Consider the following 72,089-nt stretch of genomic DNA (forward strand, 5'->3'; position numbering starts at 1 on the left):
TTTTTCAAAGCAACATTAGCTAGGAAATCTGCCATAATATTTTTGGTTTGCTCTATCCAATTGATAGAAAATGCATCAAAATGCTCAATAACATCCCAAACAACATGCTTGTATTGCTTCAATCTATCATTCTTAGATGCATATTTAGATCTCACTTGAGAGATAACCAGTTCTGAATCCCCCATTACTTTCAATAGTTGAATTCCATGCCTTTTTGCAACCTCAAGTCCTAGTAACAGGGCTTCATACTCTGCAGTATTATTTGTGTAGTGGAATGCCAATAGAAATGAGTACTTAAAAGTTATACCTGATGGGGACACAAAAAGAACTCCTGCTCCAGATCCTTCTTTGGAGCAAGCTCCATCAAAATACATCTGCCACAATCCATACTGTTGTGCTTGTAACTCGACTACAATTGGGTCAGTATTCTTCAATTGAGGTGAAATTGGTTGAAGTCTGAAGTTATCTAAATCTACATCAATCATATAGTTAAGCATACTAGGGTCCACATTTTCAATTACCTTAGGAGCTCGCGGCTCTCTGTATAGTTTGACTTGGTTGCCACCAATAGGGATAGTAGCATAAGATAAGTCCAGTTGGACATTTCCCCCTACTGCTGCAGCCCACTGCCTGGATAGTAACATACCATAATGGGGTTTAGTATCAGTAACAATAACATCCATTTTGTAAGTGGCTTCAAGAAATGTTGCTATTTTTACTTCTACATCTCTCATTGTACCTATCATAGGCACTTCTCTGTTATCCATGGCATAACATTTCCCATACACAGTGGTTACTGATAACCCTAATTCTTTCATAACACCATAGGGCATTACATTAGCAGCAGCTCCTGAGTCTATCATGCAGTTTTTAATCAACCGGTTATTGACTAGCAAAGTAACATAGAAGGGATCTACCTGAGAAGGCTCCTGAGTGATAGTGGTTCCAACATAGACCTTTGGGGTTTGGAACTCTTGATCCTTTCCAACTTTAGCCAAACCAGTAGGTAATACTGTGTCACAATCAGATATACCAGAGAATAAAAACGAAGCTGCATCCTTATGTTCTTTAATCTTTAGCAATTCTATTAATGGAACAGTGACTTTCATTTGAGTTAAAGGTTGGGCCATATCAAATGTAGAATGATTACATTTTTCAGGATTAACCTTAACTTTTTCTGTTTTGAAGTGGCTTGCCTTTTTTACTGTCTCTGCTCTTTGTACATCACCAATAGTTTTGTCATCTATGCCTTTGGGTAAATCTTTAACTAGTTCATCTTTTTCTTGACTAACCTTGGGAATTGTAGAAGCACTGCTTGATGCCCCCCTTTTTGTGACTTCTTTTACAAACATAGACCCTGGCTCACCCTGATTAGTATCTCTCTTGGTGCTTCTTAGATTATAGTTTTGTTTTACTTTGGCAATTGCAGCCTTAGTGAGATTTCTAACTTCTTCCTCACTAGGCCTCCTAAGATGAACTTCTTCATCTTCAATTGTTACCACATTCAATGTGGGATGCCAACCTAAGGCTAAATGTCCTTGCACTAACCTTTCACTGTCCAACACATCACTGTATTCAATTTGCATAGATTCCTCATCACTTTCTACAATAATTTCAAACATATTAATGTCAGGCTCTGCTTCTGGTCTCATAGATTCTTCCAAAGCTTGAGCCACTGCACACTAATGAGGAGAATGTGGTCCATCACAAGCAATACACCAAGGAGTATTTTCTATATTATTAACAACTTTCCCTTTCAAAGGATCTGGTGTGTCTTGACTTTGGGCAATTTTGGGCTTCTCAATTTGGGGTTTACCATCTTTCCAATTTGTATTGTATGGCATATCATGTAATCTAGGAGGTCTATCTTGCCAATTATAATGGGGCTTATCATTTTTGCTAACCTTGGGAGTCAAATCTTTCATAGCAGTAACCAGTTTCTCCATTTTATCATCCTCTTTAGCAACTTTGTTAGGTTGCTATTTGGTTTCATGCCATAATCTACCATCTGTCCTTCTTCCTAATTTTCCAGATGCTTTTCTATTGCTTTCTACATTTATAGCAATTCTAAAAGCATCCCTCAAGTTATGAGGATTTTTATCTCTCAAAATATAGGCCATTTTGGAATCAAATACATTGTAGTATGTATTAAGACACATGTTATCATCTAGCCTCATCACTTGATACATCCTATGCATAGCTTTCTGGAATCTGGCATTGAAATCAGTGACTTTCATTTTCAGATTTTCTAATATTATTTAACTCATTCAGCATGAAACTCACATTATTCTTGTCACCATACTATTCTTGAAAACAATTTTTAAAATCATCCCATGAACCTATGCTATTTACTGGAAGACCTCTGTACCAATCTCTTGAATCATCAACTAGAGATTGAACAAAGAGCTTCATAATAACATCTTCATCTACTATCTCATAATCATTTATTAAATCCCCAAAAGACTTCAGATGTTCCTCAGCACTAATTGCATTGTTCCCAGCAAACTTATGGAGTTTGTCTCTTAGCTCAGTAGGAACATGATTTGGATATCCTGGGATCCCATCAAAAAACAATTGCCTATATTGTTCTAGATTGATTGGCTTTCTTTGAAAAGGGGCAATAGCACTATTACATCCCATGGTCATTTTAGCTTTTGGGATTGGAGATTGAGGTGCTTGGGTGTACTGTTTATTCGAGGGTATTTGACTTACTGAGGCAATATTATCATGCACTATAGGTTGAGTATTGACCTGAGGAACGGAAATGTGTTGGGGATTAGGCTTGCTAAGATCTTCCGATGGGAATGTAATAGGGGGAGCCTTTAAATAATTAATCTTTCTTTTAACTTCCTAATTCGTTGCTTCCAACTTAGCCTTTTCCAGTTCCATTTGAAGGTCTTCCTTTTCTTTCCTCATCCTTTCCATCTCTCTCTCATGTGCTAGAATCCTATGAGAAATCCCTTCTGCAATTTTATATTCTACTTCATCCTCTACCCATTTCTGTTTTCCTTTATCTAAATTAACTTTAGGAAGTTGGGAGTCATTAAACACTTCCCTAATTGACTGGGCTACTGAATTACCAGCTTGTCTATTCTTAGGGATTAGGATTTCCCTAATCACAGGGCCTTCCTCATCGCTTTTTTCTTTTTCCTTAGCAAGCATTTCAAGATCAGCTATCTATCTAAGAAGCCTATCTCTTTCCATCAATTTGGCTTTAACTTCCTTCTCCTTATTTGCCTCCTTTTGGGCTCTTAAGGAGATTAAGTGATGGACTCTTTTATCAAATCCTTGATCTCTTGAGACATCTTATCTTCATCAGGGAAGTTTTCTTCAGAGTCAAATGCATTAATTTGATCTATGTCAATTAGACTAATGTTCCCATTTATTGTCCTAGGAACTGAGTGCCTAATTGGATTTGAACTGGTTCTATCTTTTGTAGAAACACTAGCATGAGATAGATCTTGATTTAAAATAGGTGCATCATCAATATTTTCGAATAATCCGGAATGAAAACCTAAAATATCACGCTCTGAATCTCTAGAAGATGAATTAGACTTTGCATAGACAGGTTGATCAGGTATCTTACCAGTATTATTGCTTTTCTGCACCCATGCAACATTTGATGGCTCATGCAACATAGATCTCTTCTGACCTCTTCGTGACTGTTCTGGTAAACCTTCTTGCAAGGTTTCACGAGGATATTTCTTCATGAATGATTTCGTGTTCTTGTTTCCTTGCATCTCGCTTGTCTTCTTTTAGAAAAATTTGTATCTCACAAGGACTGGTTCAATAGTAATAGAGTCGCCACCCACAAACTATGGGAAAAATGAAAACAAGCAATCTTATCCCCAAACACAACAATTTTTTTTAAAAATCTCAGCACAGATCAGTATTTATATCTTTGTTATAACTCTCCCCAGCAGAGTCGCCACTTTTGTTGTCTTCAAAACCTGACTCCCTTTAATATCCTCAAATTTATATGGTTTAAAGCTTGGTGCATAAGAGATATCAAAGATAAGGAAATTCTCAAGACCACATATGACAAGGTTTAGATAGACCTTCTACACTTCGGGCTTCCTCGGAACCCAAGTGGGTATACCTTTGTGAATTAAATTCACACTTTCAAACATAAACCCACAGCAAACTAGTCCAGAACACCAGTGGATTTATTTACCTTGAAATCAACTGAAAACAAAGGATGGAAATTGTACTTAATTTCAGCATTTTGATCAACAAAGCATGCAATAAACAACTCCAATTAATACCAGTGTCTTATCCAAGGTCACAGAGTCATCTAAACTCAAATAAGACTCCTTAAACAACACATCTCTATATTTCCCATCGGTTTGGTTTCTATTAATCCTTATATATGCCTGACACATACAAGAATTCAAGCATTCCAAACTAGGCTATGGTCCTCAGAATTCAAAGTTCCTCCCAAAGAAATTACTGGTATGAGTGATCTCACGTATTTAATTTCCCTCCTAAAGAGAAAAGCTAACAAACACTTATACTAAAATTGCTTAGCAATTCCATTCAAACAGAACAACCCTGGATTATTCAGAATGAAAATGGTAAATAAAATTATGAACGAACTTGAAGACAACACAAAGCTTTACTCAAAACCGATGGCCTATATATTGATATTCAGTTCAAGAAATGTTACAATAAATTCTGATTCTCCATTAAACTTAGAAAAGCTCAGATAAATTTCTGCAGTGTTTTCTTACAAAATTTTGTGATCCCCCCTTTTTCCTCTAGTCCTAGTATCCATTAATAACAACATGGATGCACAAAGCTTCGGACCTTTCGAGGAGAGTTTGTTACAATTATTTCTTTTCAAAAATTAAGAGGTTACAAATTTTCCGCAAAAAACAGTTACGAGCTCTTTTCAGCCTCTGCAGTTTGTTCAATAGGCTGTTTAGTTGCAACTTCTTCTATCTTTTTAGGGGCGCTCTCCAACTGTTCCGAATCATGGGTGGCATACTTAATTTCCCACTCACCATATATCTCTTCTGTCGGCCATGAAAATTTAATCACATCATCTTTAATCTTAGTCAACATTTTCCAAGAATTTCTCAATTTGTTGACTTCTGAATTAAGAAAACCATAATGTAATTTAATTTTCTCTATTTCTTGTATTGTCACAACAAAGAAAGAAGTACCATCAAGATCAATGATGCCTTTAACCCTTGCTGACAATTTAGCTTCTATTTCCTTAAGCCATATTTGCTTGTCTTTTAACTGATCCGGATTAGCAAAAATTCCTGGGAGCAATTCAAAAACTTGATCAGTGTATTCCTTCTTACACAAATTAACCTTTCTATCCACATTATCTACTTCTGCTGCCAATTGCATTAAAACTTTAGCGACATCAGAAGTGGATTTGATAATAGGATTGGCTCTTGCTTCGTCACAGGATACACACATGAACTCTAGATCTTGCTCCCTAGGCCTCCATCTGTCGAAAATGGGTGTCAAAATGGCCTTATCTCTCCTCAGCTCATTCCATATCTCCATAATTTTTCTCACATTGTTGTAAAGCAATGAGGCATTTATCGTATCTGCAAAACTGGAGATTGTGGCCCTTACCTTTTCCTCATATTTCCCTGCATATAAGGCCTGAGCTTGTTTCAGGTTTTCTAGTTCTTGAGGAGTAATCTCAATCATTTAAGAGCTGGAAGGTGTTGGAGATGGTGGAAATTCGATGATAGGGCTTGTAGGCAGAGGTCTTGCAGGAGAAGAGGAAATCATCAGTGTTGAAGACTCACCTTGTTGGTGCTGTCCCATCAACTGGCTTTGTAATTTAGCAATGATGCTATCTTTACCTCTCACCTCCTCCTTGGCAAAGTTATAGGCCTTCAAAACTGTTTCCAACTTAATTTGGAGGGCCTATTTTTCTTTGGCTTCCTTCTCAGCCACTGCAACATTGAATTTTACAGTTTCTAGCACAGTGCTAGCAGCCTCTACTACCCCTGTACTCTGTACTCTTTTTACCATCATTCCACCAAGGTAACTTGACCTTCGGGTGTCTTTGCCTTTCTTTCCCTCATTTCTCTTGAGAGACCACATAACTAGTGCAGCATTATCCTTATTGAAGGTAACTCCTTCCATGGGTTTGGTCTCTTTTCTTACTGCATCTAACACCAAGGCATCTGCAATATCCCACTCTAGTAAGATAAGCACTCCAGCTTGTGCTACCATATCCCTTCCCTGCTCAGGGGTGATGGTTTTGAACTCCTCCATCATCTCTTGTTTTATTTCTTCCTCCACTGAGGCTCGATCTTTATTGGGCTGCTCAGCCTTTCTTGCCTCACATCTAGCATTATATCTATCTATATGCTGTTTCCAAATGAATTGCATAAATGCTTCCGATGTGATAAAGTTGTCATCAGCTAAAAAGGCACTACTTGCCTTTTTTATCTCAGGATCCCACTATTGGCCTTTAAGTTCAGTAGAGGTGATGTCCATTTCAGCATCAATGGGCTCTTCTGGCATCCCTTCCTCCACTTCATCATAGGTGTATGCGATTTCACCTAAGCTACCCAACTACAATAGGTATTCAGCTGCTGCTTGTTCATTTCCTATATGGATAAGGGATTGGGATGGCGAATACAAAGGTGTATCTAATTGCACTTCCTTCCCCACCCTTTGCTTCTTTGGGATATCTTGGATGTCAATGAAATCTTGTACCTTCCTCTTTCCTTTGGATGTAGAGGGCTCCCCTGTTGTAGGCACTAGCATACTGTAACCTGATTTCTTGTGCAATGTGTAATCACCAGGAGGAACTGCTTTGTTAGAAGCTGACCTACTTAGGATCATTCTAGCTTTTTAAGGGTTTCTCTTAATCACAGCTTCCCTCTTCTCCTTCAGTGTTTGCATCACATCTTCAAAGCAAACAATCAAAAAATTTATTTTTTCTTCCAATGGGAAAAAGCTAAACAATGGGTCATAGCTAGCATCAAACTGATGCACAAAATCCAAGGCTTTCTTATAAGCCACCCACTTTTCTTTCCTTAATTCCTGTTCATCTAGGTCAAATTCATTTCTGATGAGGTCTTTAGGAAATTGGAATTGATGAGGCCTACCTCTGCATGATACCTTCTTCCTAAATACACCGTTGAAGAAGTCCTCTGGATCAGCACACCTAGACACTGCAGTGGACAAATGATAAGGTTTGAGGAAATCCTCAAATGAATTCCAGCCTCCCTTTGTTATTACGAATTGGTGGGCTATGGTAGCTGCAGGGAAAATAGTCCCTTTACCTCTTCCTGTTAACTCTTCCTCTTGTAGGCCACCAATTTGCCTAAGGATCTCTGCTATTCCCACTTTGAGAGGGACCTGGTAAGGTAACAAAAATGGAGTACCCCTGAAACCAAAAACTCTGAAAACTGTGGAGACTGGATATAAATAGATGTTGCCCCAGTTATGAACAATTTTAATGTTCTCTGCGAACTCTTTTGGCCTTATGAATTCCAGAGGAACCTTTGGGACTCTTGGGTTATCAGAGCAGAGGAGAGTCCTTATTTTGGATGCAAAATATTTATCAAACTTTAGGAAACTAGCATCCTCTCTATCCCATGACAACACAGTACTCCATAATTGTACTGGCATTTTCTCTCCTTCCTTCTCTTTAACTAGGTCTGGTCCACTGGCAAAATAATCACCACCTTTGAAGAGAAAAAGGTGCATTAAGAGTGAATACCATCCGAAAGGTCTGTCCACCTTTCCATTCTTTATTCCTATCAACCTTCCATGGATAGTATCGGCAATGAAAGAGGCATAATCAAATGTGATAGCAAGAGAAGGATTCAAAATCTGGGCAATCATTAGCAAGTAATGATTTGGGATATCTGCTTCAGCATCCTCTCCTAAAACTTGACAAAGTGCCCAATACATCCCTTTAGCCCTTAGGGTAAATATACTTAATGAGAAGGGCTCTTGCATGTTGGGTCCTACAACTGCTAACCCTCCTATTTTCACAAAAAGTTTTTTGAGAGGCCCATTCCTAAGATGACTCATCTGTGCACCGTAAACTTAGGCTAATGCTGTGAAATTTATAGGTTCCAGGAAATTTGTGAACTCATTAAGTCCAAATGTTGTCCTAAATTCTTCAGCATTAATCTCCACAAGGGTTGTTCGATTTACATCCCGGATGCATCTTTTGACTGGATCATAATTTAATGCCATTTGGGTTAGCAAGTCTGTATCCATGAATACCCCTGGGACTACTAACTTCCCAACATCTAGTTCCCAGATACTGTTTTGAGGAGCAGGAGAATTTCTCATTCCAAATCCAACTTTAAACAACCCCAACCCGGATAGCCCAACCTGTGGGTCTCTCAGCCAATTACCTTTGTCAGACAATCCTTCTCCTATCTTCAAACGGGAAGCCCTGGGCACTAACTCTTTGGCCTTTGATGCCTGATTGGTTGATAACGTCAACTGCTCTAAAAAATCATCACATACACTTCTTTCTAAATAGTTAACCTTGCCGGAAAATTCCCTTTTAGGAGCCATTTTGAAAATACACTGAAATGAATATCACTTTTAAACAATCCTTCAACAAAAGAATTATCTTACTTAGAACACCACACAAGAATTGCTACAAAAATATGAGAGAACCTGATCTTTGCTTAAAGGAATTTTTTTTTTTCTGCAACTGAACTGTCTTGCTCTGAATATGAAGGAGATAACTCTGTGTCTGCTCTTCTGCAAAATCTTTTAAAAGATATCTTCACTTGGTAGTTAGGAAATCAAATATTTTTACTCAGGGCCTTAACTGTAACATTGATTCCGCATGCTCCGGCCATCCCTTCGAAATTGAATTCATACAAGAATTCATATTTTTCGCTCCAACGGGTCACAACATTCCTGCAAGTGTTCCATTTTGCTCTTTCGCAACTTCGCGAAGCATAACCATCGGGTAGCTTAGTCCTGCGAAATAGCGCCAACCGTTCGATCAAAAGAAACTTGATCGAACATTAGATTAACTAACAGCTTTAGCCTTTTTCTGGGTCTCGCTTTTTTATTGGCTGCATAATACCACATGGCATCGAATCATTGGCCTTGAAATTCCCTTCGCATTCTACTTGATACTAGTCGCGTGTCTTTTTTTTACACCGACGTTTCCACCTTGGCAGGCCCACACTTTCTTCTTTGACCACGTGTCATCATGACACATGGATGGTTCTTGTCCATTCTCGCTATTTCGCGAGCATAAAGAGTGAGCACTTTACCCTTGCGAAATACTGCTAGCCGTTGGATCATCTCTGAAGTTCATCAGCATTTAATCCTCTGAGAAGACTCTCAGGAATGGTGGGCCTGCTGACTCGTCATGAACACCTGGCACCCAGTCACCTGCAGAGCTGACTTGTCACTTTGTCATTCGCCAGAAGGAAACCACGGGGGCCCCACTTTCGTCTCAATAGCCCTATAGTCCAGGTCATCATCATGACACATGGACGGTTCTTGTTCATTCTTGCTATTTCGCGGGCATAAAGAGTGAGCACTTTACCCTTGCAAAATAACACCAGCCATTGGATCATCTCTAAAGTTGATTGACATTTAATCCTCTAAGAAAGCTCTCAAGAATGGTTGGCCCACTGACTCGTCACGAACACCTGGCACCCTGTCACCTGCGGAGCTGACTTGTCACTCTGTCATTCGCCAGAAAGAAACCACAGGGGCCCCACTTTCATCTTAACAACCTTATAGTCTAGGTCATCATCATGACATGTGGATGGTTCTTGTTCGTTCTCGCTATTTTGCAGGCATAAAGAGTGAGCATTTCACCCTTGCGAAATAATGCCAGCCATTGGATCATCTCTGAAGTTGATCAGCATTTAATCCTCCAAGAAGGCTCTCAGGAATGGTGGGCCCGCTAACTCATCACGAACACCTGGCACCCAGTCACCTACAGAGCTGACTTGTCACTTTGTCATTCGCTAGAAGGAAACCATAGGGGCCCCACTTTCGTCTCAATAGCCCTATAGTCCAGGTCATCATCATGACACGTGGATGGTTCTTGTTCATTCTCGCTATTTCGCAGGCATAAAGAGTGAGCACTTTACCCTTGCAAAATAACGCCAGCTGTTGGATCATCTCTGAAGTTGATTGGCATTTAATCCTCCGAGAAGGCTCTCAGGAATGGTGGGCCCGCTAACTTTAGAATAAAAATACACAAGGCATAAAATTTTTGATGAATCAACATAACCCGCCTAGGCAAACAACAAGGGGGAACACATCTTACGACCCCATGACCCATCATTTAAGTGAATAAAGTAACGACAGATTAGAAACCAGAGGGTTTAAAACAAAAAAGATAGGATCTAAAAACAAAAACCCTTAAACCCTTAAAGGCTAGAATGAAGCTGAAGCACTTGGAACTACACCCTATTCGAAAATTTCAACAAACTATAGCCAATTATGGGAAAAGAAAAACCCAATTTGAATCAGTGATAACAGTCATGATAAGACAACTCAAATAATTTAGATGGATTTAAATCCCATATGAATTTTCATTGTTCATCTCGGCTATATCTATAATTATTAGAATCTTTAGAAGGTTGATTCTAATTTCAAAGAAACCAGTGTGTTTGAGAGCAGAAGATGTGAAAATCACTGAGAACATTATTTTGATAGTTCTGATTTTATGACAGTCATATAGACCCGCACACAGTAGCACATATCTATTGAATCATATATTATTTTTGAAATCACTCTAGTTAGAATGCAGAAAACTAGGTTTCGGCCAACATATCCAATATTGAGAAAGATCCAATGGTGCAAACAATAGTTATGGCCCCCGCACTAAGACAGATGTTGACTATCACAAATATTTTTAGTACACCCAACATAATGAATATTTTCATTTTGAGTTAAAATATTCAAGTGCCACCTATCCAAATATTCTTATTAACTTTAGAGAATTATATTTCTAATGTTTATAAATATTTGATGTTATAAATAAGAGTAATGGGGAAAGTGAAAAGCATAAGTTAAAAGGTTTTTCAAGATTCAGTTATAAAACTAAATAAAGATCTCATGTAGCTATTTATTGAGAAAAGATTGAGGGAGGTAGGGTTCTTCTTCTTTTCTTTTCTTCCAGCAGCCTATGGGTGAGAGGGAGTAGATTTTTATTTTTAAGGGAGGATTTGAAGCTTTTCTAAACAATGCTTTGTACAGAAAATATCAATCTTTGAGTTGATTTTCAGACATGAATAGAATGTAGATGATATCTTCAATCTTTGTGTTGTTGATATTCTTCTCATGACTGTAGCTAGACTTTGAGCCTTTGCAATTGTTTATTAATGTCTTTTCTGCTATAATTGATTGTGTATGTGGATTTATTACAAGACTGTGTGCTTGAAAGTAAGCCATATTGGAGCAACAATATTCCTTTATTAGTTTTTAGTCCAAATGTTATCCATAAGTGCAGACAATTAAACTTTGATTTAATGGTCTTCATTTATATTTGTTTTTTAAAGCTTTGGCATTCATTTTCATGGCTATGGATGAATGTTATTTTCCTTTATTGCTTTTTGGATAAAAGCATATCAACAATTTAATTCATTGTAAATATTCTAGGAGGGAGCTGTACCTCTCAATTCAGAGGAAGATTATCACTTCAATGATAATCTATCCAACTGGTAGTGCTTTTTATCCTTCATTCTAGGCATTTTGTGTTTATTTGTATAGTTATTTTAGAAAGACAAATATGTTCACTAACAGATTTTTGGCAACTCTGCTAGGGATTCCGAATCAAAGATTAGTGCTTTTTGTTTCCTCATACTTTTAGATTTATCTCTATGAAGGATATTGGCGACTCTATATATAAATATCATGCTCAAGGGAAGAGCAATGAGAAAAGGGAAAAGACCAAACCCTTCGATCTTGGAAATTATTGCAATAGATGATAAAGTACTACATGACTTCTTGGAGCATTACAAAGAAGTATTTCTCATGCTGTTACAAATAATATAAGTGTGGAAGATGATCATGCATCCACTCTTCTATGGAGAAGTATTTGCATCAAATTTCACAAATTGAAAGAATTGAAAGAAAAGACAAGAGTTTTGCAAGTTTATGCAAGGAAAATATTGTAGTTGAAAGAAGAATTAAAATTTGATGATGATGAGGCTCCAGTCATCTCAGTTTCATCTCACCCCTATAATTACCTTGTCATGAATGAGCGAGAAGTTTAGCAAGAAATAGTTCAGTCTCATGCAAGTCAGACAATGGTAAGTGAGAATAATCAAGACATCATTGGAGAACCTGTGAGTTTGAATGAAAAAGGTTTTTTGAGGTCTTTATCTTACCTAGAAATAGAAACTTTCAGTTTTGATAGTATGGAAAGTTATTTTGTTCCAAAAAGTATAAAGCATGAAAATTTTCAGATTTACATGCAACCAGAGTATGAAGCTTTCAATCTTATACATGAAGTTGATGAAAATGATTATTTATGTTTAAAAGCTTGTGATGAGTCTTTCGTAGAATCATTTCATTTTGACAGTAAAGCAATATTATGTCTTCCGAATGAAGATTGTGTTAACAATACGATGGAATCATGTGTTGGTAAAGATGTTTCTCATTCTAAAAATCTGATTGAAAAAGAAAATTCAGAAGTGAAACACAATAATGGTCAAACTGATGAAGTGTTGCAGTCCCAAGAAGTGTTGGCCGGTTTGGATAGTACTTCTTTTTGTGAAGAAGAGATCATAGAGAATTTCTTTTCATCCATTGAAGAAGGGGATTTCAAGGAGAAGGATTCAGGTATTAATTCATTTCATGCATTAAGTTTGGATAGGGAATTTGCATATTTAATCTCAGTAAAAGATGTTGAAGTTGTTTCAGCTAAGTTGGACCCCATGCATGATGAAGTGTCTCTTGATTTTGAGATTAGTTCAAATGATGAAAATTATTTTAAGAATGATGGTCTTAATATTGGTGATTGTGAGAATGATGTAGCCTTTTCCCTAAGAATTTCTAAGCATTACTTTTTTCAGCCAGAAATAGAACATTATTTGAGAAGTACTGTGCAAATGTTTCTAGAAAATTTAGAAGTTCATGATGGAACATGGATTTTTGGGCATGAATGCGTGTTCACAAAGTTCCTGCATATTGTTAGTTTGGTGTTCAATGTTGAAGAAGTAACCAAAAGAGCATGGTTTTGGGTTGCTTCATTTGAACACAAGCCATTTTTTCGAAAGGGCTCCTTCTCCCAACTAGTGGATGGTTTTGTGTAAGAAGTTCTTGGCTCCAGTTCTCATGGTGGGATTTTCCTACTTGTATATTTTTGTCAATAATATTTTTGGTGTGATCTAGGTGTAGCTTGTCTTAGTTTTCAGCCTTGGTTTAGTGTGGGTTTTGGCTTGTTAGTTTTTCCTTTTTGCCTCTTCCTTCATCTGCAAGAAGATCCTTGTGCTCTATTTTTCTTGACTCTATTGCCCAATGGCTAGGCACTGATTTCTCCCAAAGACATTCGGGATTCTCCTAGTCCTTTACAGTCCCGGTCCCCAGTTAGAGCCAATGTTACCTTGTCATTCATCCTTCATAACAAGAGTGAGTCACCCTGCAAAATTTTTAGTTGAGTCCTTTTCTCCCTCTTTATCTGGAATCTTGTTAAAAGTTTGTTGGCTCAATCCCTAATCCTCCTATAAATCATTTCTAAATCTTTAAAATTACGTTTCAATGGTTGGTTTGAACTGCATGAACCCCTTGAGCCATCCTAAAAAGAGTTCATAGTGTTCATTTAGGTACCATAGGTTTTAAGTTGTGTCTAAGACATTTTCAGGCTAACATTCATATCAAGTGTTTTGCAACAACTCTATTTCACCGTCGTGGATGATGTTTCATATAGTCTTTCTCCAGACTATGAACCGTTTGAACCTAGTTCAAACAGTTCAGTGATGTTCAAAATTTTTGATGAAATTCAAAGGTTCAACGCACAACCAAAATGGAAAGGCAAAGAAATCAATGAAGCATATTGGTGCAGTTTGTGTTTTTGAACCTACAGGTTCAAAGTTCAACCAGTTCAACTATTCCCCAGGTACAAATGGTTCAACAGGGCCAAGTTCAAAAGTTGTCACGATAAGACAACTCAAATGATTTAGATGGATTTAAATCCCATACGAATTGTCATTGTTCATCTTGTCTATATCTATAATTATCAAAATCTATAGAAGGTCGATTCTAATTTCAAAGAAACCAATGTGTTTGAGAGCAGAAGATGTGAAAATCACTGAGAACATTATTTTGACAGTTCTGATTTTATGACAGTCATATAGACCCACACATAATAGCACATATCTTTTGACTCAAACATTATTTTTGAAATTGTGCCAATTAGAATACAGAAAACTAGGTTTTGACCAACATAGCCAATATTGAGAAAGATCCAATGATGCAAATAATAGTTATGGCCCCTGCACCAAGACAGATTTTAACTATCACAAATATTTTCAGTCCGCCTAGCATAATGAATATTTTCATTTTGAGTTAAAACACTCAAGTGCCACCTGTCCAAATATTCTTATAAACTTTAGAGAATTATATTTCTAATGTTTATAAATATTGGATGTTATAAATAAGAGTAATGGGGAAACTGAAAAGCATAAGTTAAAAGGTTTTTCAAGATTCAGTTATAAAACTGAATAATGATCTCATGTAGCTATTTATTGCGAAAAGATTGAGGGAGGCAAGGTTCATCTTAATTTATTTTCTTCCAGTAGCCTATGGGTGAGAGGGAGTAGATTTTTATTTGTAAGGGAGGAGTTGAAGCTTTTCTAAGCAATGCTTTGTACAAAAAATATCAATCTTTGAGTTGATTTTCAGACATGAATAGAATGCAGATGATATCTGCAATCTTTGTGTTGTTGATATTCTTCTCATGATTGTAGCTAGACTTTGAGCCTTTGAAGTTGTTTATTAATTCCTTTTCTTCTATAATTGATTGTGTATGTGGATTTATTACAAGACTGTGTGCTTGAATGTAAGCCATATTGGAGCAACAACATTCTCTGTTAGTTTTTAGTCCAAATGTTATCCATAAGTGCAAACAATTAAACTTTGATTTAATGGTCTTCATTTATATCTGTTTTGTAAATCTTTGGCATTCATTTTCATGGCTATGGATGAATGTTATTTTCCTTTATTGCTTTTTGGTTAAAAGCATATCGACAATTTAATTCATTGTAAATATTCTAAAAGGGAGCTATACCTCTCAATTAAGAGGAAGATTATCACTTCAATGATAATCTATCCAACAGTTAGTGCTTTTTGTCCTTTATTCTGGGCATTTTGAGTTTATTTGTATAGTTATTTTAGAAAGACAAATCTATTCACTAACAATTAAGAGAAATGGTTCATTTTCTTTTGACCATGTAGGGTGAGTCATTTCCAAAACTCACAATACATCCATCAAATTCCTTCAAAGTAAGAAAATTACTCCGGTCACCGGTCATGTGATGTGAACAACCACCATCTATAATCCAATCATCAGACCATGTGAGAAACTAATGCCTTCTGATCAGATGTCTCCTCTTTAATGGAAATAGAGACAATGTCCTCATTTGCATCTCCCACAGATTCCTCATCTGTGATTCTTTCATCAACTGCAATGAGAAAATCTCTTTTACCTTTTCCTTTGTACTTCTTATATTCTCACATTTATGCTCATTATCTCCATTTGGACAGTTAGCTACAATATGTCCAATGCGGCTACATGCAAAACACTTCAAAGATAACTTACCTTTGTACTTACCAGTACCTTTGGGTAACCGCTTGGCCAACAATGCTTCAAGCTTGATCAGACCGACTTCATCATAAACTTCTCTACTGTATCTAGACTCATGATTGTGACTGGCTTCTCTACTTTTCCTTATCGGTGGATTAGAAACTGAAGCTCTAATTGCAGACTCTAATTTCTGAGCACTTCCATCATTACCATTTAGTTCAAAAGCAGTCAGTTTACCAATGATGGAGTTAGGAGTTACCTTTGATTTATCAATAGACTTGAGTTCCTGAATGACTGCAACTCGAATACCATAGACCAGTAGAAGGGTTCTCAATACCTTACTAAACACTATGGTATCCTCCAGTTTGCCACCAACACTTTTGATCTCACTAACTATCTCCTTGATCCTCTGACCATATTGTTGAATATTCTCTCCTTCAACCATCCACATGTCATCAAATTTACCTCTGAAACTCTCATTTTTGGCAATCTTCACATGCTCATCACCGCTATAGATATCCTAAAGTTTCTTCCACACATCATAAGAATTCTCCAAACCATGGACATCAACATACTTTGAATTGGATAGGGAACTGATAATGGCTTCCAATATTTGATTAATCTCTTGTTGTTCCTTCTTTTGATCATTAGACAGAATCCCACTAGGCAAGGTATATTTGGTAACAACATGTTCCTAATATTGACTTCCTAAGATTTTGGTATAGATCTTCATCCTATCACTCCATATTTTGTAGTTTTCCCTATTGAACTTTAGACCTTCTTTCTTCATCATGTTCTTCTAGATGTTTACCTCAAGCTATTAAGCTTAGACACTAGAGAACCTAGAATTTTGTGATACCAATTGATAGTATTATGAATCAATAAGGATCTAGACAACTACTAAGAGGGGGGGTGAATTAGTAGATAGGAAACAAACTAAATTTTTACCAAACTCAAAACCCAACTCATAAATCAATCTCTGAACAAACTGGTTCAAACACTGAACTACAAAATGCAACAATACTATCAAGTTTATTGGTTGACTGGCATAACAAAATAACAGTGTAATAGATCTGAAAAATCTTAAAATATTTAACCAAAACATCAAACTAATTTACTAACATTATTAAAATCACATTTTAGATCACTTTCGGTCATCTTAACAAATCGAAGTGAATTTACGAGTTAAATAGATTAACCATATCAAAACATAACTACAAAAACCATTCACCACTTGAAACATTGATTTTTGACATGGAAACCCAAATGCGAAAAACCGCAGTGGGGATGAATACCCACAAGTATTATGAACTCTTATGAAGTTCCCCTTGTTAGGAGCCAAGCCTTGTTAGAAGATTTACAAAAATGTCCTATTAGGAACATATCCATTTAAGGACCACTCGGTTAAGGGATTGACTACAATTCCCTTTTAAAAGAAATACCCTTTTAAGAGTAACCTCAGTAGAGGATTTGAAATCCAAGCTAATAGATCACCTAGTTAGAGGATTTAGAAAACACTAAGCCTGTTAAAGCTTACCCGGTTAAGGGATTTAATTGTTGTAATTGTTAAAAAGAAACATGGTATTTTTTGATATGATAATAGCACTACTCTATTTGATAAGGTCCTTTTCATGCTCCTATATGCCTCAAAATATTCTACAGATACTCCTTCTAGTTCGGCAATCAATCACACTAACACTTAACCAAAATTTCCAACACTACAACAAAACAACTCATCGACCTTATAGAAAAACAATAGGTCGGTAACACATCACAAATCCTAAGATCTCATAAATATTACAAACAAATCAGTTCAAACATGACCATTAGATTACATAGAAATCATCTGCACATTGTACAAGACAACCTCAACCTCTACTAGATCACCACTCATCAAATCCTATAACTCATCACGCAGTTTCAACTTCATTCTATGTATTTTCTCATTCTCAAGATAAAATAGTTATCTCTACATGCCAAAACAACTTTAAAAATCATCGCATGCATCATGCATACATGGCATAATCATCTCTGATCACCACTTGGTTATAGATCAACATAATCAATTCATGAAGCTCCATCATTTAGGGTTTGGCATATCAATAGGTAGGGTTACCGGTTGATCTCATAGCTTTACTAGCAATATTGGTTTCCTTTACTTTCTCAACTACTGGTTGCAATACAACTCCATTACCGGTTAAAATTGATATCAATGATAACACAATAGTTAATCAATGCAATCTTCATGTAAATGCCAATAGTTACCTCTAGCAAGTCTCTCGCACTCTATAGTCTTTTGCTTCAAGTCTTCTTCATTAATGCTTTGACTTTCTTTCTTCTTTATCTTATCACCAAGTTCCTTTCTCTTATCCCTTGATTTGTTCAAGCAGTCTTTCAATATTTCAATGTATTCCTCAACATCTTTAATATTTGGTTTCAATTTCCGGTTCTCATCTTGTGCATGATTAAGATCTTAAAGATCAATGACTAGCTATTGCCTAAGATTACTAGAATCTATTTATTCACCTTCCCAAATCAATCTCAAGTTGTTAGGCTTCTTTAGAGGAACAAGGCTCTGGTAGCAATTGTTGGAGCCAATGAAAATCGAGAGGAGGGGTGAATCAGTGTTCTGCTTTTTTATCTTTGTCAACCTGATCTTTAAACCACTTAATGCATATGAAAAGAAGTAAAGTACAAAAATACAAAGAAAAGATCAACAACAACATAACACCAAGATTTTTTACTTGGAAACCCAGTTAAGGGAAAAAACATGGTGCAATTTAAACCCCAAATATTCTTGGCAATTGACACTCATTGGAATAATTTTGTTGTCATTGATGGCAACAAGATTAGATGGAAGTCACATACTGACATTAGGAGGCATTTATAGGTAGACACCAGCATTGAGCATCCAGGGTTAGAACCGACACTGACACCGACACCGACACCAGCATCCAATACTTCAGGGAAGCCCACATCAAGGAAGTTTAATTTGTAAAATATTTTTGTATTTATTGTATTTGGCTGATATTGTATATCTTTTTGTATTGTAAGGCGACATAAAGTATATTACTTGTAAAGGGTATATAGGTCAGTTTGTTAGGTCATTATAAAAATATATAGAACATGTCGATGAGATTGTGGATTATAACAGAATAGGATTATGGAATGTGAAGATCATTTGTATGCGAATGTTGTATCATGCAATGATTTGTAGATGTTTGTAAGACATTTGTTGGAGGTAAGGAGATATTGATAGTAGTATTCATGGTTTATAAACTAGTACAGAGAAGAGCTATAACCAGAACTCTTTTTGGCATAAGAGATGTATTTTGTAAGTTCATTACCATTTTTTTGCTTCAGTAGAAGCTTGTAGTCAGTGAGACTCTTTAGTGATGAGCAGTGTGCTCTAGGAAGTGTGGCTTCCTGCATGTGTAGGCTCCCTCTTTATGCAATATCTTTCATATGGCCAGTGAATTGATATTGTGGGTCACAAATCCCATCATTGTTTTTCCTCTTTGAGGTTTTCCACATCTAAATTCTCTATATTATGGTGTTCATTCATGTGTATGGTTTATTTACCGGTTTATGTGTGTATGGTATAAAAGAATAAAATCTTATCTTACCAACAAAACATTGATTTACCCCCCTCTTAGTGTTTTGTGATCCCAACAATTCATATTAGAGGCTGGTACCTTGGAGGAACTTTAACAGCTTGAGGAAGATCCTGGAACTAAAATCTTTAGGCATGGCTATGGAAAAGCACCTTGAGATGGCTCTTGAGGATTATGATGTTGAAAGCATGAAGAACTTGAAACTGCAAGATGAACTAAATTCTGCAAATGAATTCATTCTTGTCCTACAAAAAAGGTTATCATCAGCTCAAGCTAGGAGGAAGGAACTTTAACAAAAATAGGATGATGATAATGCACTCAAGGAACATTGTCAGAAACTAAGTCAAGAAAATATGCTCATGCAAAATGAAATGCAAGACCTGACCATGAGGATGTCAAAGGATATTGAAGACAGAAAGATGAAAGAAGAAAATCTTGCTACATCTCTGAAGAACAAATCTGAAGAATGTGATAGATTGTCTCATAAGAATCACATGCTAAAAACCAGTTTGGTGCAATCCCAGAATAATGAATATGAACTTGAAAGACAAGTAACATCTCTGAGAGATGATATGACTACTGCAAGTGAGTACAAAGAAAACTTTAGGATTAGTGTTGCACAATTAGATGACTTATTGAAAATACAAAGGCTGAGTGATGATTTTAGAGGACTTTGATTTGTGCAAGGTGAAAGCTCTAGTACTGCAAATCAGACAATCGGTGTGTAGAACTCATCAGAACAAAGAAAACTGGTAAGGCAATCTAGTGCTTATAAATTAAATGGTAGATGTTTTGTTTGTAATAAATTTGGGCATATGGCTAAACAATGTAGAAATAGAGCAAATCAAAACTAGAATTTTGTTCCTAGTCAATGCACAAATTATAAGAAATATGGTCATAAGTCAGAAGACTACATAATGAATGTTAAATGTCATGCATGTGGAAATTTTTGGCATTTGGCTAATCATTGTAGGTCAAGGAATGACACTGGATATGTCAAAGCAATTCAAAAGAACAATGTTACATGTTATGCATGCAACAAAATAGGTCATATTGCTAAGTACTATAAAAGCAAGACTCAACTAGTTAGCAATAATCAAGCAAATGAGAAAGGAAAGGAGAAGGTAGATGAAATACAACATGATCATACCAAGAGATGGGTTAGAAAATATAAAGGACCAAGTGGAGATGCAACAACACCGATAACTCCACAGTAGAACAGAGCATTCCTCCACCGATAGGAAATTCCACTAGTAACTAAGGCATAATCCTTAAGGGCTGGTAAACTCATTGCAAATCTTGCGAATTCCCTGAAGGAAATCTGAAGAGATATTGAAGAGATCTAGATAGTTATGTTCATCATTGATGAAGGTTTACCCGACATAAGATTGTGAAACCGCTATCTGGTAGGGTAGATCGCGAAGCATTTGTGACAGAGAAAGATTAGGGTTTATTCATAGATAAGAGGGGAAAATGGATTCATTTTCACTCACCCAGCATTCAAGCATTCAGAGTGAAGAAAAGGCAAATTTCAGGTGATTAAGAGTGGGAAAAGGTAATCTATAGAGATTTCCACTAGTTATCTAAGAAGCACTCAATCCTCCATCCGACATTCACTTTCAGGTATTCTTCGAAATGGCATCCAGATCTTTAGCTCCTAATTTCATTGCAAATCCCATTGTTGTCGAAGTCAAGGATATGATGAGACCCATCTTCAAGGAGGTTCCCCTAATATCTATGAAGGAAGACTCTGTGGGAGCATTCTCTAGGGTTCCTGACAACATGATGTATGTTGAAGATGTAAAGGTATACATTCACTGGACCTTGGAGGATCTAGGCACAAAGGAAATCAAAGGCATGTATCAATTGGTGATATTGGGAAGTTCTGGAACCATCAAGCTAAATACAAAGCCATTGGGGATCTAGGGTTAACTTGTTAGGATTCCCAAAGATACAAAGAGGGGGGGTGAATCGGCATCTGACCGGTAAAAGAACTTTCTTAAATTATAACATGAAAAGCATTTCAAAACTGTGTACCAGTAAACCAAAATTAATGCACTAAATAAGAACAACAACCACAACATGAAAGACACACTATAACACAGTATTTTTAACGGGGAAACCCGATGTGGGAAAAAACTCAGTGGGATTTGTGACCCATAATATTCACTTATTGGCCATTAAGAGAATATTACTATTTACAATAGGGGACTCCACATGCAGGAAGGCCAAGTGCCTAGAGCTCACTGCTCAGTTACAAAAGAAGTCTCACTGACTTACAAAATTGGATTATACAAATCCAATGTCATGTACTACCTCAAATCAACATCTACCATGCCAGGTTCAGTACCAGTTTAAGCTCTACGATATACATAAACCCTTATCCAATATGTTCCTTACAATTCACATATTAGGTCTGCATTAATCCTTCCATCTATATATCTCCTAAATATTCTACAAGATCTCATACTTATATGAGTCATATTACAATCTGTCATGTCGGCTTACAAAAAGATTTTACAATTAAATACAAAATATATTTAAACAAAATTCTTGTCGGCCAGGTTGCCGGTAATCTCTCTTTTCGGTGCCGGTAATCTTTCTATTTGGTGCTGGTAATCTTTCTATTTGGTGTCGGTAATCTTTCTATTTGGTGTAGTGTCTATCGGTGTCGGGACTTGCCGATATCACATGATTGTAAGGTTGCCATCAATAACAATACCTTCAATCATGTACAATTTCTCATTGGAGTGTGCATTTGCCAACAATCTCCCCCTTTGGCATTGATGGCAACACCCATGAGAAAAATCAAAACTATATAAAAAATGTTATCCAAGATTGATTTGCCAAAATTGTCTTACCAAAACTGTGTGCTCCCCCTGAGCAGATGATCTCCTGTGTCATTTGGATTTTTCTCTTCTCTACTACTCCCCCTTTGACATCAATGACAAAGGTTGTCAAAGTGTCAACTGAGTGTAGTTTTAGCTTGATCCTTGTAACTAGTTGGTTACAATCTAGAAAAGGTCTACCAATACCAAATTTAGGCTCTCAGTGAACTTGTCACTATCCTTCAATGCAACTTCTGTTCTTTGAATTGTACTAGTGAGGTGATGCATTTTCTCTTCCAGTGTCTTTAGTCCTTGAACTAGTGCCTCAGAGATCTCTTTACTCAAAGAGATGAGGTAGTCCAATTTGGGACTAAGTCTACATTTAAGATCTTTTGCCTTTTCTTTTATTATTTCCTTCTATTTTCCAATTTTTCTAGTTTTTCCTCAAAATCTGCTATTTCTTGCTCTATAACTGATAATGGTTTAGATGAACCAATGAGATTATCAGCTATATCATCAATCTCTTTTTGTACTTTACTGATCTCCTTGTCTATATCTATTTTCAAAATATTGGTCTTACATGTGTCTTTATACAATTCTTTAAACTTCATTATTGTTTTGTTTAGTGCCAGTAAAAGGGTATCAATTTATCCTATGCACTTCTTTATTGTCTCATAAAAGAATTTTTCTTTTTCTTTTTCCATTTTCTCTTTGAATGTTTTTTCATTTATCTGATCAACTGTCAAAATGTTAGTGGTGATAAACTTAGACAATGTGTCCAGTTGATTTATAGAATCTTTATTTTCCACATTGCACTTAGGTGCTATCAATTTTAGAATTGGAATTGTATCATCAATAGCCTTAAAGGCTTCTGCACTGCATTCTCTTATTTTCTTAATAGAATCCAATAAAACTTTTTGTCATGTTTGTTGGTCTGAATTCTGTCATGGAAGAAGCAGATGATTGTCCAACAACCTTAACAATCTGCATGTCGCCGGTGTGAGTAACCTCTTTGTTTGTGTTGACCTCTCGTAGTCAATTTGTGTTTCCATTTCTACTAGCAAAGGATTGGGTTTCTCAATTGTTGCCGGTGGCACTGTCTCTGCATGAAACTGTACCTCAACCTATTTCTATTCCTGTTTCTCAATCTATGCCTCAAAGGGTTTCTCTGTTCTCTCTACTGCTGGTTTTTCTAATGAAGTCTTAGTATGCACTACTGGTTTCTCAGTATGCACTGCTAGTTTCTCAGTTGGTTTGTCAGTATGTTTCTCTAACTTAGTGGCCACATCTTTTTTCTTATCTTGAGTGGTCTCTTTATCCACCACAATGTTTACCTCTTGGGTGTATATATTCATAGTGTACAATATTTCTGACTCAGGATTTGTATCCTCTTGAGAAGTCTCCATACTCTCAGTTGCCAGTTGTTTGTCAATAGTATGTGCCGATGGAGTATCAGAAGTAGGTGGGGACAAGTTATTAGTTATCTTTAGGCGTGGAGGTCCACCTACCTTACCTTTACCCTTATCCTTGTCCTTTTGGTATACCCTGATGGTCTTAGGTCTTTTAAGTTATTCTTGTTTCTCCTTTTCAACAAAGAATATGTCCCATTTATCTACAGTGTCTTCTTAAATTTCATTAACTCTTCCTACCATAAGTGCAACATGTCGGTGACCGGTTGAAAATACTGTCTGGTTGGCCTCACTGATTAATTCATCTATTTGATCAGGTGATTTTACTGGGTGCATTGCAAGTAATTTTTCAATTTGTATCTTCTTGTCAAGTTCCATTATTGCAATTCTCCTTCCATCAAGTCTTCTATATAGTTCACTGGGTAAATCATCTACTACTTCAATCAAAAATTTCTTGTAAATATCCAAGTGTAAAATTACACTATTTTCTATGCTCTCCTTCTCTTCTTTGTTAAGAGTATTGTACAGTTTGCTAATGTTTGATAGATTACCATCTTCACTTATGTCACTCTACAGTTTGTCAAGTGGACTATCAACTTGCTTAACCTTTCTTTTCTTGGGTGTCAGTTTCTTTGCCAGAGGCCTAACTGCCTATTATTTCTATCTGGTTTTCTCTGGTGTAGGAGAAGGTGTCGGTGGGGTTTTTCTTTTCCTTTCTACCCTTTTGAATTCGGTCGATATATCACTTTCAGAAGAAGTTGCAATAGGTGAAAGATGAGCTTCCGGTTGAAGTCCTTCCAACTAACTTTCCTTGATACCAGTTTTGCTCTAAACATCTTCTATGATAGCTTTTGCTTGTCTTGTACCTTTCCTCATTATCTATTAAGTTTTCTTAACTCTTTTCTGTGATTGAATGCCACTCTCAATTGTTTCAGCATTGCCAAAGAATTTCTCATCTAGTTTCCTTGGTGCCTCAAGTAGAGCTTTTGCATATGTCTCAATTATGTTCTCATCATTTTCATATCCCATTTTGGTTACCTAAATAGTCCTTGGGACAACTGCTTCCATCTAGATTTCATCTTTCTTTACCACAAACCATATGTCATCTTTGTATTTGTCAACAATTGCTTGGGAAAACCTTGTTATAGATTTCATTTTTGCCTTAAATGCTTGGAAATATTCATTGATGTTCTTATCTCTTCTTTCTCCCATGTTATTTAGTATGTTTAATAGTTGTTTTCCTACCTATATATCAAATCCAAAGTCTTTTCTGCCAATACCAGGTACTTCCTTGCTGATATAAAACATTAAGCTTACAAGTAAGTTGCCAAATTTGAAGGTTCCCTTCTTGTCACCTTTTATTTTCTTTAGGTTTTCTATTAGTTCATCTTTCAGCCATTCACAGATATCAATCTTAGCATTGTTGTTCACTAAGTCATAAGCACTTTTAATACACAAGCTAGAGTCTGAGTTTAGTCTATTTGTATGAGTCGCTTTGTAGCCAAGTACCATGCTAATAAATTTGACATTTTCATCCTTAACATCATTGACTCTAAGTGATCTCTTGTCAAAAGTTGCACCAGTTAGGGTCATCACAGTGTCATTAGAGACCTTATTAGTTTTGTCAGGCCTGCTACCAGTGGAGTATAAGCCTATCACTGCCCTAACTACCTCTTTCATGATCTTATGAATTGAATTCAACCAAAATAGTTCTCCATGCACTCTACTTAGCACAATCTGTAGTACCCCTGCCCTAATCAATTTCTAATCTCGGTTTGACCTAAGTTAGTTTATCATATTATAGTGTTATAGTCAGATGTTTTGATTTTAGTGCATACCCGTTAATGTGGTTTTCGCACCAGTTTGTATGCAAGTTTATTAGTTTTCCTATTTTGTGTTATTATCTCGGGCTAATGCTTTCATTAAATTTATGTATGTATGCATGTTTGACTCTTCGTTGCAGGAGATTTCAGGTACAATATTGCATGTGTGCGAGGTTCGTCTCCGCCTGAATTTGTAGGTTTGAGTGTACCTCTTTGGTTCTTATATTTTGGATTAAGTGGTCATAAGATCCTCATTTGACCATAGTCATGCTCAAGTGAGCATCGTCAGTCATCATTGGTATTCCCTTTGGTTGGGTTTGCAGGTCGTCTATCCGTTTGGCTTCTTGGGTTGCGTTTTTTGTGTGTATGGTTAAATTGAGTAATTAGACCTTAGTATTTAATGTGATTAAATATGTGTTTGTGCATTAAAGATTAATGAACTAAATTAAACAGGGTTTCTTTATGCGATTATCATTAATTTGAATTGCTCGATTTAAATTAGTAGCAAGTTCAATTAAATGGTTGATTTTAATGTCAAATTATTATGTTTATGATGTTAGAAAAGAAAGATTTAAATTTAATTAAAATAGAATTACATTTATCTTCTTGGCATTTTGGAAATAGAAAGGTTAATTTCAGTTGTTTGAGAAAATCAATTTTAAATTCAAAAGCAAATTTAATTTATTGATATAGTTTAAAAGTGATTTTTGAGATTTATTTGAAATAAAATATTTTTAATTCCAAAACTAAATTTTTGGTCAAACTTATCCCATTTAACCTAGGTTTGAAAATTATTATGGGAGATTGATTTTTTTGGAAAAATATTTTTGGATGGAAAAATTTGGGGGTTTTGGAAGGAGAAGGATTTCTTGAGTTGCAGGCTGGGGCTCTCCGTTAGATCTTCTCCATGAATGCTTGTTGAGGTAGGAATTTTGTTTATCAATTTGGTTAATTGTTTAAATTAAAAAAGAAAAAGGACTTGGATGTTCTTCGTACAGTTTTGGGTTAATTCCTCCATTGATTGCGCTCAAGGTTGTGAATTATAGTGGAAATTAGTTAAGATTGACTGGTTGCTTGAATTTTTGTATGGAAAATGAGCTTCCTTATGCCCAAAAAGTTTGTTTATTTTGGAGGGTTATTCAACAAATTCAGGTAATTTTGAAAACCTCTATCATTCTGAAAATTTTATTTTACGTCTCATTATGAGACTATTTTAAAAATGGGGGTTTGTGTTTTTGAAAAAGAAAAGTATAAAATAAGTATATTATTAAAAAAATTTATTTTAATGTAAATCAAAATTTATTTGTTTAAAAAAAAAATGAAAATATTTTCATTGGGGTTGGATAGTGGGGAGCGGAGGCTCTACCCACACCTCCTCCCCCCTACATAGGTCTGTGACTGGCGACGGCCGCAGCTAGCTGCGACCCCCGCGGTGGCACCACTCATGGCTAGGGCACGACCTCCCAACCCCCACATAAGGGAGGTGGGCTCAGCCGCCCTCGCCGCCCCCCCTTTATTTTATATTTTTTTCTTTTAAAAAAAACGTGGTTTCTTTTATATATTTTTTTAAATATAAAAAATATATATATAATAATTTAATATTATAATAAATGTATTTTTAATTAAGTTTTTTTTAATTGTGATTAATTTTTCATTAAGTAATAAATTATTATTAATTTGTTATTAATTATTTGTATAATGGAAAATATACATTAATTAATATTCAAATTCTATTTTATTATTAATGAATATTTTTCTAATTAAATACTGGATTTGTTAATATTGGTTTTTAATTATTAATTTGTTATATTTTATTATTCGCAGATTAAAATAGATATAGATTAATTAATAGTTAATTTTGGTATTTTTCTTCATGTGCGCAAGGAAATAATCTATTAATTTGGGAATGGACTATTTATATTTGGTTCCTTTTAATATATATTTCCTTGATCTATATAGTGTAACTTGGTTCAGGAAAAGATGAATTTGGAGGAATTATTTTTGAACCAGTATGACAATGATGTTTTAATTGAAGATTAAATATCTTATTTAGGTTGTTAATGGTTGTTTAATTATATTCATGTGAAATTGGTTTAAGAACTCATAATGGTGTATTTATGTATGTTCGATGCTTATGAACCTTAGAGAGTTGGAAAACCAAGAACAACTGGTACCTAGATGAGGTAGATAACTACAATCAAACTTAGATCATTTAGAAGACTTGATCGACATTTAATGTTTAAATCAATTCGGAAAAGATGGTATATGTTGGTTATTGCTTATGTGAGTTTAATTTCTGTATTCGCTTTTGCTTAAGTAATGGAAAGCCTTGCTTTGTTTGATTGGACCCTATCGTATGGTTGATTTATGTATCTGTTTCTGTCCTCGGTCTTGAGTTGACTGTTATTTTGTTGTGGTGTTGTATTGGTCATATCCTTTATGTCGGTGTCGAATGATGATTTGTGGTTGACCATAGTTGGTCAGGTCTCCAGTTAGAGTACTGTCAGTAAATGTACCTCTATTGAGTCATTTTTTGACCAAATAATTATTCCCTCCTTTTTGAACACCGTTTGCTTGATCATGTGTGTTCCTTGGTTTCTGAGGTCGCTTGAGTATAGTCTAGCTTCGTATGGGAAAGTGGCTTTTAATTGGGGGACGCGCCCAAAGTGGCTACTGGGTAACCCATCGAAAGTGAGTCTAATAAGTGATAACCTAATAGTAGATTAGAATGTTAATCTCTAAGTAAGATAATTGTGCCTCACACATGGGACGAGTGCTAACACAGACTCGACATGCTGTGAGAAGGCCTGAAATGGCAAACCATCATCCTTGTCTTCACGAAAAGATGTGTGGGTCCACATGAGGCTTGGATGGGCTAGAGGTTCGGATTAGGTTGCCAGGGTAACCTAGTGCTTGGGGCCAGAACCTATGAAGACCTTCCATGGTAACCATACCAGGTTGTGTGATGACACTTGTCCCTACGTTTGCTAGTGTGTGGTTATATGGTCTTGATAGGAGCACCTTTTGTGGAGTCATCATGTTGCTTATGCCCTTGTGAGTACCTAGGCTATACCTTGGGTTGCGATGATTCAATTTTGTGGATGCTCTAGTGGACCTTTGTATTTGCTTCGTTTATGTTTAGCTGGATCCTTTCCTTTTCAGGGATCATTTATGTATTTATTGACCGATGTGATCGTTTGTATATTGGTTATGTTTTGTCTTGATGGCAGGATTGTAAATAATGAGAACCTCATGTATTCTTAACTTTTTTTTAATTTATCGGAGGGGTCTTGCAGTTGAGCAGACCCAGAGATGTAGCCCTTTAGGGGTGAACTTTGAGATCATCTTGGTGTTATGTGATGCTTTTGTTCTTATTTTTCATGTTTAGTGTTAGCATGTATGAATGACATTTTGATAGAATGTATAACTGGATAAGATGAAATTAATTTTAAAATGCATGTATGCAGTCCTCTCTTGAATGCAATAAATTTTATCATGAAAGAGTGTAGCTTAGGATAATGGATTATACTCAATCATTGTTAATAAAATTAAGTATACATGGAAATAACTCATTAGTATATGATGAAATTAAAATGTGTTATTAAATTAGATGCATGACTTATATTTTAATGAAAAGTTTGAATGAAGGGTATAGATAAATCTTAATAGATGAACCTTATATTGTGATCTATATTTTCATCTATCTAAAAGAAATTATCCTTGTTTAAGAATTATCTCATTATAAGATAATCAACTTATTGGATTTACTAGTGTGAGTTAAGTTAAATGTGTAATTAAGTAATCACATTGGGAAACTCTTTAGGTGTTAGTTGATGTCTTCCGTTGTGTAATCTGAACTTTGATATCTTGTTGTTTCTTAATGTTGTGTAACTTTTAAAAAATAAATTATTGCACTCTATTCTTGTGTTTTAGCTTTATCCCTTCGGGGTTTCTTGACAGGGCATTACACAATCCTTATAACATCCTTGGGAAAATTTGGAATACTAAGGATTTTAGTAAAACCTAGGGTTTCCACTATCTTATGTTCCGATTTGATGTTTCCAGAGTCATCACATAAAATAGTCTGATACATATTCTTGATTTCTTCATCTCCTAGTTCTTCTATGTGACAATGTATGCACATTCTAGGGTCTTCAGCATACACTAATCCTTTAGGAATTTGAGAGAATGCCCCTAAGGTATCATCTTTCTTTGTAATGTCGGGAATGATCTTAAACATGGGTTGAGGGCGTTTAACTTCTTCTACAATAATAGGGTTTGCATTGAATTCAGGAACCGAGGAGGATGCCATGGTTATAAATGTTGGCATATGGTTAAAATATGTTGACATGATGTTATTATATGCTATCATTGATGTCAATATGCTGAAGAGTGAACTGATACTATGCTGAAGAGTGAACCGGTAATATGCTGAAGAGTGAACCAGTAATATGCTGAAGAGTAAACTGGTTTATTAAAGATAAGCAATTGGAACAAAGAACCGGTATGATGTTGTGAACCGGTATATGTGAAATAGTGAACTGGTACATTGTAACATGAACCGGTATATGGAAGGTTTTGTATCAAGGTTTCATATGGTATGACTACCGGTTGGTAGTCTTAGCCTCAGGGTTTCCAGTTGAAGTGTTCCATGCCTATGTGATTCAACCGATGACATTGTGTGTTGTGCTAGCATTGTAATAAAGAATAGATCATGTTGCCACATCAGCTCTATGCGGGTGAAGGATCTTGCATGAAGGAGATTGATCCTATCTACCTCGGGAATGTGCGAAGTCTCTACAAATGGTGGACAATGCATGATTGGTTATTGCCTCCTAGATGCAGTGAAGAACGAATGATGGAGAATGTCTTGAGATCTGTTCAAGACCATTGTAGTCAAAGCAAAGTGTTCAATGGTTAGGATTGAATTGACTAAATTGCTTAACCTAAATATTTAGGGTTTAGGGTTTATGTTGTCGACCTATTTGTTTTCTATAAGGTCAATGTTGTTTTTCATGGGGAGGGTGTTGGAAAATGTTGTGTGTCTAAGTGCAAAGATATGTGATTCTTGCCAGACCGGATATGATAATAGATACCTGCAAAGTATGAGTATAGAAGGAGGGAACTAAAGTGGATCTCCATTGGCATTCAGTGCTATTACTAGATCATTGTAATACCTATTGATCTCTAACCATTTCAATAGTTGGAAAATCCCTTAACAGGGTAGCTTTAACTAGCTTGCTATAAATCCTTTAACAGGGTGACTCAAAGCCAATGATTTCTTAAATTCCTCTAACAGGGTAACCATTAACATGGTTTAACCCCTAACCGTGTATTCTAGCCATCCCTTAATTAGGTGATCCCTAATAGGATTGGTTCCTAACAAAACCTATTGTAACAATTTTTAACCGGACTAGGCTCCTAATAGTGCAGACTTCTAAAGAGTTCAAGAACAACTTGTGGGTATTCATCTCCACTGTGGTTTTTCCCAGTTGGGTTTCCACGTGAAAAATATGTGTGTCATATGTGATGTCTTTTTCATGTGATGCTCTGTTGTTTTCTATCAAGTGGTGAATCACGTTGATCTAGCAAGTTATTTTATTTCTGATGGTAAATTACCTGTTTATGCACTAGGATAAAGTGGAAATGAGGGTGTAGGTTGTGTGGAAAGATAAGAGTTTTTGGTTTATATCTTTCATAGTCTCATTGTGCTTAAATAGTAGTAATCTAGTTTAAGACCGGTGTTGGTGATTGCCAGTCAAGTTTACTGCTTGCAGTCAAACCGGTTTAGGAAATGTTTTTGTGCTTGTACTGATTCACCCCCCCCCTCTTAGTACTGTTTGGTACTCACTGTTCATCATTAAGTTATCAATTGTTATCAAAGCATCCTCCAAGTCCTCTTTGTTGTAAGCTTAACTACTTGAGGAAAAGATCCCACTCTAATGATGAGGAGGGAGGGTCCAAAGTTCAACAGAGACAATTTTAAAATATGGAAGGTTAGAATGAAGATATACATCAGAAGCATGGGTGCTCAACATTGGAGCTATGTTGATAATGCTTATGTTATCCCTACCAACACTCTCATTGATGATCAAAAGAGAGAGATTCAGGAGAATAGGCAAGTTATGGAAGGCTTAATTAGCAGTTTATCTGACATTGAGTTTATTGATGAGCATTTGAAACAAGCTAAGGAAGAAAGTCTTAGGGGGAAGTTTGAAGACATGCGGATGGTTGAAGGAGAGACCATTCAACAATATGGAATAAGAATGAAAACTATTGTTGGAGACATCAAGAGGGCAGGAGGCAAAATTGATGATTCCACTATTGTTAGCAAAGTCTTGAGATCCTTATTACTGGTCTATGCAATAAGGGTTGCTTCTATTTAGGAGTTGAGGTCAATAGATAATACTAAGGTATCTGTAGACTCCATCATTGCAAATTTGATAGCCTATGAGCTAAATAGTTTTGATGGCAATATTCAGAAGACTGACTCAACCTTTAGAGAATCTGATGCACCATCTAGAAAAGGAAAAGAAGCAAGCACTAGTGGTGAACCAAGACAGAGTAGAGAAATGGATGATGAGGAGATCCTGATGGAATTTGAAGCTCTTCTTTCCAAGAGACTTCCTAAAGGAACTAGTAAATACAGAGGTAAGCTCCCTTTGAGATGCTTTTCTTGTAACCAGATAGGACACATTGTTGTAAATTGTCCTAATGGTAATAACAAGGACAAATCGAAAAGGTTCAAGAAATTCAAAGGAGAAAACCAGAGAAACTATTTTGTAGCAGTTGATGAAGGTGTCACTGATGAGGAATCAGAAGATGAAGAAAACAAAGATATTGTGTTTGTTGCAGTCAAGGAAGATGTGTCAGGCAAGAAGGCTCTTGTCTCTCACTTTGATAATTCCAATGAGTGGATTATTAACAATGGTTGCTCTCATCATATGACTGGTGATCAGAGTAAGTTTCTATCTCTGGAAGATTATGATGGTGGTGTTGTCCATTTTGGTAATGATGCACCTTGTATGGTCAAAGGCAGAGGGTCTATCTCTATAAATGGAAAGAGCAGTGCTAACAATGTGTATTGGGTAGAAGGTCTCAGACACAACCTATTGAGTGTTGCCCAACTGAATGGTAATGGACTCACTTTGGAATTCAAAAATGGAGTGTACAAAATCAAAGGAAAAAGTGGTGAACTGATGGCTTCCAGTATGCAGACCAAAGGTAACCTATTTCAGCTAAATGCTAATGTCAGTACATGTCTTATGGGTAATTTTGAGGATAGCTGGATATGGCATAGGAGACTCTGCCCATGTAAACTTTGACAATATTGTGAAGGCCAGTAAGATCAAGGTAGTTAGAGGATTGCCTATGTTGAGAAAACCAAAAAATCCTTTGTGCAGAGAGTGTCAACTGGGCAAAATTTCTTCCTCAACTTTTAAAGGTAAATCTTTCATTGTAGATAATTTACTTGATCTTGTGCATACTGATTTGTGTGGTCCTATTAAAACTAGGAGTGTGTAGGGAGATACGTATTTTATGATTCTTATAGATGATTTGTCAAGAATGATGTGGGTCACATTCTTGAAGGACAAGTCTGAAGCCTTTGGAAAATTCAAAGCTTTCAGAGCACTGGTAGAAAAGGAAAGTGGTAGAAGAATCAAATGCCTTAGAACTGATCAAGGAGGGGAATTCACTTCCGGTGAATTCAACAAATATTGTGAAGAGAATGGCATCAAGAGGCAACTATTTGCCCCCCAAACTCCACAATAGAATGGCTTAGCAGAGAGGAACAACCGGACTGTGGTTGAAGTGGCTAGAACTATGTTGATCCAAGGAAATGTTGCTCACACCTTTTGGAGAGAAGTGGTGAGCACTATAGTCTACACAATGAACTGGGTACTCATCAAGAAAGGAAAGGATAAAACTCCTTATGAGTACTAGACTGGTAATGCTAGTAGTATGCTACTTTGGAGTGTTTGGTAGTAAATGTTATATCAAGAGGAGTGAACGTCAGAGCAAGTTTAATGCTAAATGTGATGAGGGAATATTCCTAGGGTATTCCACCAAGAGAAAAGCTCTCAAATGTTTCAACAATAAGACTCAGAGAATTGTTGAAAGCATCAATGTTAGAGTTGATGAAACCTCTGAGAAAGCTGAGGAAACCGGTAGTGAGAAAGTAGGAGATGAACTGGTGGTAACCTTCTGGGAATCGGTTGCAAAACAACCAAGCACCAGTAATAGTGCTCTAGCACTGGTGGATGCTGATGGTGATGATGATGAGGATGAAGAAGAAAAGAAAGAGGAAACAATTAAGAACATTCCTCAGTATGTAAAGCTGAATTATGATCCAAAGCAGATCATAGGAGACAAGGATGCAAGAATTCTTACGAGAAGAAAGATCAAAGAAAAATATTGCATGATCTCTAAATTTGAGCCTAAAACATTTAGAGAGGCACATAAAGATGAAGACTGGATCAAGGCAATGGAAGAGGAACTTGACTAGATAGAAAAGAATGGTACATGGTCATTGGTACCTAGACTGGAGCATAAAAATGTCACTGGCACCAAATGGGTTTTTAGAAATAAGTTGAATGAAGATGGCTCAGTGGTTAGAAACAAAGCCAGGTTGGTGTGTAAAGGATATTCCCAAGAAGAAGGAGAAGACTATGGAGAAACCTTTGCTCCAGTAGCCAGATTGGAAGGAGTTTGTATGCTTCTTGCATATGAAGCATTCAAGGGATTCAAGGTATATCAAATTATGTAAAGTCTGCATTTCTGAATGGAATACTAGAATAGGAGGTGTATATAGAGCAACCAGATGGGTTTTTGCTATCAGAATACAATGACATGGTGTGTAGGCTACATAAGGACTTGTATGGACTAAAACAGGCACCGAGAGCATGGTATGAACTCTTGCACTCCCATCTTGTGAAGATTGGTTTTGAGAGAACAAGTGAGGATAGTAATATCTACCTGAAGTCAAAAGGAGATCAGATTCTGATCTGTGAGATATTTGTTGATGACATTATCTTTGGAGGAGATGACAAGATGAGTCATGACTTTGCAGATGAGATGAAAAAGGAGTTTGAGATGTTAGTTATAGGGGAGATTAAGTTCTTCATTAGACTACAGATTCAACAAATGAAAGATGGAATTTTTATTACTTAGTCCAAGTATGTCAAAGAGGTGTTGAGGACCTTTGGCATGGAAGACAACAAACCAGTTGGTACACCAATGGTGACCGGTTGTAAACTATCAAAAAAGGATGACTCAGCATTGGTAAATGAGAAGGATTACCGATCAATGATTGGATGTTGTATTGTGTAGTGCATAGTAGACCAGACTTTGCTCATGTAGTGGGGATTACCGCTTGGTTCTAGAAAAGCCCAAGAGAATCCCACTTGGTAGCAGTCAAGTAGATTCTGAGATATCTGAAGGGAACTATTGACTATGGATTATGATATCCATACAATAATGATTTCAACCTAAAAGTGTTTACAGATGCTGACTAGGCTGGTAATGTGGACGACCGGAAGAGCACAACCGGTGGTGCATTCTTTCTTGGTGGAAGAGTAGTCTCATGGATGAGTAAGAAACAGAGCTGTATCTCTTAGTCTACAGCAGAAGTGGAGTATGTTGTAGCATTTATGAACAACACCTAGACAATTTGGATGAAGCATGTATCAAATGGCTTCAAAGTTCTTGTATCTGAGCTGGTAAGTATATTGTATGACAATACAAGTGCAATTAACATCTCCAAGAATTTGGTTTTACATGCTAGAACCAAGCACTTTGAGCTTAAGTATCATTTCTTAAGGGAAAAGGTTCAGAATAAAGAAGTAGTACTGGAACATGTTTTTAGTAAGGAGCAGTTAGCAGACATATTCACCAAGCCTCTACCGAAGGCTGCTTTTACTTATTTGAGAGGTGAATTAGGGGTGTTTACCCTTCAAGACGTGAACTAAAGGTGTGTGCTCCACATTAGTCAGGACTTACATTGATATATTTTTCCTAGCACTGGTGTGTTGAAGGATGCTACTCCTTAGGGGGAGCAACATAGTAGGTCATAGATGTTTATGCCTTCACTTTGGCATTGTTGTCAAAGGGGGAGAAGATGTGAAGTAGAGAAGATATCTGTAGTATTGGGAAAAGATGTAAAGCTCAGAGATATCTTTGTATATTGCCATTAGTGCCAAAGGGGGAGATTGTTGGCATATGTGCAGAGTATGTTGACATGATGATATTATATGTTGTCATTGATGTAAATATGTTGAAGAGTGAACTGATAATATGCTAAAGAGTGAACCAGTAATATGCTAAAGAGTGAACCAGTTTATTAAAGATAAGCAACTGGAATAAAGAACCGGTATGATGTTGTGAAGCGAAATATGTGAAACAGTGAACCGGTACATTGTAACATGAACCAGTATATGGAAGGTTTTGTATCAAGGTTTCATATGGTATGACTATCGGTTGGTAGTCTTAGCCTCAAGGTTTCCAGTTGAAGTGTTTTATGCCTATGTGATTCAACTGATGACATTGTGTGTTGTGCTAGCATTGTAATGAAGAATAGATTGTGTTGCCACATCATCTCTATGCATGTGAAGGATATTGCATGAAGGAGATTGATCCTATCTACCTTGGGAATGTGCGAAGTCTCTACAAATGGTGCAGAAAATGTGATGGGTTATTGCCTCCTAGATGCGGTGAAGAATGAACGATGGAGAATGTCTTGAGATCTGTTCAAGACCGTTGTATTCAAAGCAAAGTGTTCAATGGTCAGGATTGAACTGACTGAATTGCTTAACCTAAATATTTAGGGTTTAGGGTTTATGTTGCCGACCTATCTGTTTCCTATGAGGTTGATGTTGTTTTTCATGGGGAGGGTGTTGGTGAATGTTGTGAGTGTGTCTAAGTGCAAAGATACATGATTCTTGCCAGATTAGATATGAGAATAGATACCTATAGAGTATGAGTGCAGAAGGAAGAAACTGAAGTGGATCTGCATTGACATTGAGTGCTATTACCAGATCATTGTAATACCTTTTGATCTCTAACCATTTCAACAATTTGAAAATCCCTTAACAGGGTAGCTTTAACTAGCTTGTTGTAAACACTTTAACAGGGTGACTCAAAGCCATTAAGTTCTTAAAATCCTCTAAAAAGGTAACCTTTAACAGGGTTTAACCCCTAACTGAGTATTCTAGCCATCCCTTAATTGGGTGATCCCTAACAGGATCGGTTCCTAATAGAACCTATTGTAACAATCTTTAACCGTACTAGGCTCCTAACAGAGCAAACTTCTAAAGAGTTCAAGAGCAACTTGTGGGTATTCATCCCCACCATGGCTTTTCCCAGTTGGGTTTCCACATGAAAAATATGTGTGTCATATTTGATGTCTTTTTCATATGATGCTCTATTGTTTTCTATGAAGCAGTGAATCATGTTGATCTAGCAAGTTATTTTATTTTTGATGGTAGATTAATTGTTTATGCACTAGGATAAAGTGGAAATGAGGGTGTAGGTTATGTGGAAAGATAAGAGTTTCTGGTTTATATCTTTCATAGTCTCATTGTGCTTAACCGGTAGTAATCTGGTTTAAGACCAGTGTAAGTGAACGAAAAAGGAGCCAAAATACTTATTTTAAAATGTTATTTTCTTCTACTACCACATTTAATGCTTGCCGATTAAGTCACAAATCAACTCATCTACTAGTAAAGAAGTAATTCAACTTCTCACCATCAACCAAGGGTAAAATAGCATGTTTTTTCAATTTGTTGCTAAACCCCCAAATAATTTTCCTTCAGTTAGATGAAGAGTCTCCTACCGGTGGAGTGATATTCTATTCTGCGGGTGGAGGAGTATTCGCATCAACAATCTGATCTAACTTTCTCATCCATTGCTTTGAGAATTCTTGCTTTACCTCTTCAACCTTTTCTTTAGCTTTCAAGCTAGGTCCTTTTTTATTTGTCGGTGATGTCTTACTTCTACAAAATTTTGCAATATGTCCAATCTTTTTACAAGCATAACAAGTTCCATTTTTTTTCTGAATAGCTTTCCCATATCCTATGCCAGTATGTGTTATGTATTTGATTAGATAAGTGTCCAAATCTTCCACAAACATAACATCTTACATTCATTCTATAATTTTATGAATTATGACCAACTTTGTTGCATTTAGAACATTGACCGGTGGGTGTATTAGTGTTCTGATAATTTCTAGATCTACATTGATTTTCTCTATGACCATAATTGTTACAATTAAAGCATTTCCCATTAAATTTGTAAGCATTAGGTTGTCTTACTAGTTTTTGGTGATCATGATTGTTTGCAGTACCAGAGCTTACACCAACTTCAAAGCCAAGGCCATTTGTATTACCATTAGGTTTCTGATTCTTCAACATGTCATCAAGTTCTTCTGAACTTTTTTTGAATTTCTCCTTGTGTTGATTTGCAGTAGCCAATTCATTTTCCATGATTCCTTTCCATCTCATAAGTTTAGTTCTATCATTTTGTGTGTGCATCAAATCTATTTTTAACATATCATTTTCATGACTAAGTCTTGTGTTTTCATTTCTAGCATCATTCAATCTTCTAACCAGGTCATCTTCATTCTTCTTTCTATCTTCAATTTCTTTACAAAATCTCATAGAAATATCTTGCATCTCATTCTTCATTGTACTATTTTCTTGTCTTAGTTTGTTCACCTGATCATTGAGAGTTTCCTTTTCATCATCATCATTCTACATCTTTTCACAAAGTTCTCTTCTCTTGTTTTTTGAAATAGTGAGATTTTCTTGAAGTCCTTGAATTATATCCTATGCAGCCTTCAGATCATCTTCAAGTTTGATATTCTTCACCTTTTCTATATCAAAGTCTTAAATTGATAGTTCTGATACTAATTATTAAGTATAGATGCCAAGCTAACAAGATGAGGGGGGTTGAATCATACAAACTTAAACTTCCATAAAATCAATAGATTCAACCTCGGTAGCTTTAACAGATATATGTAACCAAAACTGTTATACATACAAACTCATAAACAGATAACATCACAACACATTCAACACTAGATTTAATGTGGAAACCCAAATAGGGAAAAACCACTATGGGATTTCGGACCCACTAAGAAATATACTCTTCTAGAGTATGCTCGGTTAAAAGAAAATCCTGTTAAAGATTACAAACACATTGCTAGATGTGACCTGGTTAAGGGATTTCCCACAGATCTGTTAGGATCTTCACCTTGTTAGAGGTGACCTTGTTAAAGGGTTTCAAACACTCAATCAGAATGTCACTATGCTAGAGGATTTACAAATAAGACTGTTAAGTCCACTCGGTTAAGAGATTTTCTGTCACTTACAAATAAATAACAGTAATGAGTATGTCTACAAATTTGCATCTAAAATGCTAAAGAAGATTCTTATTTGCTCAATACAATCTAGTCATAGGACTTATCTTGTCCCTCTGCTGGCTCCTTGCTCTATTATTCAAATAGGTCTTCAAGCTTTTGTGCTTGGTAATCACTATGTAGCATCCCTGTGCTTACACTTTCCTGCATACATTGTTTATCAACACTTCCTTATTTATAAACAATTTGCTAACCGCTTAATCTCTTTGATCACATTTCTCATGGTCAATCATAGCCATCAGATCTTCAATCCTGAGTAGGTTCAATGTATCCTTCAATCGGAAAACATTTTACCTTGCCTTGAAACTTTCATACATTTCTTGGAACTTGTGCTAGGGTATTGTGGTTCAATCTAAGCTGTAGATCTTCTTGTCGATCTTCCATTGCCATAGATCCTTAATAAACTTTATACATGTTGTATCAATCATTTAATCATAACCAGCTCATCAGCTTCCATCATTAAATAATGCATGTATAAATCCAATGCATTCTGTTATTACTCGGTTGCAACTCGGTAAATACTAAACTTCACTTGGTAGACATTCCGCCTTCATTAACCGATAGCGATAACCTTAGGGTTTACCGACTAGGTTCCTTAGGGTTTACTGACTAGGTTCCTTACTCGATAACATAGTATAGTATTAACCTTACAAACAATAGCATATGTAAGATATCAAAACAATATAAACAACATGATCTCATCATTGTCTAACTCGGTAATAGTTTCCCATTGAATAACTTATTCCTCCCTTTATTCATCACATTCTTTCTATTTCTTTTACTGACATCTTAATTCTCTTCAAAACATACTTCTTAAGATATGGCAACATCATACTAAATCAAAAAATCAATTTCTTGACATCAATGACAAAATAATATTGTGAAGGTAGTAAACATCCTTAATTAGTTATATCCATAATTATCAACAACCTTCTCAATATCCTAATTGAAATGCCAACAATCTCTTATTGTTTGTTATAATGCCAATAGAAATAGTTGTTTCCAATTGCTTTATCAAGTTTTCCATCTCTATCGGTGTCAGGATCTTCCTCAAGTTGTTAAGCTTTTGAAAATAGAGGACCAGGCTCTGATACCAATTGTTAGGATTCCCAAAGATACTGAGAGGGGGGGTGTGAATCATTATCTAATCGGTAAATGAACTTTCTTAAATTATAACATGAAAAGAATTTCAAAACTGTGTAACGGTAAACCAAAATTAATGTAGTAAATAAGAACAACAACCACAACATGAAAGATACACCATAACATAGTATTTTTAACGAGGAAACCCGGTGTGGGAAAAACCTCGGTGGGATTTGTGACCCACAATTTTCACTTACTAGCCAATAAGAGAATATTAATGTTTACAATAGGGGCATGCACATGCAGAAAGGCCAAGTGCCTAGAGCTCACTACTCAGTTACAAAAGAAGTCTTATTGACTTACAAAATTGGATTATACAAATCCAATATCATGTACTGCCTCAGATCAATATCTACTATGCCAAGTTTAGTACCGGTTTAAGCTCTGCAATATACATTAACCCTTATCCAATATCTGCCTTACAATTCGCATATTAGGTCTGCATTAATCCTTCCATCTATATGTCTCCTAAATTTTCTACAAGATCTCATACTTATGAGTCATATTACAATCCACCATGTTGGCTTACAAAAAGATTTTACAATTAAATACAAAATATATTTAAACAAAATTCCTATCGGCCAGGATGTCGGTAATCTCTCTTTTCGGTACTAGTAATCTTTCTATTTGGTGTAGTGTTTGCCAGTGCCAATACCTCTCGGTATCACATGATTGTAAGGTTTCCATCAATGACAATACCTTCAATCACGTACAATTTCTCATTGGAGTGTACATTTGCCAACATAACCAGTATCTTATACATACCATAATTCAAAGATGAGATCATTAGATACATTTTGAGTAGGGTTCATAATGAGTTCATCTGGCTAGATCGACCCTACATGATCACAAAGGAGGCTATTCAAGTAGTCAGCAGCTTACCCAAGGTCGATCAAGAACCTAGCAAGAAGATCTCTAACAAAGAGGTTGAGAAGCTCATCGATGCAACTCATGATAGAAGATCAATGAGGATCAACACAATCAATGACATAGATGTAAATTTTGCAAGCATGATAATCAGTTATAAGGTAACTCAATCTAGCCGATTGAATTCTGTTGCTAGTTCTTTCATCCATGATGCATATCACATGGTGAGGAATAATGGTAAATATGACTTGTGTGAATGGTTGAGGAGTGAATTGATTTTGAATTTTAGAATGATCAAGGGTGTTAAGAAAGGAACCTTTAGATTTGGAAATCTCATTGTTTGTTTGATGCTTTACTTCATAAATGAGCTACCTGGTCTAGGGAAGAAGCGTTGGGCTGATGACATACCGGTAGGTATGCAGATCAAGGAAGAAATCACTAGTTTTGGTACTGACAAAGATGAAAAACTTTGGGGTTATTTCAAAACATTTTAGGAAAATATGAGGTAGAGGGAGAGAATATCAAAGCATATTGTGGAGAAGTACTCCACTGATATTTGTTTCATGGTGCAGACCGATGAAACCCTCATGGAGGCAATAGAACCAAGGATCATATGGGTCACTGAGCTTTTATATGAGGTGGATGGTAACATTCTGGATCTCTATGCAAAAATGCTACTAGATGCTCCATTGGATGACAAAACCAAACACTTTGGCACGATAGATGAAAAGGCTCTTGAAGTCAACACTGGCTTCAACAGGAAGAAAAGAGAGAACAAAATATATAAGATGTTTGCATTTGTGCAAAATGTCATTCACAGGATAGGAACTGAAATGGGTTATGGATCCAAAGCGACATGAAAACCGGTAGCACAACCGACAGTGGCTAGTACTCCAGAAGTGAAGAAGCCTGAAACTTACATTTCTACCATCACTTTCGATTCTGATCTAGAGGATAATGAAACTCTAGCGTTCAGAAGGGTACAAAGGAAGAAAGTAGACCAACCACACATAGAGGAGAAAAAGGTGGAGCCAAGGAGGAAACTTGTTAGAAAGGTAAAAAAACCTACTGCACCCCCACCTCTGGCAAGGAAGCCTACACAAAAGAGAAAACCAATCACATCCACTCCGGTAATTGCCAACAAAAAGAAGAAGAGTGATGATGCTACTGAGTCTTGTAAGGCTAAAATGACCCGTGCTGAATTAATTGATAAAATTATAAAGGATGGAATTTTGAAAAATATATCTATTTACAATGAGATATTAGTGGATAATGAGCTAAATGAGATAGAAGATACAATCTTGTTGCACATAGATATTTATAAGAAAGCCTTAGTATAAATTTTGAAGGAAATTCCTCTATCACTGTACAATAAACTAGATGCTAGAATACTTGACATAGTCAAGAGGGATAGAGAGATTAAGGAAGTAGAACTCTTAAATTTGTGTGGTGAAATAAGCAATGAAGAATTGAAGAGGTGTATAACTGTTGCTAATAGGATAGTGTTTAGTAGAAAACCCTGACAAATAAGCCTAATGATGTGCAGAGTTAATAAGGTTATAAATGAGACCAGTGACGGTTGGGCCAAATTCTTCTAAAAGAATCCAGACTTTCTTACCTCTCATGAAGAATTTGTTAAGGTAACAACTTCCACCATTTAGATAAATCAAAAGGGAAAGGTATTTTGGGGATTTAAGAACTAATTTAAGATATATTGACATAAAATAAGGGTGTACAGATACCATCGGCTGCTAAGGAGAGTGTACAGTCTATACCTACATAAGCTATTTTTGAGCAAGGCAATGTACAAGATACTAAGAATATTGTGGATACTACTCCACTGACAGTAATTGTTACTGCACTAAGTGGCAAAGCCACCGGTGCAAAGGAGGTTAAGATAAAGGTAAAGGGAACTGAGACTACACTGGCAGTAGATTTTGATTCCCCGACAAATATTTTGGCAATTGACACTTCTCAAGTTGAGAAGAAAACAATAACTGAGATGAGTCCCACTGAATTAATGATAGTAGCTACTCAAAAACTACTAAAAGAGGGATTTGTAGATAAGGGAATAATACAAAAATCAGTTACAGTTTTGCATAGATTAATACCCGATTGTATGATTGAGAATGAAGAAAGCCCTTCTGAAAAGGCTAAAACACTAATAAAGCAAATATCTAACAATTTTCAATCATTGCAGTAGATTTTAGACCGGCAGGCACTAGAGAGATTCACTATGGCTAAAAGAGCGGCCTTTTACCAAATCATTGAAACTAAGAAGAAAAAAATTAAAGATAAATTCATTCTTATGGATAATTGCTTAAAATAGTGTACAAATATGTATAGGGTTTGTTGTAACATAGAAATTCTTACAACAAATGTGGATAGAATATTAAAGGAATTACATGATAAGGTAGCTAACAATGTAAATTATTTTGATGGATTGACCTCTCTAACAACATCTATTGATGGTCAAATTTTATCTTTGGAGAATCAATTTTTTTATTTTGAGAAGGAGAGAGAAAAGATCATTCAAAGAGCAAGGAGTCTTAGAGGATTGGTGAGTCCAAGACTGGATTCATTGGGTGTGCACAAGAGAGAATGTATGGACATGATTGCAAAACCCACACCAACAGAAGTCTTAGAGAAGGAGACACTTGCACACTTACTGAGTGGACTGGTATCCATCTCTTAAACCTTCAAAACTGGCTAGGATACATCCCTACAGTTGTTGGACAAGGCTTACCCACAAATTTTGAAATTAGTCAAGCTTCGGTAAAATAATTTGTATTTATTCATTCTTTTGTTCTGAACCAAATTCTTTCAATTCTTCCACCGATCTATGGCATTGATGCCAAAGGGGGAGTGTTTATATGTGAAAAATATCAGAAAAAAATCAGACAGGAACATATGGGAAGGATATCAGAAGGAATGTATTGCTTAGGGGGAGAATATGCCATTTTTTAGTCGGACTAGCAGGGAAAATATTTTTCACATGAGTGTTGCCATCAATGCCAAAGGGGGAGATTGTTGGCAATTTACACTCATTGGATTCATTTTGTTGTCATTGATGGCAATAAGATTAGATGGAAGTCACATACCGACATTACAAGGCATTCATAGGAAGACACCTACATTGAGCATCCAGGGTTACAACTGGCACCAACATCAAACACTTTAGGGAAGCCAAAATCAAGGAAGTTTTATTTGTAAAGTCATTTTATAACTATTGTATAAGGCTAACATTCTATATCTTTTTGTATTTTAAGCCAACATAAGGCATATTGTTTGTAAATGGTATATAGGTCAATTTGTTAGGTCATTATAAAAATATATAGAACATGTTGATGAGATTGTGGATTATAACAGAATAGGATTGTGGAATGCAAAGATCATTTGTATGCAAATGTTGTATCATGCAATGATCTATAGATGTTTGTAAGTCATTCTTGGAGAGAAGGAGATACCAGTAGTAGTGTTCAGGGTTTATGAACTGGTATAGAGTAGAGCTATAACCGAAACCCTTGTTGGCATAAGAGATGCATTTTGTGAGTTTATTATCATTATTTTACTTCAGCAGAAGCTTGTAGTCAGTGAGACTCTTTAGTGATGAGCAATGTGCTCTAGGCAATATGCCTTCCTACATGTGTAGGCCCGTTCTTTACATAATATCTTTCATATGGCTAGTGAACTGATATTGTGGGTCACAAATCCCACCATGGTTTTTCCTCTTTGAGTTTCTTGAATTCAGGCACACTGCCTAGAGCTCATTGCTCAATTGCAACTAAGGGCTACAACACCGAAAGTCTCACTTCCTTACAAATGGTTATAAAAGATAACAATGAGATTTGAACTATGAAATAGTATCAATAAATGTCTGGGTATAGTTCTAGTTAAGCACAAAACTCATATTCTTACTCTTCTCTTCAACACCACTCTATTATGATATTTTGCATCATATCAGAGCTCAAATCTTCACCTTGCGCATGTGAAACTAGACATAATTTCTCATACACACTTTTCACACATTCATCAATATAAAAAATGATCATATAAACATGTCATTTTCAAGAACAATATACAAACAATGAAACGTGTACATAAGTTGTCTCAATCCGATCAAATCAACCATGCAAACCAAAAAACAATGTCCACATGCTTTCCATATGTCGACTCATCATCCTTGTACATGTGATCAATCACAAAAATCGCTCTCCAAGATCCGTAAAATGTGTTTCAACATATTACTCTTGATAAACACTATTCTTAAAAAAAACATGATCACCAGATCTTCCAACTTACTCAAATCACATCACTGGAGGCTACAAATCAGGAATAAGATAAATTGCATGTCCAAAATGTATCTCCCAGATCTACAAGGCAGAATACTTAACTAAAATAATCCTCAAACCAAAATTATACACTCAGTAGGATACACTATTCTTCTTACCAGACCTCACTGATACCTAATCAATCTTCAATAAATCTTCTGGAATGATGAAAACATGAAGTGTGGATACCAAAACTGATATGAGTTATCATCAATTACAACATATCAACATACATGTAGTGTCTCTTGCCAACAACTATGACACATTTTGATATTTGTTACTTTGCAAGTTGAGCCTTTTACTTTATAATTTGATATTTTTTTATTTTTCATGACTCATAGTAAGTGAACCTTACTCATCTTTTAGTCATTATCTCTCTTTCCCCTCATGTCCCTTTTATCTTAATATCAGTGTAGTAAGATTCTAATTTCCTTGCGAGGTTTATGTATATTATCTCCTGGGTATGTTGTTGATGTTTCTCAATGCAACCCTTTGTACTTTATCGAGAGTATGCTTAGTCTCATATTATTGCTAAAGTGGAGGCTGAATGTAGTGTCTTAAATTTTACTCACCTATAGTGTTTTCCTTACTTAGACTTCACTTTGTTATTCCATCCTCTAAGGCTTTATTGCAACACTAATCCTACTTACACTAACTATCTATGCCATATTTTCATCAATTTTCTACTCTCCCTCAAACCTAGACCATTGATTTCTAGGACCATGCACTAAGCACCCTATTCCTAAATCAAGACCATGTCACCAAACCCCATGGTCCTCTCAAAAAATTCCCATTTTGAGGCCTTATAAAAGTAACGCAATTCTAGTGAGGATCTAGATCCCATGTTAGTGTCAAAAATTAATTTGGTTTTTGACCAAAAAGTATAAAAAGAGGTCTACCCCTCTAATTTTAAACTACAACTTTTGAAATTAAGAACTACAATAGAAAATTCAAGTGAGCAAGCAATAAGTCTTCTATGAAGAATTGGAGATGACATTCATGTTTTATGCTTTAGGAAGACAAGATGCACGAAACTCTCCTTGGTGGAGACAAATAAAATTTCATTAAGGGTATAACATTAGTGTCTTAGTCATATTTGGCATTCCCCTAAAAAGGAAAGCATTTTACTATAGTCTTTCATTTACATATTTCAATTAAATTTCATGGTTAATTCTATAGACATCTAAAATTGTCCTATCCTAGTTAAATATATACTTTTATTTATTTAATTATTTTATCCTAAGCCTTCTATTAATTTAATAAATTTTTATTTATTTAATTAATTTACTTATCCTCTTCTAGCCTTTTCCCATTTTAATAAATATTTTATTTATTTATTTGACCCTACCTATTTTATTAATTAAATAGATCTTCATTTATTTAATTAATTCATTAGTTTTTTTTCCCTCCATTACAATTGGCATTCATCTCTTGATTTTATCCTAACCAACCTTAATATTTTACCATTTTTTATACCTATCCTTTAAGCCTAGCTGAACATTTATCCCTACAACTTTTGATCATATCCCATCATTTTCTAAGATGTTTTTTATATAAAAAGATCATTTCATCCTTGGAAAACCCCCTAACCAATGACTTGATCCATGCTCATGTGACCTTTCATAGAGATCAATCACTCAAGCATCTACACAACCATAATCATTTCTTTATTGATCTCTTTTACATAATAAAAAATATGAGAGAAATCATATCGAATAAAATCAATGGATATAAGAGACAATGGAGAGAAAATACTACTTAGCATGTGAATGGAATCATCTTTCTATTTTATTGTGATTTGCATGTTTTAGGTTCTTCATTGGTGTATGCTAGATTTTCATTGTAGAACCAAGGTTTTCATGTGATTTGATATTTGTTGTGTTTACAATAGTTTGGTATCTATATTTCACCGTATACAAATTTCAAAACCAAGGTATGACCTAAGGAAAACCCCTATTCTCAACATATTTCCCCTTTTCTCAATGTGTAGGAATAGGTAGAGTGATATGTTCAGGAGGATCAATAGGATTCATAGAGAAAAATAGGTTTAGATTTTGACAACAAGGAATTCTGAGGACCATGGAAAACTAATGAGCCCTTGTCCCAAAAATTCAGCCCGAACTTCTGGGAACAACTCTGAATCATCTTCTTCTGCTTAGATCCTGGATGGTGTCTTCATACAATAATTGTAACTTACTATTTCTATTGAATCACTTCAAATGTCACATATTTTGCCCCACTCTTCAACAATTTAAATCAATTCCATTTAATGGGGGCAAATGTTGTACCAAAGGAGTCTATAATTTCATTAGAATATTAGTCTATCAATGTTAGATCTATTAGATTCCTCTCACCCTTAATCTTTTGGTGAAATAGGTAGTCTAGTGGTTTTATTATCTTAATTTAACCCTAAAACCTAATTTTCTACCAAAATAGTAGTTTCTAAGGTATCCTGACAAAATTAATTCTAAAAATAACCAATAATAATGGGAATGCCAAGATACAAAAAAGGAACTGTACCAATCTGGAATTGAGAACTATTGTAATTCTAGTCTTGATAGACATCAAAGTGTTAAAGGATGAAATTGAAAAACTTATCTTTATTAGTTTGTTGCCTAGAAGCCACCAAATATATCTCTTAAGATTTTTTAAAATTAAATGCTTCATTAAGTCTAACCAAAACCCTTAGGTTGTATCATCAACAAACTATAGGTCAAAATGAGGAAACACTCTATCACCCCAATTTCATCTACAAATCAGGCCAATCCTCACTCAATATTTTATTAACCTACCCACACCTTCAGCCACCAAAATGAAAAGAAATAGGGGTAGAGGATCACCATGATGAATCTCTTCAGAAGCTCGAAAGATCTTAGGAGGTTGAGTATTGATAAGAATTGAAAACAAGGAGGATGTTACAAAGCTCATAACCAAATTGATCTAGTCACTGGAAAATCTAAAGGCTTCCAAGAAATTAGTCAAGAATGAGTAGACTTCATTTCAATAACAACTCCATCTAGAATCTATTTGCCAACCAAAAAACCTCCTTATTCCTTTGAAATAAGAAGATGAAGCCATGGCTTAAGTCTCTTAGAAATTAACTTTATAATAATTATGTAAACTGCATTACATAGGGAAATAGGTCTAAAAAGGTTTAGAGAATATGCTCCTTCTATTTTTGGAATGGGGGCAAGAAAGGTGGCATTTATGGCCTACAACATTTGTTTATTTCTTTAGGATTCCACAAAAACCTCCATAAGATCCATCTTCACAATATCCTAAAATTCTTGATGGAAATTACTAGGGAAGCCATTTGGACCAAGAGATTTTTATTTCTTCATCTAGAACACAGTCCCCTCTAATTCCTCCAAGCTGATAGGTTTGATCAAAGTATCATTCATCTCAAGAGAGACCAATGAAGCAATATGATCCAAAATGGATGCTTCATCCTTCTCAGCAAGAAAGATGTCTTTAGGAAATAAATAAGAATAATACTAAGTGACCTTACCTGAAATCTATTTATAAGAAGATAATTGATTTCCAATAGTTGACCTAAGAGAAGTCATAAGGCTCCCCTACCTCCTATCCTTAACTGAATTCTAAGAGAAATATTTTTTTTAATCTCAAGTTCTTGTAGCTAGTCAATACAAGACTTTTTTTCTTTCAAAAAGCTATCTTTCCTTAATTCTCATTACTCCAAGGCCTTCATGTCTTCAGCTTCATATCAAAATGACTCTTCGATAAGACCTTGATCCCAAATTTGTTGAGTGATCTTATTTAAGTAGTGCTAAGTTGTGATCCTAGTTCAAAACACAATACAAAAGAAATATCTATTACATATTTTGAGTAGTTGATCTTAGAGAAGTTATAAGGTTCCTCTACCTCTTCTCCTTAACTAGATTATGAGAGAAAGAAACTTTTTTTATCTCCTTAGTCAATGCAAGACATTTTTTTTCAAAAGATCTCTTCCCTTAATTCGCATTTCTCAAGGGTCTTCATGGCCTATATCCACATCAAAACTCTTGGAATCAATGAACACTGAGAGGGGGGGTGAATTAGTGTTTTGCAATTTACAAACTTATTAAGTTGGTTCTTCAACCAATAGATGCATAAGAATGAAAGTAAAGTGTAGAAACATAAAACAATCAACCACACAATCATAACACCAATATTTTTATGTGGAAACCTATAAAGAGAAATACCATGATGGGATTTGAACCCACAATATTATTATACTATGGCCAGGAGAATGATAATATTACATAAAGGAGAATTCACTTGCATTCATGCACATTGCCTAGAGCTCATTGCCCAAATATGAAATAGGGATACAATCTAGAGGAAGGATCACTACTTTATACATGATTACAAATTATTATAATAATAAATGAGATGAATAATAGCATCTGCTAATGCCAAATAGTAGTTCTGGTTAGGCTCAAATTTACTTTTGCAATTGTTTTCCTTATTTGCTCTATTTTCCTACTTTGTCATACACCAGAGTGATAGTTTTGATACTTAATGTAAGTACAGATCCAATAGACAACAAGATGAGAGGGGGGGGTGAATCATACAAACTTAATCTTCCATAAAAACATTAGATTCAACCTCAATAACATATACTTTAGTAATATAACCCAAAACTGTTAAACATGAAAACTCAAAAGCACATAAACATCATAAACCTCATAACACCAGATTTAATGTGGAAACCCAAATAGGGAAAAACCAATGTGGAATTTTGGACCCACTAAGAAATATACTCTTCTAGAGTATGCTCGGTTAAAAGCAAATCCTGTTAAAGATTACAAACACATTGCTAGATGTGACCTAGTTAAGGGATTTCCCTCAGATCTGTTAGGATCTTCACCTTGTTAGAAGTGACCTTGTTAAAGGATTTCAAACACTCAATCAGAATGTCACCTTGCTAGAGGGTTTTACAAATAAGACTGTTAAGTCCACTCGGTTAAGATATTTTCAGTCACCTTCACAAAATAACAGTAATAAAAATCTATCAGCAACTTCACATCTAAAATGCTAAAGTAGATTCTTCTTTGTTCAATACAATCTAGACATAGAACTAATCTTGTCCATCTACTCGGCTTCTATACTCTATTATTCAAACAGGTCTTCAAGCTTTTGTGCTCGGTAATCACTATGTAGCATCCCTATGCATACACTTACCCGCATGCATTGTTTATCAACAATTTCCTATTTATAAACAATTAGCTAACCGCTTAATCTCCTTGATCACATTTCCCATGATCAATCATAGCAATCAGATCTTCAAACTTGTCCAGGTTCAATGCATCTTTCGATCTGAAAATGTTTTACTCCACCTTGGAACTTGCATATATTTCTTGGAACTTGTGCCAGGGTATTGTGGTTCAATCTGAACTGTAGATCTTCATGTCGACTTTCCTTTGCCATAGATTCATTAACAAACTATATTTACAGCATACCAATCATTTAATCAGTTCCAGCTCATCAACTTCCTTCATTAAATAACACATGTAAACATTTAATGCATTCTGTTATAGCTCAGTTACAACTCGGTAACAACTCAGTAAATACTAAACTTTACTCGATAGACATTTCACCTTCCTTAACCAATGGCGATAACCTTAGGGTTTACCGACTAGGTTCTTTGCTTGATAACATAGTATAGTATTAACCTTTACAATTTACAACATATGTATGATGTTAAAACAATCTAAACATCATGATCTCATCATTGTCTGACTCGGTAATAGTTTCCCATTGAATACCTTATTCATCCTCTTATTCATCATAATCTTTCCTGTGTCTTTTACCGACATCTTTATATTCTTCAAATCATACTTCTCAAGATATGGCAACATCATACTGAATTAGAAAATCAATTTCTTGACATCAACGACAAAATAATAATATCAAGACAGTAAACATCCTTAATCAGTTATATCCATAATCATCAACAACCTTCTCAATATCCTTATTGAAATGTCAACAATCTCCCATTGTCTGTTATAATGCTATATTGCCAACATGAAGCATCAAAACCATCAATCAAATTCTCTAATATTCATACATTCACTCATACACACTTATTACAATCATCACATACACTTCTCATACTCATGATATACACCAAAATACTTAACCAAATCAATCTTATATATCTGGACCGACAAAATAAATCAGTTCCCATGGCAATTTCCAAAAATTGCATAACATGCAACATGAAATGTGTATCACCAAGTGGGCTCAATTTGTTCACAAATACATATGAAGACCTAAATAGAATTATAAAATGGTTCACACAAGTTGGCTCAATTACCTCGCGCATGAAACTAATCACTAAAATCAACCCAAGAATTCTGCATCACATGTTACAACAAAATAGCTCTGGTATAACTGAATTACCGAATATCGGACCTTCAATTTTTCTCATGATCAACACCATATATTAGGATTATGGAATAATATTCCTTGAACCTTGATTCATCTACCTAGATCACCACAACAAACATAACACAACCAAAATATAAATATGCAGTTTGTACACATGGTCTATAGGTTACTATATTCCAGCTTCCCGACTTATGCCTTATGATCAATATGACTTCCAGTAAATCAAATCTATGTGCACTGGATATGGTTGCCAAAATTGAGTTTCCATCAGTGACAACTCCTAACCATTCATTATGCATCACCCTTCACCGGAGTAGTATCTCTTGCCAACAATCTCTACCTTTGGCATTGATGGAAACACTATGAAAAATGAACTATACACTCAAGACTATTAAACATAAAAATTTCAAACTCTCCCAAAATTCTCAAAGAATCTACAAGCTCTTCATAAGGATTTCCACCATTTTTCTATTTTCTCTCTCCTCATTTGATAACAATACCAAAGATAGGAATCTGCCAAAATCTATATACAACGATATGTATAGTTGCTTACAAAAATTTGAAAATATCTGCAAAAATTTTCCTTAGGGACAACAAGTAATTATCCCATGCCTTCTCCAAACTCTCCAAAATGTTAATCATACCACTGAAATGATAAGCGTGCATCTACACTCATCTCCTATCAGTTGAAACACTCTTATTTAGAGCATCCTTTGCATCTTGCATACTTCTCATAAAATAATCTATCCAAGGAGTGATAAGACTCCTTACTTCTCCTACTCTACCCAAAATTTTGTCATTTTCCTGATTTAAATTTTTAACCTTAATCCAATATGCTCAAAATTGCTAGCCTGGACTGATTGAGTCACATATGACTAAGATATGCTAGCAAGATGGCTTCCAAATTCTCTCATTTTCTTATCAATGTCTATAGTAAACTTTGGCAAAATTAGACATGACTTGTATATTTGACCACCTTCATCTAATGTATCTTGAATACCCTTCATAGTAGTTACCAAGCTTACCCTATCACTCTCAATCATCTTAAAAAATATTTTTAGTCTCATGGCATTAAGTTGATCCAAAGCTCTAGTATTTTTTACCTTCTCCAAAGACTCGAAATAGGATTCTATAACATTCAACATACTTATAAGCTTACCGGAGGGATCATCAGATTTGTCTGATTTAAAAGATGGCAAAACTTTATCTAATGCATCTCCTTCCAAAGTTAACTATTTATCAACGATATGGAACTTAAGTATGTCCTCACTAGCTTTTTATTGTGTAAGAGTTGCTAAAATCAATACTTGAATCAACGATAAAGAACTCATATCAATAGTCCCTTGAGTGAAATATCAGAATTAGTAGCAACTTGTTTTCCTTTGTCAACAACAGTGTCTCTTTCCACTGTCATTGGAGCCTAATCATCCTTCTTCTCTACTTTGTCCTTTCCTACATCCTTTGCACTCACATATTTTTCACCCTTCTCCGCATCATCATCTCCCTTTTCTCCATCAACTATCTCCTCAGGTGCCTTAACTAAATCAACTTCTATTGTCAGAGGGTTCTATTAAGCTTCATTGGAGGTATCAAATTATCATTAACAGCATCAACTTCTATATACACATTGGTTTTCTCTACCAGAATGCTCTTCTCAAAAGACTAATCTTTCTTCTTATAAGGGATGGCTACATGCACTTCCAGAACAAACATATCTTATGACTGCTCTTTTGATTGAGTGTTATCATGTGCTAGATTTACGTCATACATCTTCTCTATCAAAAATTGTCTCAAAATTGATTTGGTATCTTTGGTCACTTCATCTATTTTATCAAGCATGATTTTATTTATCCTCTTTTTGCTTCTGAATCTATCCTTAGCAATCTTTAATAATCTAACAACTTTATCTTTATAAATTACAAAATATAAATTCACTAATACATACTTTTTTATTCTTTCATCCTCTAAACATGTTGTATGCCTCCTTGCATCCAAAATGTCATATGGGCTCTTGGGTATCATGCATGATAATTTTATTAATGCTTTGTTGTAAACATCCATGTATAGTACAACTACTTCCTCTATAGCTCAATTTCCATTTCTCTTCATTCACAATGTGAAGATTTAATGATAGAAGTTCCTTATTATCCACCAGAAACTTAAATATTCTCCCTAATGCCAAAATTCCTTCATTACTGGATGAGGTTCCTACACTGAAATCCGGTGTGGAGACGTTCTGAACATTTGAATATTCCTTCTTAACCCACATCTTATTATGCTTCTCTCTAACTTCTTCAACCTTTTCTTTGCCATTTTCATCTAATCTATTCTTGTCTACCAGAGTATTCTTTCTTACATTCCCACCTATACAATATTTTGCAATGTGACTAGATTTGTTGCATGCATAGAAAACAACAATTCCTTGCATAGGCCTAAAGTTCATCTAATTTGGTCTCATTTTGCATTAATTATAAATGTGTCCAAACATTCCACAAGCATAGCATCTCTTATTTTAAAAATTATCCATCATTGTTCTTCACATGTTTCACTTATGACCAAAGTTGTTGCATATAAAACACTGACCAATAAAGGTAGGGTCATTATTCATCATCATATTATATATCTTATTTCTACATTAACTTTCCATATGACCAAATTTTCCAAAAGAAAAAAATTACCATTTAATTTATAGCCATTAGGCTGTCTTATTAGATGTTTCTTGTTCTTCTAATGATTGGTTTGTCCAGAACTAGAGGATTCCCCTTTCTCATATCCAAGTCCTTGTATGTCCTTCCCATGTCTTTGAATTTCAAGCATCCCATCTAGCTTAGCTGAGCTAGCTTTGAATTTTTGTTTATAATCATTACTAGTAGAAATATCAACTCTCAAAATTATTATCTACCTTTCAAGTTCCTATCCATTATTATTGCACTGTATCAATTAAAGTTTCAACTGAAAATTCTCATAGTTCAACCTACACACTAGTACATTTGGGCCTAATTTCTGATGGCTAATTGTTGGATTTACGACTACCAAACGTTGAACTTTCGACCAACTTTACCGTCAAAAACTCAATGTTAGGATTCCTAATGATAAAATTTGTGTCGGTCGTCTGATGATGTTATGAACTCTTCCAATAGAGGCGATATTTGCACCCCTCACCACAAATATCGACAGATTTCCATCGGATTTCCGACGGATGTTATGATTGCTCATCAACGATCGTCCGACATGGAAGTGACGTTGGATATATAGCACCCTTGTCGGACATTTCATTAGTTGTCGTCATAACTCCGATGGCGAGAGATGATATGGGTCAAACGGATTTGTTGTCGATGAATGAAAGCATTGAACAAGTTCTATTTTTAAAAATTGCATTAAACATTTATTATTTATTTGATTCAATGTTATTTACAAAAAATAATTATCAATGATGTTTCCTTTCTCCAAGAATTGTCTAGGATCTTTATGTCAGATAATATGTAACATCGAATGACTAAATCTTTTCTTTACAAATATTTATTTTATTTAATTATTATCTGAGCATGAATTAAAATGTATATCTGTACGGAAGCAAAACATACAAGCTGAAGAGTCATGTGCGAGCAAATTTCCTAAAAGAAAGCAAGCAAGCATTATCTTAAATGACATGGAAACAAGCTCATCAACTACCTAGAAGAGAGCAATTGGAGAAAAGCAGAGGAAAGTGTTAAAGGGTGATAAATAGATAGAGAGTATGCAATACAAACAAACAATGTCTGGAGTGTCTGATGTGACGTCTCTAATTTATGTCTAGATGGACTAGGAGGTTTTGGAGTTCCTACAAAACCTATTGGGCCACACTTTGGAGGAAATCAATGTGTTCATGCAAGGAGCACCTTTTTCTATTATGAGAATGATGCTTTTGCACCAAAGGATATTTGGAAGTCAATATCCAAAAATTTCTATAGTGATGGAACCAAAGTTGGCGTACTCGAAGTAATTTTCAGATTTCAGAAGACCAAGAGGTTATGTACACAATCTCCCAATAGAAGGGCAATTTCAAGCATTACCTCTCCCCCCCATGACTATTTAGGAAGCACTTCCTCCAACAAAGGACTATTGGCCTCCATGGGATCAAAGAAAACAATTGAAGTATAGACTCTAGATGATGTGGTGGTGTCCTTCGTGAAGAACTCTGCACCATAATTGAAAATTCATGAGGGAAACTGCAAGATATTGTAGAGAAATGCAATCTTGAAAAGTGGGAAGAATGGATCTTGGTTTGGGTGGGGCCAAGTCAGGTGACTCCTCTAGAGGTTGACGAGATAGAAATCATATTAGGATTTGAAAAAGATCACACTCGTGGAACTTCATGTACGAGTGATCGATTACGGTGTTTGGGTAATGCATTCTGAATAGATACAATTGCATGCCATCAGGATAAAAGTATTTAATCAAGACATTACCTATTTGGAATACAACTATATCTATTTGGAATGCATTACCCAAACACTGCAATCTATCACTCGCACATGAAGTTCCACGAGTGTGATCTTTTTCAAATCCTAATATGATTTCTATCTCGTCAACCTCTAGAGGAGCCACCTGACTTGGCCCCACCCAAACCAAGGTCCATTCTTTGCACTTTTCAATATTGTATTTCTCTTCACTATCTTGCAGTTTCCCTCGTGAATTTTCAATTATAGTGCAGAGTTCTTCACGAAGGACACCACCACATCATCTAGAGTCTATGCTTCAATTTTTTTCTTTGATCCCATGGAGGCCAATAGTCCTGGGGGGGAGAGGTAATGCTTGAAATTGGCCTTCTATTGGGAGATTGTGTACATAACCTCTTGGTCTTCTGAAAGCTGAAAATTTCTTCGAGTCTGCCAACTCTGGTTCCACACTATAGAAATTTTTGGATATTGACTTCCAAATATCCCTCAGTGCAAAAGCATCATTCTAATAATAGAAAAAAGGTGCTCCTTGCATGAACACATTGATTTCATCCAAGCGTGGCCCAATAGGTTTCGCAGGGACTCCAATACCAGTTAGTCCCTCCGGACATAAATTAGAGACGTCACATCACAAACTCTAGACATTGTTTTTTTGTATTGCATACTCTCTATCTATTTATCACCCTTAAACACTTTCCTCTGCCATTCTCCAATTGCTCTCTTCTAGGTAGCTGATGAGCTTGTTTTCATGTCATTCAAGATAATGCTTGCTTGCTTTCTTTTAGGAAATTTTCTTGCACATGACTCTTCATCTTCTATGTTTTGCTCTGTATAGATATAAATTTTAATTCACACTCAGATAATAATTAAAGAAAATAAGAATTTGTAATGAAAAGATTTAGTCATTCGATGTTACATATTATCTGACAGAAAGATCCTAGACAATTCTTGGAGAAAAGAAACATCATTGATAATCATTTTTTGCAAATAACACTGAATCAAATTAATTAAAAATGTTTCATGTAATTTTTAAAAGTAGAACTCGTTGAATGCTTTCATGCACCGACTGAAAAGCTGTCTGACCCACACCATTATCAATAAAAGAAAAAATCAATATAATAGGCTATTATAAAGAATATATACAAAAACATGAAAGAACATTAAATTACCATTACAAACCCATAAACTATTAAATAGTGAAAATAGAAATAAATTTGTAAATGTCTCCCTACAAACACCACAACCATAACCAAAACAAAAAAATATCTTACTTGCAAAAACTAAGTAGCTGGTGAGTTGCAAGTCTACAACATCTCTCAAATGATCAAACCGTTTCTTAATTTTGTTCTTCTGATTAGTCAATGGATTTAGTTTCATGTACAAGTTTTCTATTTGAAGCCTTTCGTTTCCCTATATTTGAGACTTAATAAAATTCTTGTGAGTAGGAAATTGATTCAAGAGTTACGTGTGAAGAATTTGGCACAGTAAATGATGACAATTAAACCCAAATTTTATCTATCTTGAAAGCCTTTTATCCTGATGGCATTAAATTAAAGTTCTTTCTCTATTTTCTGGTGATCTCTGGAGTAGAGGTTGCTTTTCATCGACTTGGGATACATTTAACTTGTGTTGTATCTATGGAAATATGTATCATAGGTTGATGCAATGCAACCTCTGCTCTACCAATACCAAATAGAAGAAAAAGTACTTTAATTTAATGCCATCAGGATAAAATGCTTTCAAGACATATATTAGGTATAAAAGGAAGCCTACCTTGTCATTTGAAGGGGTTTACCTACAATTCAAGTGATCTCTTAATTATAAAATCAATTTAATTCCAAGGGAATAGGCAATCAAGCATTCATCAAGAATTGAAGGAGAAATCAAGTTAATAAAGATATTTAATAGAGAAGATATTTAATAAAGATATCATCTTTTAAATTAAGAAATGGGTAGGAGATTAAGAATACAAACCTTCCATATTTCACACTTCAAGGTATATTAAAATCAGTTTAAAGTGCATTCATTTAGGGACCTTTCATAAAATATTCTCAACTTACACATCATAAAAGGATCTTAAAATATTCATTGTTTATAATGATAAGAATTTGGTTGTTCCATACACCTTCCTTTACTATTTTAAAAATATCATCGACCAAAATATTGTGCAGCAATAGTATGGAGTGTATTTCATATATTTTATGCCTAAATATTTTATCATACCACTTTCTTTTCAAAGGTGACTGATCGATTGCGGTGTTTGGGTAATGCATTCCAAATAGATCTAGTTGCATACCATTTATCTGTCTTGATTAAAGAATTTTATCCTGATGGAATTTAATTAAAGTTCTTTCTCTATTTTCTATTGATCTCTAGAGTAGAGGTTGCTTTGCATCGACCTGGGATACATTTAAATTGTGTTGTATCTATGGAAATATGTATCCTAGGATGATGCACCAATACCAGATAGAAGAGAAAGTACTTTAATTTAAAGCCATCAGGATAAAATGCTTTCAAGACATATATTAGGTATAAAAGGAAGCCTACCCTGTCATTTGAAGGGATTTACCTACAATTCAAGTGATCTCTTAATTATAAAATCAATTCAATTCCAAGTGAATAGGCAATCAAGCATTCATCAAGAATTGAAGGAGAAATCAAGTTAATAAAGATATTTAATAGAGGAGATATTTAATAAAGATATCATCTTTTAAATTAAGAATGGGCAAGAGATTAAGATTACAAACCTTCCATATTGCACACTTCAAGGTATATTAAAATTTGTTTAAAGTGTACTCATTTAGGAAACTTTCATTAAATATTCTCAACTTACACATCATAAAAGGATCTTAAAATATTCATTGTTTATAATGATAAGAATTTGGTTGTTCTCCATACACCTTCCTTTACTATTTTAAAAATATCATCGACCAAAATATTGTGCAGTAGTAGTATGGAGTGCATTTCATCTATTTTATGTCTAAATATTTTATCATACCACTTTCTTTTCAAAGGTGACAGATCGATTATGGTGTTTGGGTAATGCATTCCAAATAGATCCAGTTTTATACCATTTATCTGTCTTGATTAAAGACTTTTATCGTGATGGCATTAAATTAAAGTTCTTTCTCTATTTTCTGGTGATCTCTGGAGCAGAGGTTTCTTTGCATCGACCTGGGATACATTTAACTTGTGTTGTATCTACGAAAATATGTATCCTAGGATGATGCAATGCAACCTCTGCTTCACCAATACCAGATGGAAGAGAAAGTACTTTAATTTAAAGCCATCAGGATAAAATGCTTTCAAGACATATATTAGGTATAAAAGGAAGCCTACCCTGTCATTTGAAGGGGTTTACCTACAATTCAAGTGATCTCTTAATTATAAAATCAATTCAATTCCAAGTGAAAAGGCAATCAAGCATTCAAGGAGAATTCAAGTTGGTGCAGGTGCATTTGGAAGACCAAAGGACTCAATGAAGCCATTAAAGACTTTTGAAGGTCTTAGGAGTGAAGAGCAAGTCAATTATAATGTCTTAAGAGGGCAGCCTTAAACAACACACACTAAGCTTTGACTACTTAGGTGTGTTGTGGGTCCATTCTTTCCCTTGGTGTGCCCTCCGTTAAAAAGACAATCACTGTTAGCATTTGAATTCAAATAGTGTTCCTACGTTTGACTTCATAGAACAAAGCAAATGGCATAAGAAAATCTCATCTAGCTCGCAACATCCATAGAATACCTTCCCGAGGAGATATTCTCATTTCCTTTCCTGCTTTATGTTGTTGATGAAAGACATAAGCATCCTCACAATTCAGTCAATGCAACAAATAGATTTCCATTTCGCTCAGATTTATTTGCCAACGTACTATCTGCTTGTGCCAAAATGGGAGCTTTGGAACAGAGTATGGGCTTCCATCAAAGAAGAAGATAAGGGCAATTAATATCGGATGCTTATGGTTGGAAATGCTCTGTTTGACATGTTTGGAAAATGTGGAAGTATAGACATGAAAGGACATGAACTGTTTGGTGAGATGCATCAAAGAAACACGATCTAATGGAATGCTATGATTGTAGGATATGCACAAAATATGTTTAAAATGGATTTAAAAACTTCCAACCAAATGTGATTACTGAGTATAGATGTTGTAGTGCAACTACCCAGGTACACATGCATGCAAAATGTGTAAGCTTAGATAAGGTACACAAACTGTTTGACATAATGCCTCAAAGATCACCCAATATCCAATGACGGTTGGGAGAAAGAAAACATCAAAGTTTTGAGAATCTTAAATATTTCTTTATTCATCACTATAAATCTATTATGAATTTAGTCTTAACATTGCAGAAATTTATTCTATTATGAATGCAATATTTAGGGATGTAATCTTTATATTTTTTTTAATTAGGAAAAGGTCCTAATAGAATCCCCAACTAATTAATCTAGAGAAAGATACCACTAAAGAAAGAAATTAAATCCTCACCACTATGGTCTTGAAGGCTTTTAAGACACTTGGATTCCTATTTTGGCCCGCTTTTCCTTGACCCTATGTTAAGATAGTAAACTATTTTGAGAGAATCTATTGGGTGGGAAATTGTGTATGGTTGCAATTATTTTCATGCATGGAAAGTGATTTAAAGTTTGGACCAATAGAGGATAAGTATTTCTTGAACCTTCAAGGACATGTGTAGAGCACCACATGGATGTTTCTCCATTATTGAACCCTTTGAATAAGTAAGTAAATTATTTTTGCTTGATGACACAGTAAGTGTGGTATTTGTCTTTTCGATATGTTGTGGATAATATTAATCAAATATGGAATTTTTTTGATGCTATATACACTATGTTTTGGATTGAATTTAGGTAAGCAAAGAGGTAATGGAAGAATAAAAGAGGTACACAAAGGAAGAAGAGTGAAATAGGTGGTTTGGGATGGAGGTTACAAGTATATATGATAATTTGTATGGATAATTTATTGTCTATAAAGAGGCAAATAAGCTATCACAACTTCAACATGAATGAATACCTCATCTACAGAAGCAAAAGGTACCTCTAATGGTTTCAAAATTTGTTAAAATAGTTATGATATACCAAATAATCAAGTGGAATATCCTTTAGGTAACTAATATTATCTTCAAACTATTTATTTTGATTTTCATCATATATGGACCTAATTGCCCCACCTTTAGGAGATAACTATAGGAGATAATTTATTACATTTAAAAGTAAGAAGTACCAAGATGCGTGCTCTAGTAAAAAATTTGTAGTCCTAAATATCCACAAAATTTGGAACAATAATACAATTTTTTAATAATATTTAATTGTAAAAGAAAGGATTAAAATGGAACTAAACACTCTAAATAAATTAATTAGGGTTAAAGGGATAAACTAGGATCAATTCATGAAGGTAAGATTTGTTATCTCAAAATTAATAGATTCATGCAAGAAAAGAAATATTAAATCTAGAGATAAAATTCTTGAAAAATTTAGCTAGCTCAAAGTGAAAGAATGTTGTCAAGCTCTCATTTTTGCATAGACTGGAAGAATGCTAGCAAAGGTTGTAGAGGGTAAAGGGTGCTTGCCGTTGTAGGGTCTAACTTTATACCCATTGATCAGATTTCATTGGAATTTTGAAAATCCATTTCAACAAACATTGTTTGTGCATATCTTGCAATCATAGCATTTCATTAGACCACATTTCTTTGAGGCGTCTGACCAAACAATTCATGCCCTTTGTCTATACTTCCACATTTTCCAAACATGTCAAACAACCTCTATAATGCAATGCAATGCAATACCTCTGCTCCCTCGATAGGTAGCAGGTTAGGTCAATGCAATGCAACCTCTGTTCCACCAATACCAGATAGAAGAGAAAGTACTTTAATTTAAAGCGATCAGGATAAAATGATTTCAAGACATATATTAGGTATAAAAGGAAGCCTACCCTATCATTTGAAGGGGTTTACCTAGAATTCAAGTGATCTCTTAATTATAAAATCAATTCAATTCTGAGTGAATAGGCAATCAAGCATTCATCAAGAATTGAAGGAGAGATCACTATTGAACTTACCCCTATCTCATATAACCCTATATTGGCTAGGCCCCACAATAATTAGAAGATCCTAATTACTATTGTCCTAAACCTTGCATTGACCATCAGAATTTCACAGTGAGTTGAGTTAATTAGTCCATTAGTGAGATTGGGAAAGAGTTTGGTATTGAGTTAGGTGTTGGTGGAAGGTTTAAGGTGGTACACTATCATCATAATTAATGTTAGAGAGTGTTGTGTGAAGAATAATGGCCACGAAAAGAGTGACTGTCCTAAGTGCTTGAGACTGTCACAAAAAGTAAGTGTTGTAGCAGTGAATCTTCTGTTGACCTTTGTGTGTTTGGGAAGGTAAAGACCCATGGTGGTATATGTTGAGTGGTTGGGAGGGTAAAGACCCAAATATCAACTATCTACTTTGACATCCTAGGATGGTGTCCACCTACTCTAAAACCTTGTGGAAACTCTATCTGATACTAACATATACATAACATGTGCCTCTCATATAACCCTATGTTGGCTAGGCCACACCATAATTAGAAGATCCTAATTACTAAAAACACTAGATTCTCCCCTAAAGGGTTGTTGAGTCATAGAAGGCCTAGCTTGATAGCCCTATAGTCTCTCAAACCTAAAATGAGAGACTTTGCCATAGCTGGTTACAGACTTCTCTCATCCCTCTTGTGTCCTCCCATGTACCTCCTTTTCTATAAGAGACTTTGCCATAGCAACCCTAAAGTCATTTGGATTGGCCATGTGTAGGAAAACTAAAATTTTGGGCTTTCCACCCCTAATGAAATAATTGACAAGTAACTTGTCTTAAATGTAATATACAAACTACAAGAACTCCAAAAACTAACTCTCATGTTGAGCCACTATGAAACCTTATTATGTAAATTGTGAAACTCATCTATGCATCGCTATCAAAAATATTTTGAAATAGAACACACATTGAAGCACTCCAAAATGGTATCTAGAAAGGGTTTCCAATGTGAGTTGGTGCATTTTATCCTCCCAGTACCACAAGGTGGAATCAAGTCCTCTCAAAAATTGCATTGAAAATTATGCCTTTAAGTTGCTCACATATAGATGCAACCTAAAGCATAAGTCCAAGCTAAGTAACTAAGACTTAACCTCAACTCCATTTGTGGATCTTAAAAATGTAGAGGATTGGAGATGAAGCAACTCTCGAATATGATCCTTTGGCTCATGATATGTGCTTTCTATAGTCTATACCTCTTGTATTTATGCATGATGAGGCTACATAATGTGTATTGATCAATATTCTATCTCCTCTATTGTATTTCCCAAATTCAAGGAAAACTCCTAATAAGCTCCCAAGATGCAAGTATATGCTCCTCTACTACAAGTGGATCCTCATGGCTTGTAAGATTTGAGGTCCATACTCAGGCTACTCATCTTGGTGAAAAATCTCAAAGTGATATGACCCTTCCTTCCATTTCCTACACCCTATTTTCTAACCCACACCTCATAACCTTTACCTCACTTCCTATCATTATTACCTTCCATCTACCTTTCATATCCCCTATCTTAACCTCCTCCACTTTCCTACATCCTATCCTAAACCTTAACCTCATACACACTTACTTTTACTTCACCTACCTAACCCCATTCCATCCTTCACATCCTTAATTTATCTCCCCCCATTCACTTTCCTACCTTCCAAACCCCTAACATATCCTAACTTACTTTTTCATCATTACATCCTTCATCACTTATGTCCCTATCTTATCCTAACCCACACCTCATAACCTTATACCTCTCAACTTCCATTTTATACCACCTTCCTAACAGTACACTTATGCTCCCTTCCAAAACACCGACAAGCCACTGATCATTCCCTAGTCAAGGTTGCCCCCAAAACCATTGTACATATTCACCTCACTTTGAGTAGTAGCAGATATTGGAGCATAGAGCAGTGAAGGAAAACTATAGTATTAGTTGCCCACAGGATCACGAGATGGATCTATCACCGAGGCCACTTTCTTTGTTGCCTCTACCAGATGAAGGGAAGCAGTGAGGAACAACTAACACCTCTCCTTGTAGGGGTTCCCCATTCCAGATGGAGGCTCACCTTCATTGCTTCAGATTCTGGGATAACCTTCATTGAATATGCGGTGTAGGTTAGGGTCATTGATTTCGGTCACTTCACCAGTCATGTCTATGAGAAAAATGATCAATTGATCGATGGTATTTATTAGCTAAAAGGATGTTGGTCACTTCTACAGTCATGTCTACGAGAACAATGATAAATGGAGAGAGGGGTTATGTCGGGGCCCCTACTATTCTATGCCCCTACTATTCTATGGTTGAAGAAGATCTATTCCATCTGATTTTTTTCTAGTCCGAGGATCGATCCAAAGTTGTTATGCTCCATATCGAGGAAGAGGGATTGAAGCCAATCAAAAGGATGGAGGTAGTTCACCCCCGGTTGAGAAAGTTAGGTTCTCGACAGTTCAATTGAAGGGAGGGAGGCTCCTAGGGAACCCCACTTAATTTTATTTCGTTACCCCACTAGATTGTTCTCCCTCGTTATTGGGGGTGAGGCTATCCTTCATACCTAACTAATTTGGATGGTAATAGTAGACTAATCAAAGAGGTTGGGTAGTTCAACCAGTGCTTGGAAGGAAGCTAAACAAACAAGAAACAACTTTACTGGAGAGCAATGTTACTAGGGGGTGGGGGTAGGCCTTCATTGTCATTGGATTGTTCTCCCTCATTATCAGTTTAAATCCTAAACCCATACACCCCTAACAAAATGCTAAACAGCTTACAAATGGGCCCAAAACATGCCCTTATTACATTAAATAATGCCCAAACTTGAAAATGCCCCTAACCAGATGGCAAACACAAAAACATAACAAAATTCCTACCATGAAGCTGGAAAGTTTCCCATCGCCTGGTATCCTGGTATAGTTGCTCCTGCAGCACCACTTCATTCCATAATTGGTTCCTTGTAGAGGTAGGATTTTGTAATGGTAGAGGCAAGATGAAGTAATGGCAGAGGTCGATGGGATGAAGATGTGGGATTTATGAAATGAGTTGGTCTTTTCCTTTTTTTTTGAAGTAATGCATGCTGTCATCAGAATTTTGACGAACACAGGCACTTTTTCTAAAAAAACCCAAATGTCATTGTCAATTCCTTCTCCGTCGAAACCAAATGTTGCATTATCGTCAAAATTCTGACAAAATTGAGACATTCAATGAAATTTTTAGCTGCTTCAAGACTTATCCTTAGACTACTCTTTTCTTTCATAGCTACATTAAGATCTTCAAGTGCCACACTAAGTTGCTTCTGCAAACCGTAGTCCATTGATTCAATCTTTCACATCTTCCTCAAGCTGTTACACTTCTTCTGAGGAAATAAGCTCCGATACCAATTATTGGAATCAATGAACATTGAGAGAGGGGAGAATAACTTTTTTACAATTTGCAAACTTCTTAAGTTGATTCTTAAATCATCAGAATCATAAGAATGAAAGTAGAGTGCAAAAACATAAAGAAATCAATCACACAATCATAACACTAAGATTTTTATATGGAAACCTGAAAAGGGAAAACCCGCAATGGGATTTGAACCCACAATATTATTATACTATGGCCAAGACTATGACAATATCACATAAAGGGGAATGCACTTGCATTCAGGCACACTATCTAGAGCTCACTACTCAAATACAAAATAGGGCTACAACCCAAAGGAAGGATCACTGCCTTATAGGCGATTAGAAATGATTACAATAATGAATGAACTAAAGAATAAAATTTACTAATGCTAAGTAACAGTTCCAGTTAGGCTCAAATTGACTTCTGCAATTGTTCTGCTTATCTTCTTTGTTTTTCTACTTTGTCATACCCCAGAGCACTAAAACCCTCAATCACATTCTTGAATCTTTGCACATTCACTCATACACAATTGAAATACACTCATCACATACTCTTCTCATACTCATGACATACACCAAAATACTTAGCCAAATATATCTTATATATCTTCTCCAACAAAATGAAGCATTTCTCATGTTGGCTTCCAAAAACTGCATAACATGCAACATGAAACGTGTATCACTAAGTCTACTCAATTCATCCATAAATTCATATGCAAACATAAATAGAAATAAAAATATTCACACAATTAATCCCAATTACCTCAAGCACAAAACTAATCATCAAAATCAACCTAAGAATTTTGCATCACACATTACACCAAAATAGCTCTGTTCTGATAGAATTACCAGATACCGGACCTTCAATCTCGCTCATGAATCAACACTAAATATTAGGATTATAGAATAATCTACCTCAAACCTCGAATCATCATCCTCGATCACTGCAATGAATGTTACATAACCAAAATCAATATATGTACTTTGTACAAATACTCTACTGGTTATTGTATTCCACCTTCCAGACTTGTGTCTTATGATCAATATAACTTCCGGTAGATAAAATCTATGTGAACCAGATATGATTATCAAAACTGAGTTTCCATCAATGAAAACTCCTAATCATTCCTCATGCATCAATGTTCACTAGAACAGTGCCTCTTGCCATTAAAAAGAGCTCTTTGGTAAGACCTTGATCTTGAATATGTCAAGTGCCCTCATTCAAGCAGTGTTAAGTTGCCATCCTAGTTGAGAACACATTACCAAAATCACTATCTATTCCATTATTTTAGAATTTATTAAAGAGAAACATAGAAATCCCAAAAGATAGTGTGCCCTTAACCCACCACTAAACTATTACCCTTTGTAAAGAAGAGTCTTGAAGCAACATTAGTTGAAATTTGAAAGAATGGTTTTTAGAAACTCTAAAGAAAATACCTAAAAAATTGATTAGCTAGCGTTTTGAACCCGTCTAATCAAGAATCTTTGAGCTAGTAGTACAAATATCCCCTATCTAATAACTAGACATAAGGAACCTATCCAGTCTCTTAGAGATAGCATCAATACCCCATCTCATGTCATCCTACATGAACATACCATTAGAAGGCATTATATCTCTCAAATTCAACACATTTAAGTTATCCCTCAAGAGATTAGAAGATTTATCAAGCCTAACAACCCACCTCCTCTTATTTAGACTTAACACTACATCAAAATCCCCTACAAGAATCCAAAGGAGATAAGGAGAAAAGGACCTAACTATCCTCTTATGCGACCAAAGTGCATATTGTCTTGAGATGTTTCTTAAAGCCTACATTTTGTTAAGAAGATTAACTTCACCGGGTTCTAAACTTGAAGTAGCTATAGACATCAAAGGTCTACTAACAACCAAGCATAATGGAACAACCTTGTGTTGATCCCTAAAGGAAGCCACCTCACCTGAATTACCATGTGCCCCAACACATTGCCATTGGCCTCTAGCACATATTTTCAATCCCAATTTCAACATACCTTCAATAGACATTTTGGTTTCGTAGATGAAAACAATGTCTAGAGAATCACATAGGATTAGATCTCGAATAGAATTTTTTCTAGGGATGGTATTCATAACCCTAACATTCCATGAGAGATCAATAATTTTTGAGCTAGGGAGAAATGGGTATCAATGATTCTTACTGAATAAAATTCCACCAGTGTCTCACTAATTAGCTTCTATTTTTCCTGATCCTTCTTCCATCCCACCTTTCGAGCATTCTCCTTAGTCCACTTCTTGAGAATTTTTCATTGCAACCCTAGTGCATGCATAACTACCTTACCTTTCTCAACCTCTATAGAATCCTTATCCATATTAGACATTGAGGTGACAAAACTTGGGACATTATCTTACCTTCCCCAACCTCTTGAGAATCCTTATCCATATTAGATGCCAACACTTGGGACATCAGTCGCCTCAATACATTCCCTTGTCACTCCCTCACCTAGAGTAACAAAGGGGATATTTGTGTCCATTTGTACATCCAATTTTCCATCTTGAGGAACATTATGGAGAATTCCATCCTCCTCACTGACAACATGTTCTAGATTCAAAGGGTCCTATCCTATAGGAATTCAAGCAAGGGCTTTATCAAACTAATCTAATTCCTCCAAAACATCAAATTTTTTAGTAACTCATCAGGCTACCTATCCTCAATGACACTCTTCTATCCTATTTCATTATTTTTTATCTTAAGAGGGATGAAACCCTCTTTATCCTCTATCATAGTAGCTTTTACTTTGTCTTTCTTTGCAGGTTGATGAGACAAATTACTATTGAAGGGTCCTGCACAATTATATTTGGGGCGCATTCTTTGGAAATGACCATATTCATGACAAAGATGACTTCTAAAGGGAAGGTTTTCATAATTAGTTTGTTGGATCCAAGAGTTGGACCCCAATTGCATTTCCATGAAGTGTGGCAAAGGTTTTCTTAAATCAACTTCAATACAAACTCGAGCATAAGATTTTATCTTCTTGTTCATTGTTTATTTGAATAGGTCAACAACTTTACCAAGCAGCAAAATAGTCAAATGGAAGATATCCCATCTCCAAAATTCTAATGAAAACCAAGGAAGTCACACCTACACTGGCACCCTTGAAGGAATTTGCTTCATAGGATTGAAATCCACTTGCCATGGTTTGATAAAGAGGCCAACTTGATTGTGAAAATAAAGACCTCCTTTAAAGGCCCTATTTCGAAAGGACTTATTTGAAAAAACCACCAAAAAGTTGTTGTTCACAGCCAATATCACTTCCATTTCCCCCTTTGGATTCCACATGTGAGGAGCCCACAATTCAAAAAATGGAAGAAAGACTTGAATTGCCATGAACCTGAAAATCAAAGCATGACTAGAAAGATAAGTTAAATCATTGTCAACCTTATCAGGTAGAATCACAAACACTAGCCTATGTTCACTTCTTGTGAGACAAGAATTCATCTTTGAAGGTCGATAACCTCAAAACCTAACTTGTTCATCCCAAGGTCAGAAAATTCATTCATTATTGAAGCTGAAGACCAATCAATCAATGTATCTTTAAAGGGGAACATCTTTGTTAACATATTTCCACCATGCAAGGCCACACGTGAACAAATAACACATAGAGCTAAGCCCACACAAACTCTAACAAAGACAACCCCCATCACCTACATGTACAAAAAAATTAATACAGACAATAGAAGAAAACAAAGGCTACGAGAATGATCAGCAAAAGGCACCCAACCCAACACAATATCGTATCAAAAACAACCCCCAACTTGATTGATGCAAAGACATCAACAACCACAAACACCCCAATATAGACACCATATAAACGATATTGACCATATTTAAAGATAAATTTGATATCTTTCAGCATCCTCTACATAAATTTTATTTATAAAATATAAATATACTAATTAATTATTATTATATTATATGATAGTATACAATATTGTTATTAGATCATAATGTTAATTTTAAGACTTTCTAGTCGGATAGCTATGGCTGTCTAGGTGCGGTATTATGTTTCCAAACATCTGACAACGTTACCAATTTAGTGCACTTCAATCTCGGAAACTTACCAACACGTTGAGAGGAAAACAAGGAATTTCTTTAAATAAGTCACATTCATAGTATATAAATACTTGTCTTCACATTCGTTATATAATTTGTAATTTCAAAAGAGATGGCGGGCAAAGGGGCTGTGATGAGCTCTTTATTGCATGCTTGCATTCTTATTGCTCTCATTTTTCTTTCACCAGCTACAGTTCTGGGTGAGATATATTCATACCATTTTATCTTATTGTATTATCTTTTATTAGATAACATTGTTTAGAAACATCTAATGGTAGTCAATAGTTTAAGTATAAACTTTTTTAATGAAATATTACTTCTGCGAATTGAATTGCAGGGCAGCAATGCGATAAGCTTGTATCGAATTGTCTGCAATGCCCTGTATCTCAACCAACGTGTTGTGGTCCATTCGGTAATAACTTCGTCTGCTGTCCTTTCGGTACTAAATGCCCAAAATCTTTAAAACATCAATAATATTACAGCCGATGGTGTTACTGGTATTTTTATCTGGCTTTATTTAGAGAATAAAAATAAAAGAGTGGGGAGTTGATGTAATGACTTCTATTTCTCAGCAAATAAATAATAATCAATGGCTCAAATCTCATAATAATCTATGCAAGATGATTGAGAGAATTTACTCCATTGATTTTTTCACATAATCCGTGGCTGTACACACCATTCGCTTCCCAACTGCAAAAAATTGAGCATGCGTAATTTTGTCAATGTTGTCATGCATGTTTGTAAATGTATTGGAAGTCACCTGATATTTAATAATAATTTTACAAATTTAACACGAATACATATCCTGCCTTCCAAACGCACAAAGGGTATATTTTTCTTAATTTCTTATACATTTGGATTACTCTGATAATAGAAAATCTTATTTCTTATTTCTGGTTATATCATCGAAAATTAGAAACGTGACAACAAATTCGTTTAACAGTCAGAGTGGGAACTGGGACCCCAGGAGTGGTCTTTAAGGAGCAGCCCACATTCCAAAATTGAAAGCTAAAGCTAATGTACACTTGTGTCATACTCTCTGTTGAAAATGGTCGGTGGCTTCTTATGAATTATTAATTATGTTGCATTATCCATATCAAAAGGTATACGTTGCGTTATGAATTATTGATTCCTGCCTTTAGGCGGAGACTAATGTTTTTGAGTAGCTCTTTTGCCCTAAACTTGTCTATTTGTTAGATCTAGCACTATTCCATCAGCATCGGTGGGACTCCTGCTGCATCGCGGTTGGACTCCTGTTGCATCGCGGATGTGTCTATTCTGGTTCCAAAAGAGCAGTACGAAGTGACTAACACGCATGTCTATTTTACATTTAACGGTCAGCACTTGTTGAATGTATTTTTAAAATTTATTTAATTTGTTTTTTAAAACATTTTCATATATTATATTAAAATGTTTTAGTTTATTTATTAAAGTGTTAATTTTAAGAGTATTATTATAGATAAATAATAAATTTTTTTTTTATTATAAATTATTTTATCTAACATTTATTCAAATAAATATATGTTAATAAAAATAGATTATACTTTTTAATAGATATAAAATATATTATATTAATATAATATAATATGATTGATAAATTAGTAACAAATCATCAATTATTTTAACTTAAATTTAAGTAATAACAATTTTCATAATATATAATACTCTAGTGGCCAAAACAATGACAAACACAATGTCCACAATTAATCTACAATTTATAATTTATTAAATACCATACAAATTTGGGAACAATATTCAATTCGTTTATGTTATTGTTGAATTTATTTTGAAATGATAGTGATGTTATAGTATGTTATTTAATATATTATTATTTAAATTTTTTTAAAAAAAATTGTAACATTAATTGACACTTTATTATTTAATTGATTAATTAACTCCATAACCCACTTTTTTTCATTTAAACAAATAAACTTTCACACACACAAATAAAACATCCAACCAAGCATTGACATAAATGAATATAACCTTTCAAAATAGATTTAGTTCTAATAAAGAACTTTAAGTTATTAATAGAAATCTATAGAAATTATTTCTTTAAAATAGGATTGTTTTTTATTTTACATTTTATATTATTTTTTTCTTTTCCTTCTTTTTATTTATTTAATTTTTATTGAGGAGAAGGGTTTCAATGGATATTATAATCATTTTGTATTTAAAAAATTTTTTTTTTTATAAATTATATCTCATGAATAAGTGTTTGTGTTATAAATGATCTTTTTATTTCAATACTTTAATCAAGTAAATACATGTTTTTATAGTGAGATAACACTTATTTGAAAATATTGAGAGCAAGAAAAAAAGTTTTTTCTTGTTTTGATTTTTACATACATTTGTACAATATTTGGTTTTGGGTTGATAATAGTGATAATTTTATTAATATAGTTTTATTGATAAATTAGTAAAAAAATATCAATCATTGTTACAATAATATAGGTAATATCAAATTTTCATAATATATAATACAAGGGTAGGGGCCATCGGACACTTTGATAGCCATGTGGAGTCATCTCAACCTATGAGAAATCAAGG

This window comes from Cryptomeria japonica, chromosome 9, assembly GCF_030272615.1.
Source record: "Cryptomeria japonica chromosome 9, Sugi_1.0, whole genome shotgun sequence".
NCBI classification, from domain to species: Eukaryota; Viridiplantae; Streptophyta; class Pinopsida; order Cupressales; family Cupressaceae; genus Cryptomeria; species Cryptomeria japonica.